We start from the raw sequence: 72,089 nt of genomic DNA, 5'->3' as shown, positions 1-72,089 counted from the left end.
CCTCTCTGCAGCTTCTCTCCCCCTGCCATCCCCTCATTACCCCATCCCTGTAGAGACGGTGCCTGCTCCCAGACCACCAATAACCAGCAAAAATCTATTTATTTAAGCATAAAAATTCAAAAAGAAAATATAGCACCTTCAACTCCACCACAGACTAAAACAGTTAAATGTGGTCTATTAAACATTAGATCTCTCTCTTCTAAGTCCCTGTTAGTAAATTATATAATAATTGATCAACATTGATTTATTCTGCCTTACAGAAACCTGGTTACAGCAGGATGAATATGTTAGTTTAAATGAGTCAACACCCCCGAGTCACAGTGTCAGAACGCTCGTAGCACGGGCCGAGGCGGAGGATTAGCAGGAATCTTCCACTCCAGCTTATTAATTAATCAAAAACCCAGACACAGCTGTAATTCATTTGAAAGCTTGACTCTTAGTCTTGTCCATCCAAATTGGAAGTCCCAAAAACCAGTTTTATTTGTTATCTATCGTCCACCTGGTCGTTACTGTGAGTTTCTCTGTGAATTTTCGGACCTTTTGTCTGACTTAGTGCTTAGCTCAGATAAGATAATTATAGTGGGCAATTTTAACATCCACACAGATGCTGAGAATGACAGCCTCAGCACTGCATTTAATCTATTGTTAGAATCGATTGGCTTTGCTCAAAATGCAAATGAGTCCACCCACCACTTTAATCATACCTTAGATCTGTTCTGACTAATGGTATGGAAATTGAAGACTTAACAGTATTCCCTGAAAACTCCCTTCTGTCTGATCATTTCTTAATAACATTTACATTTACTCTGATGGACTACCCTGCAGTGGGGAATAAGTTTCATTACAGTAGAAGTCTTTCAGAAAGCGCTGTAATTAGGTTTAAGGATATGATTCCTTCTTTATGTTCTCCAATGCCATATACCAACACAGGGCAGAGTAGCTACCTAAACTCTGTGAGTGAGATAGATTATCTCGTCAATAGTTTATCCTCTTTGAGGACAACTTTGGATGCTGTAGCTCCTCTGAAAAAGAGAACCTTAAATCAGAAGTGCCTGACTCTGTGGTGTAACTCACAAACTCGCAGCTTAAAGCAGATAACCCGTAAGTTGGAGAGGAAATGGCGTCTCACTAATTTAGAAGATCTTCACTTAGCCTGGAAAAAGAGTCTGTTGCTCTATAAAAAAGCCCTCCGTAAAGCTAGGACATCTTACTACTCATCACTAATTGAAGAAAATAAGAACAACCCCAGGTTTCTTTTCAGCACTGTAGCCAGGCTGACAAAGAGTCAGAGCTCTATTGAGCTGAGTATTCCTTTAACTTTAACTAGTAATGACTTCATGACTTTCTTTGCTAATAAAATTTTAACTATTAGAGAAAGAATTACTCATAACCATCCCAAAGACATATCGTTCTCTTTGGCTGCTTTCAGTGATGCCAGTATTTGGTTAGACTCTTTCTCTCCGATTGTTCTGTCTGAGTTACTTTCATTAGTTACTTCCTCCAAACCATCAACATGTCTATTAGACCCCATTCCTACCAGGCTGCTCAAGGAAGCCCTACCATTAATTAATGCTTCGGTCTTAAATATGATCAATCTATCTTTATTAGTTGGCTATGTACCACAGGCTTTTACGGTGGCAGTAATTAAACCATTACTTAAAAAGCCATCACTTGACCCAGCTATCTTAGCTAATTATAGGCCAATCTCCAACCTTCCTTTTCTCTCAAAAATTCTTGAAAGGGTAGTTGTAAAACAGCTAACTGATCATCTGCAGAGGAATGGTCTATTTGAAGAGTTTCAGTCAGGGTTGAGAATTCATCATAATACAGAAACAGCATTAGTGAAGGTTACAAATGATCTTCTTATGGCCTCAGACAGTGGACTCATCTCTGTACTTGTTCTGTTACACCTTAGTGCTGCTTTTGATACTGTTGACCATAAAATTTTATTACAGAGATTAGAGCATGCTATAGGTATTAAAGGCACTGCGCTGCAGTGGTTTGAATCATATTTATCTAATAGATTACAATTTGTTCATGTAAATGGGGAATCTTCTTCACAGACTAAGGTTAATTATGGAGTTCCACAAGGTTCTGTGCTAGGACCAATTTTATTCACTTTATACATGCTTACCTTAGACAGTATTATTACAACCCCTGGCAAAAATTATGGAATCACCAGCCTCAGAGGACGTTCATTCAGTTGTTTAATTTTGTAGAAAAAAAGCAGATCACAGACATGACACAAAACTAAAGTCATTTCAAATGGCAACTTTCTGGCTTTAAGAAACACTATAAGAAATCAAGAAAAAAGATTGTGGCAGTCAGTAACGGTTACTTTTTTAGACCAAGCAGAGGAAAAAAATATGGAATCACTCAATTCTGAGGAATAAATTATGGAATCACCCTGTAAATTTTCATCCCCAAAACTAGCACCTGCATCAAATCAGATCTGCTCATTAGTCTGCATCTAAAAAGGAGTGATCACACCTTGGAGAGCTGTTGCACCAAGTGGACTGACATGAATCATGGCTCCAACACGAGAGATGTCAATTGAAACAAAGGAGAGGATTATCAAACTCTTAAGAGGGTAAATCATCACGCAATGTTTCAAAAGATGTTGGTTGTTCAGTCAGCTGTGTCTAAACTCTGGACCAAATACAAACATGGGAAGGTTGTTAAAGGCAAACATACTGGTAGACCAAGGAAGACATCAAAGCGTCAAGACAGAAAACCTAAAGCAATATGTCTCAAAAATCGAAAAATGCACAACAAAACAAATGAGGAACGAATGGGAGGAAACTGGAGTCAACGTCTGTGACCGAACTGTAAGAAACCGCCTAAAGGAAATGGGATTTCCATACAGAAAAGCTAAACGAAAGCCATCATTAACACCTAAACAGAAAAAAACAAGGTTATAATGGGCTAAGGAAAAGCAATCGTGGACTGTGGATGACGGGATGAAAGTCATATTCAGTGATGAATCTCGAATCTGCATTGGGCAAGGTGATGATGCTGGAACTTTTGTTTGGTGCCGTTCTAATGGGATTTATAAAGATGACTGCCTGAAGAGAACATGTTAATTTCCACAGTCATTGATGATATGGGGCTGCATGTCAGGTAAAGGCACTGGGGAGATGGCTGTCATTACATCATCAATAAATGCACAAGTTTACGTTGATATTTTGGACAATTGAAAGGATGTTTGGGGATGATGAAATCATTTTTCAAGATGATAATGCATCTTGCCATAGAGCAAAAACTGTGAAAACATTCCTTGCAAAAAAGACACATAGGGTCAATGTCAATGAGCAGATGTGATTTGATGCAGGTGTTAGTTTTGGGGATGAAAATTTACAGGGTGATTCCATAATTTTTTCCTCAGAATTGAGTGATTCCATATTTTTTTCCTCTGCTTGGTCTAAAAAAGTAACAGTTACTGACTGCCACAATCTTTTTTCTTGATTTCTTATAGTGTTTCTTAAAACCAGAAAGTTGCCATTTGAAATGACTTTAGTTTTGTGTCATGTCTGTGATCTTTTTTTTCTACAAAATTAAACAACTGAATGAACATCCTCCGAGGCCGGTGATTCCATAATTTTTGCCAGGGGTTGTAGACAGCATTGCTTAAATTTTCATTGTTACGCAGATGATACCCAGCTTTATCTATCCATGAAGCCAGAGGACACACACTGATTAGCTAAACTGCAGGATTGTCTTACAGACATAAAGACATGGATGACCTCTAATTTCCTGCTCTTAAACTCATAAAACTGAAGTTATTGTACTTGGCCCCATAAATCTTAGAAACGTGTTGTCTAACCAGATCCTTACTCTGGATGGCATTACCCTGACCTCTAGTAATACTGTGAGAAATCTTGGAGTCATTTTTGATCAGGATATGTCATTCAATGCGCATATTAAACAAATATGTAGGACTGCTTTTTTGCATTTGCGCAATATCTCTAAAATTAGAAAGGTCTTGTCTCAGGGTGATGCTGAAAAACTAATTCATGCATTTATTTCCTCTAGGCTGGACTATTGTAATTCATTATTATCAGGTTGTCTAAAAATTCCCTGAAAAGCCTTCAGTTAATTCAAAATGCTGCAGCTAGAGTACTGATGGGGACTAGAAGGAGAGAGCATATCTCACCCATATTGGCCTCTCTTCATTGGCTTCCTGTTAATTCTAGAATAGAATTTAAAATTCTTCTTACTTATAAGGTTTTGAATAATCAGGTCCCATCTTATCTTAGGGACCTCTTAGTACCATATCACCCTAATAGAGCGCTTCGCTCTCAGACTGCAGGCTTACTTGTAGTTCCTAGGGTTTGTAAGAGTAGAATGGGAGGCAGAGCCTTCAGCTTTCAGGCTCCTCTCCTGTGGAACCAGCTCCCAATTCAGATCAGGGAGACAGACACCCTCTCTACTTTTAAGATTAGGCTTAAAACTTTCCTTTTTGCTAAAGCTTATAGTTAGGGCTGGATCAGGTGACCCTGAACCATCCCTTATTTATGCTGCTATAGACTTAGACTGCTGGGGGGTTCCCATGATGCACTGTGTGTTTTTCTTTTTTTGCTCTGTATGCACCACTCTGCATTTAATCATTAGTGATTGATCTCTGCTGTCTTCCACAGCATGTCTTTTTCCTGATTCTCTCCCTCAGCCCCAACCAGTCCCAGCAGAAGACTGCCCCTCCCTGAGCCTGGTTCTGCTGGAGGTTTCTTCCTGTTAGAAGGGAGTTTTTTCCTTCCCACTGTCGCCAAGTGCTTGCTCACAGGGGGGTCGTTTTGACCGTTGGGGTTTTTCCGTAATTATTGTATGGCTTTGCCTTACAATATAAAGCGCCTTGGGGCAACTGTTTGTTGTGATTTGGTGCTATATAAATAAAATTGATTTGATTTCAATTCATGTATAAGTATGTATAAAGCGCCAAATCACAGCAAACTTGGCCCAAGTCACTCCATATTAACCCTGCCGACCCCCAGAGCAAGCACTAGGCAACTGTGGTGAGGAAAAACTCCCTCTTAGGAAGAAACCTCAAGCAGACCAGGCTCTAGGGGGTGACCCTCTGCTTGGGCCGTGCATATATACCTGTATACGTACATACACTCAACAAAAATATAAACGCAACACTTTTGGTTTTGCTCCCATTTTGTATGAGATGAACTCAAAGATCTAAAACTTTTTCCACATACACAATATCACCATTTCCCTCAAATATTGTTCACAAACCAGTCTAAATCTGTGATAGTGAGCACTTCTCCTTTGCTGAGATAATCCATCCCATCTCACAGGTGTGCCATATCAACATGCTGATTAGACACCATGATTAGTGCACAGGTGTGCCTTAGACTGCCCACAATAAAAGGCCACTCTGAAAGGTGCAGTTTTATCACACAGCACAATGCCACAGATGTCGCAAGATTTGAGGGAGCGTGCAATTGGCATGCTGACAGCAGGAATGTCAACCAGAGCTATTGCTCGTGTATTGAATGTTCATTTCTCTACCATAAGCCGTCTCCAAAGGCGTTTCAGAGAATTTGGCAGTACATCCAACCAGCCTCACAACCGCAGACCACATGTAACCACACCAGCCCAGGACCTCCACATCCAGCATGTTCACCTCCAAGATTGTCTGAGACCAGCCACTCGGACAGCTGCTGAAACAATCGGTTTGCATAACCAAAGAATTTCTGCACAAACTGTCAGAAACTGTCTCAGGGAAGCTCATCTGCATGCTCGTCGTCCTCATCGGGGTCTCGACCTGACTCCAGTTCGTCGTCGTAACCGACTTGAGTGGGCAAATGCTCACATTCGCTGGCATTTGGCACGTTGGAGAGGTGTTCTCTTCATGGATGATGCGAAGGAGATGTGTTGCACTGCATGAGGCAAATGGTGGTCACACCAGATACTGACTGGTATCCCCCCCAATAAAACAAAACTGCACCTTTCAGAGTGGCCTTTTATTGTGGGCAGTCTAAGGCACACCTGTGCACTAATCATGGTGTCTAATCAGCATCTTGATATGGCACACCTGTGAGGTGGGATGGATTATCTCAGCAAAGGAGAAGTGCTCACTATCACAGACTTAGACTGGTTTGTGAACAATATTTGAGGGAAATGGTGATATTGTGTATGTGGAAAAAGTTTTAGATCTTTGAGTTCATCTCATACAAAATGGGAGCAAAACCAAAAGTGTTGCGTTTATATTTTGTTGAGTATACATACACACACATTATATACACTTATACACACACATATACACACTCACATATATACCTACATACATACCCACTAACACAAAAATAAATATATGCTACATATATATATACACATACATACATTTATACCTACACATACATATACATACCCCTACACATATACACATATATATACACGCACACATATACATACATACACAAAATACACACATACATCATCTATACACACATGTATACACATAATACATATACATACGTATATACAATTATGCTACATTCATTTTATTTTATTAATTTAATTACCTTAACTTTTTTATTAATTTATCATTATTATTTTCTTTTTTTCCCCTTCCCGTCCTTCCCCATTTGGCATGTGTGTGGTGCATTAAAAGATGCAAAGTATTTTGTAAACCTGCTGCCAGAGAGGGGTCGCCCCCTGACACAGGTCCACCCTTTGCTGAATGTCCTAGGCTCTGCATTAAAAGACAAGGTTTTGGAGTCTGCTGGCAGAAGGGGGAGACCTTTGAGCAACAGACCCCCACTTGCCGACCCTGATCTGGTGATAATGATGTAAGTGATGTAAGAGGGGGAAACAAGGAGGAAAGAAAAGGAAAAGTCTTTTTATGTATCAATAAAGTTACATATGTACATATTTATATAAATGTAAACAGAAATATACATATATGTATATATATATATATATACATACACACCCACATATACATACATATTATACATATATATATATACATACGCATACATACATATACATGTTTCCCCCTCTCTCTAAGTTATTACCATCATCACCATACTTCTATTTGACTAGCATTGTTGTGTGGGCCGCTGAAGAGGAGGTACTGCTGGCCCACCACCACCAGAGGGCGCCCTGCCTGGAGTACGGGCTCCAGGCACCAGAGGGCGCTGCCGCCGACGAGGGCTGCCAGGGTGACAGCTGTCACCCATTACTGGACACAGCTGACTGCACTCAGGACGGAGGTATATCAGCAGGACAGCGTCTCCACCTCAGTGCCGAGATATCGCCTTGAGATTAAGGTAACCTTCTCTGCAAGCTCATATTGAAGACTCTGATAAACCTTGGTAAACCTTTTCAGGACAGCTGACTACAGAAAGCTACTTGCTTGGATAAGTACTCACCTTTCCTGCTTCATTGTAACAAGAGGTGGAGGCGGCTTCTCCCCTCTCCGTCTACTGGGTGCTGTCGCATCCATACCTGTGTGTTTGTGCTCTTTCCCGCCAGCAGTACCGGATCCGACGAGCGGAGGCAGTGGCCACCTGGGAATTCGGGACTTGGCGGTTCCAGTACTTCTGGGGTTCGGTGGCAGAGGAAATCTGGGTGGTTCCGGTTCGACTAGGACGGACGCCTCCTACCTTCGAGCCTGCCCACACGACACCAGCAGATTTCGGCTTCAAACTCCAAATTATTAATTGTTGTATTGGTTGTGCTCTTTTCACAACAGTAAAACTTGTTATTCACCTTTCTCCATTGTCCGTTCATTGCGCCCCCTGTTGTGGGTCCGTGTACCTACACTTTCACAACAAGCATTTCAACTACAGGATCATGATGTATAAAAATAATACTTTTGACCATGGTTACGACACCGGCAATAACAGGTATTATGCAAATATGTTAACATCTATTATATTAACAAACATATAGTAAGATTTTATTATCATTATAATTTTTTTTATAATATAGTGTACAATTATGGCTATGATATATATATATATATATATCAATCAATCAATCAATTTTTTTTATATAGCGCCAAATCACAACAAACAGTTGCCCCAAGGCGCTTTATATTGTAAGGCAAGGCCATACAATAATTATGTAAAACCCCAACGGTCAAAACGACCCCCTGTGAGCAAGCACTTGGCTACAGTGGGAAGGAAAAACTCCCTTTTAACAGGAAGAAACCTCCAGCAGAACCAGGCTCAGGGAGGGGCAGTCTTCTGCTGGGACTGGTTGGGGCTGAGGGAGAGAACCAGGAAAAAGACATGCTGTGGAGGGGAGCAGAGATCGATCACTAATGATTAAATGCAGAGTGGTGCATACAGAGCAAAAAGAGAAAGAAACAGTGCATCATGGGAACCCCCCAGCAGTCTACGTCTATAGCAGCATAACTAAGGGATGGTTCAGGGTCACCTGATCCAGCCCTAACTATAAGCTTTAGCAAAAAGGAAAGTTTTAAGCCTAATCTTAAAAGTAGAGAGGGTGTCTGTCTCCCTGATCTGAATTGGGAGCTGGTTCCACAGGAGAGGAGCCTGAAAGCTGAAGGCTCTGCCTCCCATTCTACTCTTACAAACCCTAGGAACTACAAGTAAGCCTGCAGTCTGAGAGCGAAGCGCTCTATTGGGGTGATATGGTACTACGAGGTCCCTAAGATAAGATGGGACCTGATTATTCAAAACCTTGGTCAACAGTATCAAAAGCAGCACTGAGGTCTAACAGAACAAGCACAGAGATGAGTCCACTGTCCGAGGCCATAAGAAGATCATTTGTAACCTTCACTAATGCTGTTTCTGTACTATGATGAATTCTAAAACCTGACTGAAACTATTCAAATAGACCATTCCTCTGCAGATGATCAGTTAGCTGTTTTACAACTACCCTTTCAAGAATTTTTGAGAGAAAAGGAAGGTTGGAGATTGGCCTATAATTAGCTAAGATAGCTGGGTCAAGTGATGGCTTTTTAAGTAATGGTTTAATTACTGCCACCTTAAAAGCCTGTGGTACATAGCCAACTAACAAAGATAGATTGATCATATTTAAGATCGAAGCATTAAATAATGGTAGGGCTTCCTTGAGCAGCCTGGTAGGAATGGGGTCTAATAAACATGTTGATGGTTTGGATGAAGTAACTAATGAAAATAACTCAGACAGAACAATCGGAGAGAAAGAGTCTAACCAAATACTGGCATCACTGAAAGCAGCCAAAGATAACGATACGTCTTTGGGATGGTTATGAGTAATTTTTTCTCTAATAGTTAAAATTTTGTTAGCAAAGAAAGTCATGAAGTCATTACTAGTTAAAGTTAATGGAATACTCAGCTCAATAGAGCTCTGACTCTTTGTCAGCCTGGCTACAGTGCTGAAAAGAAACCTGGGGTTGTTCTTATTTTCTTCAATTAGTGATGAGTAGAAAGATGTCCTAGCTTTACGGAGGGCTTTTTTATAGAGCAACAGACTCTTTTTCCAGGCTAAGTGAAGATCTTCTAAATTAGTGAGACACCATTTCCTCTCCAACTTACGGGTTATCTGCTTTAAGCTACGGGTTTGTGAGTTATACCACGCAGTCAGGCACTTCTGATTTAAAGCTCTCTTTTTTAGAGGAGCTACAGCATCCAAAGTTGTCTTCAATGAGGATGTAAAACTATTGATGAGATACTCTATCTCACTTACAGAGTTTAGGTAGCTACTCTGCACTGTGTTGGTATAAGGCATTAGAGAACATAAAGAAGGAATCATATCCTTAAACCTAGTTACAGCGCTTTCTGAAAGACTTCTAGTGTAATGAAACTTATTCCCCACTGCTGGGTAGTCCATCAGAGTAAATGTAAATGTTATTAAGAAATGATCAGACCGAAGGGAGTTTTCAGGGAATACTGTTAAGTCTTCTATTTCCATACCATAAGTCAGAACAAGATCTAAGATATGATTAAAGTGGTGGGTGGACTCATTTACTTTTTGAGCAAAGCCAATTGAGTCTAATAATAGATTAAATGCAGTGTTGAGGCTGTCATTCTCAGCATCTGTGTGGATGTTAAAATCGCCCACTATAATTATCTTATCTGAGCTAAGCACTAAGTCAGACAAAAGGTCTGAAAATTCACAGAGAAACTCACAGTAACGACCAGGTGGACGATAGATAATAACAAATAAAACTGGTTTTTGGGACTTCCAATTTGGATGGACAAGACTAAGAGTCAAGCTTTCAAATGACTTAAAGCTCTGTCTGGGTTTTTGATTAATTAATAAGCTGGAATGGAAGATTGCTGCTAATCCTCTGCCTCGGCCCGTGCTACGAGCATTCTGACAGTTAGTGTGACTCGGGGGTGTTGACTCATTTAAACTGACATATTCATCCTGCTGTAACCAGGTTTCTGTAAGGCAGAATAAATCAATATGTTGATCAATTATTATATCATTTACTAACAGGGACTTAGAAGAGAGAGACCTAATGTTTAATAGACCACATTTAACTGTTTTAGTCTGTGGTGCAGTTGAAGGTGCTATATTATTTTTTTCTTTTTGAATTTTTATGCTTAAATAGATTTTTGCTGGTTATTGGTAGTCTGGGAGCAGGCACCGTCTCTACGGGGATGGGGTAATGAGGGGATGGCAGGGGGAGAGAAGCTGCAGAGAGGTGTGTAAGACTACAACTCTGCTTCCTGGTCCCAACCCTGGATAGTCACGGTTTGGAGGATTTAAGAAAATTGGCCAGATTTCTAGAAATGAGAGCTGCTCCATCCAAAGTGGGATGGATGCCGTCTCTCCTAACAAGACCAGGTTTTCCCCAGAAGCTTTGCCAATTATCTATGAAGCCCACCTCATTTTTTGGACACCACTCAGACAGCCAGCAATTCAAGGACAACATGCGGCTAAACATGTCACTCCCGGTCTGATTGGGGAGGGGCCCAGAGAAAACTACAGAGTCCGACATTGTTTTTGCAAAGTTACACACCGATTTAATGTTAATTTTAGTGACCTCCGATTGGCGTAACCGGGTGTCATTACTGCCGACGTGAATTACAATCTTACCAAATTTACGCTTAGCCTTAGCCAGCAGTTTCAAATTTCCTTCAATGTCGCCTGCTCTGGCCCCCGGAAGACAATTGACTATGGTTGCTGGTGTCGCTAACTTCACATTTCGCAAAACAGAGTCGCCAATAACCAGAGTTTGATCCTCGGCGGGTGTGTTGTCGAGCGGGGAAAAACGGTTAGAGATGTGAACGGGTTGGCGGTGTACACAGTGCTTCTGTTTAGGGCTACGCTTCCTCCTCACAGTCACCCAGTCAGCCTGCTTTCCCGGCTGCTCGGGATCTGCCAGGGGGTAACTAACGGCGGCTAAGCTACCTTGGTCCGCACCGACTACAGGGGCCTGGCTAGCTGTAGAATTTTCCACGGTGCAGAGCCGAGTCTCCAATTCGCCCAGCCTGGCCTCCAAAGCTACGAACAAGCTACACTTATTACAAGTACCGTTACTGCTAAAGGAGGCCGAGGAATAACTAAACATTTCACACCCAGAGCAGAAAAGTGCAGGAGAGACAGGAGAAGCCGCCATGCTAAATCGGCTAAGAGCTAGTAGCTACGCTAAGCTAGCGGATTCCTAAAAACACGCAAAGTGAATAATGTGTAAATAATTTAGAGGTGATTCAGCAGAAGGAGTGCTTTAGTTAAGGCACGTAAAGATTACACTGGGAAACAAATCGTAATCTAGATAACTAGATCAATCTAACTGCACAGATTAAACAGCTAACAGATACAGAAAAACACCGCTGTGCTCCGGAACAGGAAGTGATACAATACCGCAGTGAGAGCCAACCACCAGTAGAGGCAAGCAAGCAACATAGCTCGTCTGAGCCACTCTCAATAAGTATAATTAAATATAATTAAATTGATGTACAGGATAATTCCAGGTATTTTATGAAAGTTTGTGTGTCCTAGCGAGACCCCTTCTATTGCTGACAAGGCAAAAAAGCAAAGGTAACTTAACTAGAAATAAATTAAAAAGACGTGACGATCACGCACCTCTCTCCTCATTCATGTATTTCAACAGAACCATTTCTTTGTATCTTTTTTTGAATTGATGGATGTTAGGACATCTTGAGCTGAGGTGCCAAACTATTCCACAGCTTAATGCCACACACGGACACACAGAAACTTTTCCTGGTAGTTCTCACTGCCTTGACTTTAAAGTTACCACATCCTCTCAAGTTATAGCTTCCTTCTCTCTGGGTGAAGAGACTCAGAATATTACTGGGTAATGAGTTTTTACTGGCTTTATATAATAATTGTGCAGTGTGAAAATTAACCAGATCTGGCATTTTCAGCAATGTGGATTGCAAAAATAGACTATTTGTGTGATCAAGATATCTTACCTTATAGATGATTGTTATTGCCCGCTTTTGGATTATACAGAGGGGACGCAGCAAACCTTTGTAATTGTTACCCCAGATTTCTATACAATATGTTAAGTAAGGAGTGATTAAAGAACAATACAATAAATATAATGCATTATGATCCAGAAAATATTTTGCTTTGTACATAATAGAGACATTCTTGGAAACTTTTTTATGTATGTGGCTGATATGAGACTTCCAGCTTAATTTACTATCGATGGTTATCCCTAAAAATTTGACTTCTGACACTTTATCTATTTCGACACCGTCTATATTTATTGGTAAATTAGAATTGACATTATGATTTCCAAAAAACATGACTTTAGTCTTTTTTATATTTAGGGATAATTTATTAATATTCAACCAAGTTTTCAGCTTAATTAATTCACTATTTACCACATTAATAAGTTTGCTATAGTTATCACTGGAATAGAATATATTGGTATCATCTGCAACTAATAATAATTTTAATAATTGTGACACATTAAATATGTCATTTATATAAAGATTTAAAAAATGTGGACCCAGTATGGATCCCTGTGGGACCCCACAAGGGATGCCCAAACACCCAGATTTAAATGCACCCATCTGCACAAACTGATGTCTCTCCGTTAAATAGCTTTGAATCCAGTTCCAAGCCACTCCCCTGATACCATATCTTTCCAATGTATTGAGTAGAATTGAGTGATTGTGTCAAACGCTTTCTTTAAATTAATGAATATTCCAACTATATAGTTTTTACTATCTAAGGTGTTTGTAATCTCTTCTATTGCTTCAATTATTGCAAGTGAAGTTGACCTACCAGACCTAAACCCATATTGACATTCGTTAATTACGTTATATTTTTCTATAAAGGATCCTAACCTGTTGTTAAAAAGCTTTTCTAAAATTTTGGAAAATTGTGGAAGTAGAGAGACCGGTCTATAGTTTGTGAAGATATGTTTATTTCCATTTCTGTATAGTGGAATAACTTTTGCCATCTTCATTTTGATCGGGAATGTCCCAGTTTGAAATGACAAGTTACATATATGAGTCAGGGGTTTTGATATGCTTTTGATTATTGTTTTTACTAGCTTCATATCTATGTCATAACAGTCAGTTGATTTTTTTTATTTTTACATTTATTAACAATATCTATTATTTCGGCTTCACTAACACTGGAGAGAAACATTGTGTTTGGATTGATTTTTATGAGTGATTCCTGCTCCTTGTTACAACCATCGGGAATTTTTGCTGCCAAGTCGGGTCCAATATTAACAAAGAAGTTATTAAAATCATTAACTATGTTATACATATTATAGATGTCCTTGTTCTTATCAATAAAATAATTTGGATAAGAATTACCTCTTACCTTATTTTTGATTATAGTGTTAAGAATTTCCCAGATTCTCTTGGTGTCATTTTTATTATTATTATTTAATAGATTGGTATAATATAATTTCTTGCTGGCTCTGATTATATTAGTTTGTTTTTATATAATTTATATCTATGTTCAGATTCTTTTGTCCTTAGTCTAACAAATTGTCTGTATAATGTATTCTTCTTTTTACAAGCATTTTGTAGACCTTTTGTTAACCATGGACTTTTGGCGACAGTACTGTTTTTGTTGACTTGGCGTATTGGACAGTTTATCTCATATAATCAATCAATCAATCAATCAATTTTTTTATATAGCGCCAAATCACAACAAACAGTTGCCCCAAGGCGCTTTATATTGTAAGGCAAGGCCATACAATAATTATGTAAAACCCCAACGGTCAAAACGACCCCCTGTGAGCAAGCACTTGGCTACAGTGGGAAGGAAAAACTCCCTTTTAACAGGAAGAAACCTCCAGCAGAACCAGGCTCAGGGAGGGGCAGTCTTCTGCTGGGACTGGTTGGGGCTGAGGGAGAGAACCAGGAAAAAGACATGCTGTGGAGGGGAGCAGAGATCGATCACTAATGATTAAATGCAGAGTGGTGCATACAGAGCAAAAAGAGAAAGAAACAGTGCATCATGGGAACCCCCCAGCAGTCTACGTCTATAGCAGCATAACTAAGGGATGGTTCAGGGTCACCTGATCCAGCCCTAACTATAAGCTTTAGCAAAAAGGAAAGTTTTAAGCCTAATCTTAAAAGTAGAGAGGGTGTCTGTCTCCCTGATCTGAATTGGGAGCTGGTTCCACAGGAGAGGAGCCTGAAAGCTGAAGGCTCTGCCTCCCATTCTACTCTTACAAACCCTAGGAACTACAAGTAAGCCTGCAGTCTGAGAGCGAAGCGCTCTATTGGGGTGATATGGTACTACGAGGTCCCTAAGATAAGATGGGACCTGATTATTCAAAACCTTATAAGTAAGAAGAAGAATTTTAAATTCTATTCTAGAATTAACAGGAAGCCAATGAAGAGAGGCCAATATGGATGAGATATGCTCTCTCCTTCTAGTCCCCGTCAGTACTCTAGCTGCAGCATTTTGAATTAACTGAAGGCTTTTTAGGGAACTTTTAGGACAACCTGATAATAATGAATTACAATAGTCCAGCCTAGAGGAAATAAATGCATGAATTAGTTTTTCAGCATCACTCTGAGACAAGACCTTTCTGATTTTAGAGATATTGCGTAAATGCAAAAAAGCAGTCCTACATATTTGTTTAATATGCGCTTTGAATGACATATCCTGATCAAAAATGACTCCAAGATTTCTCACAGTATATAATGAATTGAAAATGTCTAGAAATTTATTGAAGGCACAATCCACATCATTCTCCCTATACACAGTGCACCAGTCCTGTTTTGTTAAGTCATTATTGAGGTGATCTATTGCTTTTTGTGTTCTTACTCGTTTAAATGTATTGGGGTTTTACCTGAAAATTACAATTGGAGTCATACACAGTGAACACAGGAAGATGGTCAGTTATGTCACAAATCAATAAAGCACTTATATTTTTAGTTTCTATGTTGTTTGTGAAGATGTTATCTATTAGAGTTGCACTATTCAATGTAATTCTGCTTGGCCTGGTGATAACTGGGTATAAGCTCATGCTGTACATTGTGTTTATAAATTGTCAGTTGATGTTTGCCTATTGGGGCTTATTAAATCAATGTTATAATCTCCACATATAAATATTTTTTTGTTATTTATTGATGAAAACATTCTGTCCACCCAGTTTGTAAATGTAGCCATATTTGAGCCTGGCGCCCTATACGAGTATAAACAACTTATAATAATGTTTTTCTTGTTTCCATTATAAATTTCTCTTGATATACATTCTAACACATCTTTTATTGTTAACGTCATACTTTTTATTACCTTAAATTTAATATTTTTCCGCACATATATAGCAACACCTCCACCTCCTTTATTCACTCTGTTGATGTAGTTTAGATCATAACCATCCAACTCAATTGTATTCCTTTTTGCGCATTGAACCACGTTTCTGAAATTATTATACTATATTATACAGTTTTGTAAACTGCTGAAGAAATTCTTTGATACTGTTAAAGTTTGTGTACATACTTCTGCTGTTAAAGTGGATAATTGATAATTTACCTTCTGTTTTAACTGTATTATTGTAATCCTGTTCCGTATAGTAGGTGCAATGAACGGTATCAGTCGAAAAAAACATATTATCCGGGTCTATTTCGTTTTCCAAATCCATTATCTTATGTTCAGTGTACTCAGTTGCTTTTAATTCCAATAATTCCTGGTTTATTATCCTCTGTTGTATTATTTCATCTCCTGAAGTAGAGATTATGGGTTTTGATTCAATGGTTTGTGAAGTAGAACTAGTTTTTTTTACTTTTTTATTTCTCCATACATTATTGACTCATATTTCATATTTTTCCAGCTCTTTTATGTCCTTAATAACCAGCACCTTAGCTACTTCAGGAGACCCATTCAGTTTAATGAAGACTTTACAATTCCTGACCCATGTATTCTGAATTTAGTTTGTTTTCCTTAAGTATCTGGCTTTTTTTTTTTTAGCAATGTCTGCATTTGTTTTTGTCAAGTGATCATTCAAATAAACATTCGTACCTTTCAATTTTCTTCCTTGCCTCAACAATGTGACCTTATCCTTTCTGTTGAGAAACTTCATGATAAGCACAGGAGGAACGCCTTTCTTCGTAGGGAGAGGGTGACAAGCTTCAAGACAATTTACGTCCAAATCAATGTCCCTGGACGCCAGGAACGCGGCGACCTGTTGTTCCGCAGAGCTCTCCTCCATCTCGCCAGGTTTGAGATCACTGCCCGCGGCCACTGCGTGGGCATATGAGCGGGGTTTAATCTTTAAACCAGTCACAACCACATCGTTAATCCTTGAGTACTGCGCCAAGTCCTCAACTCTCTTCTCGAGAGCCTCGATCCTCTTGTCCTTGTCCTCTAATAAGGCTCGTAGTCACGCGCCTTCCTCCACTAGCTTGAGTATCTTGTCCTGCTTATTCTTATGTCAACTCAAGCGCCTTTTTAACCTCCTCTGACTCCTCCACCACCGAGCTTTTCTTTGGTCCCATTTTGTAGTGATTTCGTCTTCGGCTGTTTACCCTGCTCGGTACCTCACCTGGTAGCAGCGTGGCTAACCGCTAGCCCCGGTCCCAAACTGCGCTGAAAGTTACTGTTTTACATAAGTCAGAGGTCCAATATCCTTTTTTGTACGTTGTATTTTTATCCATAGCCATTGTCCGTTTAGTCCGATTCTGAAGAAAAAAATTATATAAATAAGTTTTCAAAGTTTCTTTTGCCTCTTCTCACGCTGCTCACACTCGGGTAACCCAGAACTCCTCGGATCCAACAAGTGCAACAACAATGAGATTACGTCCACACTCATATTGACACAGACAAGATACAGCAATTAATCTACAATTATTACTTGTTTACCGTAATAATGGCACACATCAGAATTAAAGACAACACATATACATTTGACATTGTTTATGCGCACTAAACTTGAAACAGTCCGTTTTCCAAATTGAGGCGATGTGAGTGTGTGGTAGCCACAGCAACAAGTCGTCGCGCCGCCGCAAGCTTGGGGGGAACAGGGGCCTACCGCAGTTAAAACTGCACAGCCCCTGGAGGGGGAATGGAGTGGCGTGAGCGGGGGCCGGGATGGGGTGGTGGATGGGGACAGGAGGGGGTAGGGATGATGTGAAGCGTGCTTCAGTCTCTTGTCCTTGTGTGAATCAGTTGTTTTTCTGTCCGTGTGGAAGTTAGAGAAGATAACAGGCAGCCGAATGTTCACCAATGCCGTAGACATTCTTCTGGAGGAAAACAACAACAAACAACAACTTCAGAGGCTGATAAGCCTGCTGTGTTTGTGGTTGAGCAGTGAAAAACACTTTTACAGTCTCACATGAACAAACCAGATCCCAAATTATGAATATTCCCCCGTCTCTGAAATCTTCATCTTCACCTGCAAGGTGCGCATTTGCTCTGAGATGTCATCCAATTTGTGTATGAGTTCAGGGGTTAATGCAGTCTGAGAATGCATCGCCTTGCCCAACTCTATCATGACGGACAGGTGAGGGGTCATGATTCTGGTGGCAGCCGTCTTGCCAATTTTCCGGTAGGTCAGGGCAGCACATAGGCCAATAAGTACCAGCCCTCCTACTATGAAACCAAATATAAATAAATCCTTGACGTCCTCCACAGAGAATGGCGCAAAGCATGCGACTCGCCACGTCTCCCAGGTGTCGAGAACATAGCCCACAGGGTAAGTTCCATCTGGGCATGCAGGGTCCCCCTCTTCTTGTAGAAAAAATGGTGTCAGTAGCATTCAGAGACCAGTTGATCAGTTACATGGTTAATCCAATATAGTTTGAAGAATTCACAGTCTGGTGAAGTAGGGACTTTGAAGGTTGGAGCAGAGATAAGGGAGAGAGGAGGAGATGCGTCCACCCTCGCCGGAGTCCCAAGCTGACAAAACAAACAGACCCCTAACCCTAAAACAAACCTTAACATAACCTCAACCTTCACATTACCCTGACCTTAACATAACACTAACCCTAAAACGAACCGTAAAATGCTAAAGTTAATCTGAGGCTATGATCACATTAGCTACAAGCGGCCACCCTGCTCAGCGTGTCACTCTCGTTGGAGCGACATTTCTGCTATTTTGGAATTGTGGGATAGCTCGCACACAGATCGAGCTCGCTGGACTACTTTCGCCTGACCCAGTTTCCGGTTGTTGCTGGATGAGTGTGAGTATATTGAATTACGATCATTTAGGCGTGAAAACACATGAGATATCACGAGATATACAAGTTCTTATGCCAAATATACTCCTGATGATTTGTTACCCATGAAAACATTCCAATCGTATCTTTCTGAACTCTTCCGCATCAAACTCCATCGTGTGCGCCATATGCACACAATGGAGTCAATTACTTTTTGCTGACTGTTTTCTTCTTCAATGTAGCTTGTAGTGTAGCATTGTACATCCAGAGATTTCCAGACTGACTCCATGTGCTTGAGCGAGGTTGCTCATAAACTTTCTTAAATATTAATTATGGCCACTCTTCAGTTATCTTTATAATTTTATTACTGGTAAATTTTAGAATTAATTTAGATGAGATATAGTCATTATCTCACAGGAATTATCACAACTACTTTTTGCATAGGAATTCATCAAGCACGTTGGCTGCAGGCGCTACTCAGTTTGTAAATGACACATTTTACAAACTGACTCTACCTTGGGGGAGGCCTTTAAACAGCACCCTCTGGTGGTGTACAAAAGAGGAAGAAACCTTAGAGACAAACTGGTACATTCCTATCTTCCTCCTTCTCCACCAAAAACAGGCCAAATCATGTTGACTCCTATCCCTGATGGTAATCGCAGGTGTGGAGGCTGTAGTCGATGTAACTACACCTATTGCTGTAACAGTTTTAAACATCCCCACACTGGTAAAGTCATACCCATCAGAGGCATCATATCCTGCAACACAAAATCTGTTATCTACATGATTACCTGCCCATGTGGAAAAGCCTACGTGGGAAAAACAAGCAGGGCTTTAAAAACACGGATTGCAGAACATAGGAGCACAATAAGATGTAAAAACTTAAATTATCCTGTGGCAGCTCGTTTTGTGGAGTTCAGTCATCCTATCTCTTCTTTAAGATATACTGGTAATGAACATGTAACTCTGCCACCAAGAGGTGGGAACCTGGAAGTGCTACTTGTCAAAAAGAGAGCACTTCTGGATCCACCATTTGAAGACTCACTCCAAAAGGACTCAACATTGACTTCGATTTAAGATGGTGACAATTTTGAACACTTGGTCCAACTGAAGCTGCAATCTGACGAAGGCCTTTGGCCGAAACGTTATTATGAAATAAAACAGTGGCAGGACATCAATATTTTGAGTGTGCTATGCTTTTTCTTTATATTTGAGTTACTATTTCTGCATATGCACCTCAGCAGAGGATCTTGGTGTGCATTTTTTACCTACTTATTTTGTCACCTGCTATATTAACATGGCTTTGCACTCATTAAATATGTTCAACACTCCCACTCAAAGACATGTTTAAAACTTCATGTCATGGTAAACACAACTACATCACACCAAAATATTTTTTTTTTTGCACAGGTTTGGTTAAGACATCAGCAACCATGTTTGCGGTAGGGCAGTATTCGATCAATATTTTCCCCTCTGAGTGTGCAGATCGAACAAAATGATACTTTATATCAACAGCCTATCAATTCTCCCTCAGCCCCAACCAGTCCCAGCAGAAGACTGCCCCTCCCTGAGCCTGGTTCTGCTGGAGGTTTCTTCCTGTTAAAAGGGAGTTTTTCCTTCCCACTGTAGCCAAGTGCTTGCTCACAGGGGGTCGTTTTGACCGTTGGGGTTTTACATAATTATTGTATGGCCTTGCCTTACAATATAAAGCGCCTTGGGGCAACTGTTTGTTGTGATTTGGCGCTATATAAAAAAATTGATTGATTGATTGATGTTTGCTCCTCTGTCTGTAAACTGGGTTTTTAGACAAAGCTATTGCCCCCTGGTTGTCCTCATAAATTTTGACTGGTATGTGCTTTTTATTACCATCTATCCCTTTCAGAAGTTGTATGAGGGACATACTCTCTTGAGCAGTGGATGCTAGTGCCATATACTCTAGTTCACAAGTGGACAGTGCCAGTGTTTGCTGTTTATGACTTTTCCATGATATGACTGGACCACTCTCAAAAGCTGAAACAGTATCCAGTATCCAGTACCTCAGCAGGTGTTTTGCTGCCGCCCAATGCTGTTTCTTTGGTTCTGCAAGATGTTGTGATAACTTGCTGAGTACCCAGCTTAAATCAGGTCTGGTAGATGTCATAATGTAAATCAAGCTACCTGTTATTTCCCTGTATCCTGTAGGATTGGTAACTTCACCTTCACTGTCAAAGCTTAACTTGTGTTCACATGTATCTTGGTTTACATTCAGACATTCCAAATTTTTCCAACATCTTCTTAATGTGTCTTTCTTGTGTCATTTTGATTTCTCCTTCACTCTGCTTAAAGTCAGTACCAAGGAAGTGTCTAAGTGGACCCATGTCTTTCATCTTAAACCTTCTCTTCAACATTTCTCGTTACTCGCCGCTACAATCAAGTCGTCTACCCACACTAACAGTATTACTTTCTCATTTTCAGATTCCTTGCAGTAGACACAAGGATCAGCATCATTTTGTACAAAACTGTTTTCTGTGAGGCATAGGCGTAGGAGGTGGGGGGCAGGGGGGGCAACCCCCCCCCCCCCCCGGCTTGGCAAAAATGCTCAAATTTGGGCAGATGGGCTGGGAAATTCAGGCATGGGCCATGTTAAGGAAAATATGTTTATGTCTAAAAAATATTCCAAAGGCCAAGGAAAAAAACTGATGATGAAATTTTACTCGAAAGTGTAATGACCATCATCAGTGTAGAAGTAGAACAGATGTCTTCAACTCTATAGACTCTAGTGCCAGGGTCTAGGGTTGTAAATACCAGCATGAAGCCCACTCCTTCCAGTCCAAAGACCAAGCAGTGCTGCCTCCTGGTGGAGAGTAAGAGAACTAAAGGTCACCTGTGGACCAACCAAAGAGGCTATATACACTGGGGAAAATAAGTATTTGACGCCCTTTCAGTTTTGCAGGTTTTCCCACCTACAAAGAATGGAGAGGTCTGTAATTTTTATCGTAGGTACACTTCACTGTCATATATATATATATATATATATATATATATATATATATATATAAATAAATGTATTGTAATGGTTTTAGGGGCCAAATTTTTAGGGGACAAATTTGGTGTTGCCCCCCCAAATAGACCCCACCTCCTATGCCTATGCTGTGAGGTAATCATGTAGTAACATATTCCAGTTACACCGGCCTGTTTTAAGCCATACAATAACTTGTTGAGTTTACACACTAAGTGCTCTCCTATATTTAACTGGGTTTCAAAACCTTCTGGTTGTTCCATATACACTTCACAGTCCATCGGAGCATGGAGGTAAGCAGACTTCACGTCCATTTGGTGTAGGACAAGATCCTCCTGTACTGCCACCTGCATCAATGCTCGAACAGAAGTCATGCTGGCTGTGGGTGAAAAAGTCTCTTTATAGTCAATTCCTTCCACTTGACCATACCCCTTTGCAACATATCTCACTTTGCAAGTTTCAGATCCATCTGGGTTCTCTTTCACTGTGTATACTCAGCGACCTCCCACTGCTTGTTTGCCTTTTGGTAGTGGGGTCAGGCTGAAAGTTTCATTTTCTGCTAAAGAGTTCATCTCTTCTTTCATTACGTCAATCCACATTTTTGACCTTTTACCATAGCCTCTCTGTATGTTTTAGGTACATCATAAGCTACTCTGTAGAAATAATCCACATTTTCACTCTCATCGTTATCACACTCAACTTTACATTGGTACTCCTTTAAGTATTCTGGAGCCTTTCTCTGTCTTGTAGAATATCTTCTTTCTTCCTGTTCTGTCTTAGTGGTATCTGTCTGGGTTTGACCTGTCTCAGTTGTCTGATCAACACTGGACTTTTTACCTTTCTTGGGCTGTCCCTGATCACTACTGACTATGTTTGGTGCTCCATCTTCGCAACTCTCAGTGGCATCCCAAATGTCAAAACCTGTCTGAGTCTGGCCGTCTGTGCTAGCTTTAGTGCTAAATTTTACCAGCCTATGTTTCAGGACCTTTCCTGTCTCAGGATAGTACACGTTATATGCTGGACTATATTTATCATAGCCAATGAAAATCCCTTTGTCGCACCTAGAATCCAGTTTCTTTTTATCTTGTTTATATATGTAGCATTCAGAGCCAAATATTTTCATGTTAGCTAGGTTGGGTGTTTTTCTGTGAAAACACGGTGTCTGTTCCAACCGTTTACTGTAGCACCTGTTGCGTATTTGTGCTGCTGTTTGCACTGCGTATGTCCAATAATAATTGCTTTGGATGGTTACTCTCTAACAGCATGCATCGTGACATCTCAAATAAAGTTCGCCAACCTCTTTCAGCAGTTCCATTTTGGTGAGGTGAATAGGGTGCACTTGTCTCATGCCTTATCCCTTTGTTCCCAATTAATGACTGGAACTCCTGTCTGGTAAACTCTGTACCATTATCGGATCTTATGCATTTTATCTTTCCATATGGAGCTACATCTGCAATGAATTTTTCTGTAGCTTTTGTAGTGTCACTTTTTGCCTTGGTAAAGTAGGGAAAAATCATCCCACTGTGATCATCGGTAAATGCTACTGCATATTTGTATCCATCTTTATCTGTTGGCTCTATAGGGCCGCATAGATCTGTGTGTACTAGTTCTAGTACAGTGGTAGCCTTTGCATCTGCCTGTCTGTTCCTGCTCTGTGTAAACTTTCCCTGTGTACATATTTCACAGTCTTGATTTGGTCTCTCAATTTTCACCTTTATGGACGTCCCTTCAACCACCTTTTCCAGTTTTACAACATCATCAAAATTACAATGACCAAGTATCCTATGCCAGGTTTGAATGTCATGGCAACCATACACCTCATCAACATTTTCATTTCCTACTGTGCTAAGGTAATATAGCCTACCATACACGTCCATCTTGAACTTGGTCCAGTTCTTGTGGATCAGCCAGTCATCGCCATCTTTGAAGCGAACCTCTGCACCGCTGGCAGTTGCAGCTTTGACTGAAAAGATGTTTTGTGAAAATGATGGTACATAGAGTGCTTGCTTGAGCATCGTTTTCACTTGACATCCCTTGCTGTCCAGCAAGAGAACTTCGGCGTCTCCTCTCATCTTTGCCATACCGGTCACCTTGGTTCCGTCGGCCAGCTCGATCATGTGATCCTCAGGTCTGAAGCTCTTGTCGACTGTTATGAACTTGTGGCATCGTTGGATCATTTGTGATGTGGCGCCGCAGTCAACCATGAGACCCTTCTTATTTCCTTTCTTAGAACGACAATCGCTCATCTTGAAGAAATAGAAAGGTGTCAGCTCTGCCTCCACCTCTTCATCAGTTTCCTCACATGGTCACGGCCTCGTCCTCGACTGCACTCTCTTCCTCGCAATGGTGTGTCCCATCTTCGCTCCTCTCGTCTCACCTGGGATAAGTCAAGGCAGGTCCTGGTCATGTGTCCCTTTTTACCGCAGGTGTAACACTCAATATCAGCCAAGTCCTTTTTCTTTTCTCGTCCTCGCTCACGTGGCCTTGTGGCTCCACGAGTCTTCATTACATTGTCTTCTTCATTCACATCACTCATTCTGTATTTTTCAGTACTTTCATAACTTCGGAGATTTGTTTTAAACTCACCATACGTTATGTCATCGTTCGTCTGTGTGATGTGCACGACAAATGGCTTGTATGAATCTGGCAGCCCTTTTACTACCATGGCTATTTGGAGACCGTCACTTATGTGTTCATTGGCTCTTCTCAATGAGGTGAAAATAGTCCCCGCTCGGATGATATAATCAGTGACTGTCTCCTTACGAGGAAAGTTCACAGTACAAACTCACAATGCGGGGTTTGTCTTTTCCTGCATAGTGTTCACGGAGAATCTGCAGCGCTTTTCTTCCGTTTCGCTACGCGTCCCTCATTATCACTGACAAGCTCTTGTTGTCAAGACACTGTACCAACTCTGCATATGCCTCTCCGTTCTTTCTCTCATCCTCATGGAGAGCTTCTTCGTCATTGTCATCTATGTCTGGCTCCTCCAGAATAACATCTTTGAGGCCGCGCAACTCCATGTGCGCCAGGAACCTTGTTTCCCAGAGTTCGTAACTTTTCTCATCACCGTTGAATAAAACTCTGAACCACCGCTAGCCTGCTTGCCTGGGCCCATAACCTGTAGCATTAGACATCTTTGCAGCAGTCTATCGTGATTGCAGTCACCAGCGTGGTAAATATTCATGGGAGAAAAAGTCACACGGCTCCATTTTTCTCTTTGGTCCGGGAACGTGCGGACCGTTTATTTAGTGCACCTTTTTTAACTACATCCGGGTGCACGTAGGCACGCACATTTCAGCATGACGTCACCTGCTATTTTAACATGGCTTTGCACTCATGAAATATGTTCAACAATGTGTGTATCTGAATGTTCTACTGCAGGAGCATGTGTGTGTGGATCTGGACATGAGAGTACGGGCGTTCAATGACTGGTCAGCATCACACGTTGGCTATACTCCACAGGTGATGTATGCTGCTGGCTTGAGAAGCAGAAACACCAGTTCAAATGGATTTGCCCTTGACTTTCCCTTTGAAGTCTGAGCAGCACTCACACTTTCTGTTTGCGTGTCACAGCCTGTGAGGTAGCAAAAGATACAACTTTTATGTGATGACCATTACCGGATATCTCGCTCCTTGTGTGTCCAACCTGTGTTGGATGTCTGACAGTGGACTTTTCTCTATGGACACATCATGCCAGCCTTGTGGACTCAGTACTTTCTCCAGTGGACTTTAACAACTCTGACCCCAGCCATCCGTGGGTCTGTAAGCTATTTGTTGGACCCAGAAATGAATTAATTTTGTATCTAATGATACATTTTCAGCATCTCTTGGAAGAAAAAAAAAACCCTCAAAAGAAGTGCATATTTAAATGATCCTAGATTCAAACTTTCATTTGAATTGGGAAGTAGGACCTGGAATGATTTTCCTTTTAATTGTAAAACAAATTATGCATTAACTCAGAACAATTAAACTACATGAAATTCATGAAGAATGAAAAGACTGTTAAATCATTTCAAAAACCACAGCTAAAGCTTGTGGAATATTTTGAAAATCATTGTAAATTATCAATAACATACCTTATAGTAAAAAAAGACACTTATATCCTTGTGTAAGTTCCTGTAAATCCATTCAAAGCCACAATGTGTTTTGAATGAAAGAAAGTCTACATTAATTAAAGTCACATAATCTTGCCTGAAATCCTGTTTGAACAGCACAATGTTTATTTTCCAGAGATAAAAAAATTCTTACCATGTTTTTTGAGGACACAAAATGCAGTGAGCTTTTCCCCGTTTATTTTATGTGTTCATGATGACAAACTTTAAATTCAACCCAGCACCAATTCCACGGATTCTTGTCCTTATTAAACTTTTTCCAACCATGTTTCTCGCCATCTTCCCTCTCTCCGACGTCGCTCTGTGACAGACATGCTGAAAAATTCTTCTTTTAAAAACTTGTTGGCTCTTAAAGTATCCCCGTTGCAACCAAACAGTCCCACTTTACGACAAATGTCGCAACAGTCACGCTTTGAGAGAAGCATTTTTCTCCTGGGAGTTCCGCGGCTCAGAGGACACAGATTTGCATCTGTTATACATGTAGCGGGATGAAAGTCCCGGGTCCCAATTGAAAAGACGTTCCCGCTAGCTTGGCTAACGGGCAGTTCCCCTTTGGCTGACCTGGTAGAGGAACGGTCTTTTGTGCGAGCCGCGTGGGTTCAATCCCCACCGTTGTCCCGGCCACGAAGGTCCTGCTGCTTCAATCTGGCATCACGAACAGGATGTGGCTCACAGAGTATGCTAACATGCACCTGTGACTTCGGGACGAAGTCAAAAATGGTGGGGAGATGTGTAGCGGGATGAAAGTCCCGAGTCCCAATTGAAAAGACGTTCCCGCTAGCTTGGCTAACAGGGAGTTCCCCTTTGGCTGACCTGGTAGAGGAATGGTCTTTTGTGCGAGCTGCGTGGGTTCGATCCCCACTGTCATCCCGGCCACGAAGGTCCTGCTGCTTCATACAGATCAGTGTCTGCGGACTTATAAAACCTGCACGATGTCGTAAAAAAAACGCTTTGCGATAGGCATTTTAAAAACTCAAGTGACGATCACGATTACAGAGTACAACAATAACACCGCCCCCCCACCTCCCCATGATGAAATCCGCGGAATTCCTCAGATCCGTGGAGTTTTCACAGCCCTGAATATATCATGTTGCAAAGGTACCAGTATATTCATTGTGTAATGAATGGCTGGCTTCAGCTGTGATCCTGATGTTCTGGTGGAACTGTAGAACAAGTTAATTCCTGGGTGCTAATTTTGGTTTCCTTCCTCAATGGGATGAAATCTGAATGGTCACAAGCTTGTTACATTTTTGTATATTAAAGTTGCTTGTGGCACTATAAATCTTTTAGCGATGTTATTAAAGAGGAAATGGACATAAGGAAATTAAAAATTGTGTGTCAGATACACTGCGGTGATACACCCAGTTAGTACACCACCAAGAATGTCCCTGTGTCAAGACGACCTGTGCCCTATTCTCGTTGTACATCCCGAGTTGCATCAGGAAGGACATCCAGTGCAAATCAACACATAGATCCAGATCAGATCTGCTGTGGCCAATCTGATTATGCTGTTTAAAGAGGAGTTCATGTTGGTGTATGTAAACTAGGGGTATCGGAAAAAAAAAATCTATTCACGTCCGAATCGGGATTCTTATTTATTACGATTCTGAATGGATCCAAAATGTCCAAGAATCGATTTTTAAAAAGCATTTTTTTAAACATTTTCTTGCTTACTCGCTGCGTGTACCGTTTGTCAGGCAACGGCTTCCGTACTGCAGCTTCCCCACGAGGGGACGGTCCAGCGTGCTTCAAACATTCATGAGCTGCAGCTTAGCATAGTGGATGAAGAGCTAATTCAGCCAGCACCGTCTTTGCTGAAGGCAAATGTTTGGGCGCATTTTGGATTTTATTATTTGCTGTGTAAGAAGGAGCTTGACATGACTTATGCAGTGTGCAAAATCTGAAAAATAAAAGTCAAGTACTTCGGAAACACTTCAAATCCGCAAGCCCACATGCTACGCTATGACCCGGAGCTAAAAGAGGGGAGCAGCGGTCTCTGCCAACTACTGACCAGCTTCACTAAACTGCCAGCCAACTCTGAACGAGCAAAGCAGATAAGTAAATTTACATCTAGAATCACTTGATTAACCTTGTAAAGCTGCATTTTCTTAAACATAAACATTTTAAAGTAATATAACTATTTCTCAGAGCTCTTTGAATCGAAAATCGATTCTGAATCGAATCATCACCCCAAGAATCAATCAATCAATCAATCAATTTTTTTATATAGCGCCAAATCACAACAAACAGTTGCCCCAAGGTGCTTTATATTGTAAGGCAAGGCCATACAATAATTATGTAAAACCCCAACGGTCAAAACGACCCCCTGTAAGCAAGCACTTGGCTACAGTGGGAAGGAAAAACTCCCTTTTAACAGGAAGAAACCTCCAGCAGAACCAGTCTCAGGGAGGGGCAGTCTTCTGCTGGGACTGGTTGGGGCTGAGGGAGAGAACCAGGAAAAAGACATGCTGTGGAGGGGAGCAGAGATCGATCACTAATGATTAAATGCAGAGTGGTGCATACAGAGCAAAAAGAGAAAGAAACAGTGCATCATGGGAACCCCCAGCAGTCTACGTCTATAGCAGCATAACTAAGGGATGGTTCAGGGTCACCTGATCCAGCCCTAACTATAAGCTTTAGCAAAAAGGAAAGTTTTAAGCCTAATCTTAAAAGTAGAGAGGGTGTCTGTCTCCCTGATCTGAATTGGGAGCTGGTTCCACAGGAGAGGAGCCTGAAAGCTGAAGGCTCTGCCTCCCATTCTACTCTTACAAACCCTAGGAACTACAAGTAAGCCTGCAGTCTGAGAGCGAAGCGCTCTATTGGGGTGATATGGTACTACGAGGTCCCTAAGATAAGATGGGACCTGATTATTCAAAACCTTATAAGTAAGAAGAAGAATTTTAAATTCTATTCTAGAATTAACAGGAAGCCAATGAAGAGAGGTCAATATGGGTGAGATATGCTCTCTCCTTCTAGTCCCTGTCAGTACTCTAGCTGCAGCATTTTGAATTAACTGAAGGCTTTTTAGGGAACTTTTAGGACAACCTGATAATAATGAATTACAATAGTCCAGCCTAGAGGAAATAAATGCATGAATTAGTTTTTCAGCATCACTCTGAGACAAGACCTTTCTGATTTTAGAGATATTGCGTAAATGCAAAAAAGCAGTCCTACATATTTGTTTAATATGCGCTTTGAATGACATATCCTGATCAAAAATGACTCCAAGATTTCTCACAGTATTACTAGAGGTCAGGGTAATGCCATCCAGAGTAAGGATCTGGTTAGACACCATGTTTCTAAGATTTGTGGGGCCAAGTACAATAACTTCAGTTTTATGAGTTTAAAAGCAGGAAATTAGAGGTCATCCATGTCTTTATGTCTGTAAGACAATCCTGCAGTTTAGCTAATTGGTGTGTGTCCTCTGGCTTCATGGATAGATAAAGCTGGGTATCATCTGCGTAACAATGAAAATTTAAGCAATACCGTCTAATAATACTGCCTAAGGGAAGCATGTATAAAGTGAATAAAATTGGTCCTAGCAATTGTGAATTGAATCACGAGTTGTTGTACGATTCACATGCCTAATGTAAACTGTTGACTCACTACTGACAAAGATCTTGTAACTGTTCTTTTTAAAACTTAAAACTTTAAGAATTTTTTAAATTCATTTTGAATTATTTATTTAAATTTTATGTTGTATCGTTTCGTGTAAGGCGCCTTAAGACGGCTTTTGCTGTGATTTGACGCATTATAAGCTAGTTAAATTAAATTAAAACTTTGTATGAAAATAGACATTCCAACTGACAACACCCATATCATATTCATTTTCTATACCCGCTTATTCCAATTAAGTGTCCCAGCAGCCAGAGGGCGTGACTTTTGACAAAAGTCTATTTTAAATTCTACTTTAAAGATTCCATCCATCCATCCATTTTCTTCCGCTTATCCTAGGTAGGGTCAGGGGGGAAGCAGCTCAAGCAAAGCCGCCCAGACCTCCTGATCCACACACACCTTCCCTGGCGTTCCCAAGCCAGCTGAGAGACGTAGTCCCTCCAGCGTGTCCAGGGTCTTCTCCGGGGCCTCCTCCCGATGGGACATGCCCGGAACACCTCTCCAGCGAGGCGTCCAGGGGCATCCGGAAAAGATGCCCGAGCCACCTCAGCCCAGATCTGTGTGTACTAGTTCTAGTACAGTGGTAGCCTTTACATCTGCCTGTCTGTTCCTGCTCTGTGTAAACTTGCCCTGTGTACATATTTCACAGTCTTGATTTGGTCTCTCAAATTTCACCTTTATGGACGTCCCTTCAACCACCTTTTCCAGTTTTACAACATCATCAAGTTACAATGACCAAGTATCCTATGCCAGGTTTGAATGTCATGGCAACCATACACCTCATCAACATTTTCATTTCCTACTGTGCTAAGGTAATATAGCCTACCATACATGTCCATCTTGAACTTGGTCCAGTTCTTGTGGATCAGCCAGTCATCGCCATCTGTGAAGCGAACCTCTGCACCGCTGGCAGTTGCAGCTTTGACTGAAAGATGTTTTGTGGAAATGATGGTATATAGAGTGCTTGCTTGAGCATCGTTTTCACTTGACATCCCTTGCTGTCCAGCAAGAGAACTTCGGCATCTCATCTTTGCCATCCTGGTCACCTTGGTTCCATCGGCCAGCTCGATCATGTGATCCTCAGGTCTGAAGCTCTTGTCGACTGTTATGAACTTTGTGGCATCGTTGGATCATGTGTGATGTGGTGCCGCAGTCAACCATGAGAACCTTCTTATTTCCTTTCTTAGAAGGACAATCACTCACCTTGAAAAAACAGAAAGGTGTCGGCTCTGCCTCCGCCTCTTCATCAACTTTCCTCACATGGTCATGGCCTCATCCTCGACTGAGCTCTCTATCTCGCAACGGTGTGTCCAATCTTCGCTCCTCTCGTCTCACCTGGGATAAGTCAAGGCAGGTCCTGGTCATGTTGTTATGTGTCGACGCGGGTTGAGGAGCGGACCTGCGTCTGACGGAACCCAGCGCTAAAATAACCAGAAAGTGGTTCCAATAACAAAAACAATTTATTGAGTCACCCTCTGGTGCTAAACAAAGTGTAGAAACTAAAACAGCGTCATTCTGGTGGAGTGAAGGCTGGCACGCTCTCCAGCGCCCAAAAGGATTGAAGCCCGGCGCTTCTGGACTCACTGTTACCGCCAAACACCCCCCAGGTGGACACGACAAACCGACTCTCTGTGTTATGTGTCAACGCGAGTTGAGGAGCGGACCTGCGTCAGACAGAACCCAGCGCTAAAAATAACCAGAAAGCGTTTCCAACAACAGAAACAATTTATTTTTCACCTGTGCATAATAATGTGTACAAAACTGAAACAACGTCCTTCTGGTGGAGTGACTGTTGGCACGCTCTTAAGCGCCCAAAAGGATAGAAGCCCGGCGTTCCTGGACCCACTACCACCAGACAAACACCCCCCAGGTGGACACGACAAACTGACTCTCTGTGAAGCAAAGAAGAGGTGAGGTAAGTCAGCAGTTACAACAATATCTTTCAAAAGACACACGCTATCAGCAACACATTCAGGTCTGTATTTTTTAACTTTATGCAAATGAGCAGCTTCTCACAACAAGTGGAGGATCACTTATCCGCACGCCACAGCAGTGAGAAGCAAACTGCACAATTCTCATCACAATTCCAGTATACTGCGTAACAAAACACCAAGTTACTATCAACAATTAGTGAAACACTTAATCACCTTTAATGTGTGCTGACAGCAAGTGTCCTCACCCTTCCTTGCCTCACGGGCTCGATATGTCAACCCCAGGCGCGGTCCTCAGCGTCTCACAAACGAACATCACAAGGTCGAGTTCCCGGCAGTTCTGCTTGAATCACACATGCCTTAAATGCAGAACGCCATCCAATTATCTGCTTCAGCTGAAAGTCTTTAAGGTTGCATGTGAGCACCAGTCACAGGTGCTACACATGATGTTGATGAGGGTGAGGACTCTTCAGCCAGCACCTTCTCCACAGACAAATCAGTTTCCATGCCACCTGAAGAGCAAAGAAAAGAAAAGAACACCAAAACATCCAGCCACACCCCCCAACACACAACACTCTGTGAAGGATAGAAGAGGTGAGGTAAGTCAGCAGTTACAACCAATATCCTTCAAAAGACACACACCATCAGCAACACATTCAGGTCTGTATTTTAAGCTTTATGCAAATGAGCAGCCTCTCACAACAGGTGGAGGATCACTTGTCCGCACGCCACAGCAGTGAGAAGAGAGCTGCACAATTCTCATCACAATTCAAATCTACTGCGTAACAAAATACCAAGTTACTATCAACAAGTAGTCAAACAATTAATCACCTCTGATGTGTGCTGACAGCATGTGTCCCTCACCCTTCCTGCTTCACAGGCACGATGTGTCAAACCTAGGCGCGGTCCTCAGCGTCTCACAAACGAACATCACAAGGTCGAGTTCCCGGCAATTCTGCTTGAATCACACATGGCTTAAATGCAGAACGCCATCTAATTATCTGCTTCAGCTGAAAGTCTTTAAGGTTGCATGTGAGCACCATCCACAGGTGCTGCACATGATGTTGATGAGGGTGAAGGACTCTTCTGCCAGCACCTTCTCCACAGACAAATCAGTTTTCATACCACCTGGAGAGCAAAGAAAAGAAAAGAACACCAAAATGTCCAGCCACACCCCCCCAACACACAACACGTGTCCCTTTTTACCGCAGGTGTAACACTCAATATCAGCCAAGTCCTTTTTCTTTTCTCGCCCTCACATACGTGGCCTTGTGGCTCCATGAGTCTTCTTTACATTGTTTTCTTTCAGGCTCCTCTCCTGTGGAACCAGCTCCCAATTCGGATCAGGGAGACAGACACCCTCTCTACTTTTAAGATTAGGCTTAAAACTTTCCTTTTTGCTAAAGCTTATAGTTAGGGCTGGATCAGGTGACCCTGAACCATCCCTTAGTTATGCTGCTATAGACTTAGACTGCTGGGGGGTTCCCATGATGCACTGAGTGTTTCTTTCTCTTTTTGCTCTGTATGCACCACTCTGCATTTAATCATTAGTGATTGATCTCTGCTCTCTTCCACAGCATGTCTTTTTCCTGGTTCTCTCCCCTCAGCCCCAACCAGTCCCAGCAGAAGACTGCCCCTCCCTGAGCCTGGTTCTGCTGGAGGTTTCTTCCTGTTAAAAGGGAGTTTTTCCCTTCCCACTGTCGCCAAGTGCTTGCTCACAGTGGGTTGTTTTGATGTTGGGGTTTTTCTGTAATTATTGTATGGCTTTTGCCTTACAATATAAAGCACCTTGGGGCAACTGTTTGTTGTGATTTCTTCTTTCTTTTCTTTTTTTTTTTATATAGCGCCAAATTTGGCGCTATATAAATAAAATTGATTTGATTTAATACAGCTTTTTAATAATTTAGTTATAGTGCGTAATGTGTGGTGTATTAGTATGTTCTTTCACCCCCTTTCACTTTCTTCTTTGCCTTTAACCTATCCTACATTGATTTCACAACCTATGTTTCTTTGATAAGATTAGTACCCCCAAGACCTTGAATCATTTAAAATATATGGCTTCTCTAACTGACCTGATTTTAAACCAAGAACCACAAATAGAACACTCTGTAAAGAATACTTTTCTTTACCCTTTGATATTTTTCATCTCACTCAAAGATCTCAGTGGAAACGGTTGCGAGGTCATCAGTCAAAGTCTGACGATGTTTCTATAATGTTCTCTATTCTTTGTGCTTTAAAGGTGAGGGGGAAAACACAAAAGGAAAGGACAAAAAAAAAAAAGTCAAAGTGTTTAATTTCACCAGGATTGTTTCATTTTCAACAAACAAAAATTTTACACCATCAGAAAAGCATTCAAAGATGCTCTATGCACATTTAAAAAAAAGTCTCAACATGGGGCCGTTAAATGTAGTGAATTCAGTTATTGCTTTTGTGCAATACAAACATGAGGACTGACACTAATAAATAAATGTAATTTTGCCTTCAAAGCTGTTCTGGACCGCAACATAACTACAAGGTGCAGACTTTACTCACATCATTGGGAATGTTAAACCACTTTATTATGAATGCTGCAGTGTTTGCTATTAACTGCAATTGTCATGATGAAACTGGACTTATTCTGTAATATAATGGCCAATAGTGCAATCAGGTGCAGGCATTTATCTGCATTAGAGGCATTGGTATCACATCCAGTATAGTAATACACTCATTGATACAAAGTGTGTTTATGCAACAGTACAAGATGCACCAATGAGGTTTAAAGCCAGTGTTATGATTTTCTGAAAACCAATATTTACTGTGTGAATTAATCCAAAATAAATCAAAGCCATCCACAAAATTGTTTTATCACCTACTACGGGACAAATTAAAGTGGAAGCTTGAAGAGAATTAATTCAAGTGCATGTTTCCTTCAAACAAAGAATTAAAGAAAAAGTTTACATTAGACATTAGGGGTAGGAGATTCGACTCCTTCCAGAAACGGCGAGGGTGCAGGTTTTCTGTGCAACCACCCACTCCACCAGGTGATTTAACTGATTAACATCACTTTGAGCAGATGGAATCAGTTAAACAGTGAAATCACCTGGCGGAGTGGGTGGTTGCAGAGAAAACCCGCACCCTTGCCGTTTCTGGAATGAGTCGAATCCCCCTGCATTAGGGGGTGGGAATCTTCTTCAGGCAGGATAAACAGGAAAGTGCGCACATGCCAACCCAGTATCACGGCAGTTTGTGGCGGCATTACGAAAAGTACATTAATCTATGGACTTGTGACGGGGCACGAAAAATTCATTTCATGATGGAGGCATGAAATGTGGGGTCAGGGGGGTTAAACGCTTTCGCTATGGTCAGAGTTAGGAGAAGTAGAGGATTATAAATAGCAAAATAAAAAAAACTGTGACATAAATTGGTCACTTTTTGTGACAGGGCACAGGGGAAAAAAAACAAACAAACAAACAAAAAAAAGTGATACTGGGCTGGCTCCACAATTCACTTCCAGTACATATTAAAATGAAAATATTGGTGCAAACTATTTTAGGTGATCAGTCATGACACTCAGCAAATACTACATTTGCATTTTTTCTTGGCCATTTGTGAAACAACAGAATGTCTGCTTGCAGCGGAACGATCAGGACAAATGCAGAGATTTTCTTTTGCAGTGCAAACAAGCGTGTGTCAAATGGTTAATGTGATGCACCAGGGTGTTAGTGTAGCTTGTAGTGTGCTTTCCATTGTTGCTATTCCAGTAGTGTGAAAGGACATGAGTGGCACATGGCTGGAGGCTGCATGTCAGTATGAACCATGAACCAAACCCCCAGCTGTGGGTAAATAGCCTCACTACCCTGTGGGACAATCTCAAGAGAGATAAAGACCAGGGAGAGTAAACACCAACAGAAAATCGGGAGTGGAGTCCCTTAGGTGGATGGAAAATGTACCACGTTACCTTCCAGCAACTCCTGCAGCTGTGCTGGTACCAAATGTATTGGATTTTACTTTGCAACATACCAGCAATGCCTAGAGGAAGGTACTGCCATCTGGACAGCCCAGAACCTCCACAAATCTTGCCCAGGTTATTTGCACCCTGGAAAGCCCAGCGTCATTTCAGCAATGGTTTTTAGCTGGTCATCACGACAAGACCACCGAAGGGTGCCAACAGCCCATCGTAGATGTACGGATGCCTGTGCAAGCAAGCGCTTCATTCACATGACTGTTTAGTTTGCGTTTTTAGATTCTGAAGTTGAAAACTGTGATCACATGGTGCCAGAACTTGTTGCCCCATGAAGGTACTCATGGTTTCTCGGTTTCTTTACACACAACAACACGGAAACTCCAGCTGCAACAAGCGTTGTCTCCTCCGACTTTTACGAAGAGAGAAGCTCTAATGAAGGCGTATGGCAAATTTACTTACTTAAAATAAGTACTTTACCAGTAGAAAAAATGACTTGAGTGATCAAAGCTTCAAAGCACTTACCTGTGTGAAGCGCTTTGAGGCAACTCTGTTGTGATTTGGCGTTATATAAATGAAAATAAACTGAAAAATTGAAATTGAGTAAAAGAAGAAACAGGTTTACACAAGGAACATGAAAACTTCTCATTAATGGTGGCCATCAGCTGGGTTCCAAACCCCGCAATTAATGTTCATAAAATCAATTACTAACATTTCCTATTTGATTCAGAATTGTCCATGTTCGCATTGCGATGCATCTAAGAGTCAGGGCTGTGAAATGAAAATTGTAAAGTCCAAGGAAAATTCGCAGGGGTCTGGGGGGCCCAACCCCGAGGAGGGTCTAGGGCCTTGTGGGGCCCCACAAACCAAATTAAATTTTCATCTACTGATACATTTTCAACATCTCCTGGAAGAACAAATCTCAAAATTAGTGCATATTTAAATGATCCTAGATTCAACCTTTCATTTGAACCGTCAATGATATAACAGAATATGACGTGGAAGTAGGACCTGGAATGATCTTCCTTTTAATTGTAAACCAAATTATGCACTAACTCAGAACAATTAAACTACATGAAATTCATGAAGACTGAAAAGACTGTTAAAGTATTTCAAAAACACCAGCTAAAGCTTGTACAATATTTTAAAATCAGGGTAAAATATCATTAACATGCCTAATTTCCTGTAAATCCACTCAAAGCCACAATGTCTTTTTCCATGAAAAAAGTCTACATTAATAAAAAGTAATTTACATTGTTGTGTAAATTCATGTAGCCTAAATTCATTCAAAGCCACAATGTCTTTTTTTCAATGAAAGAAAGTCTAGATTAATGAAAGAAAAAAGGCACACAATCTTTTCTGAAATTCTGTTTGAACAGCACAATGTTTATTTTCCAGAGAGAGAAAAAATTCTTACCAGTTCGCTTTTCCCGTTTATCTTTCAGGTGTGTTCATGAAGCCAGCAACAATTCCATGGATTCTTGTCCTTATCAGACTTTTTCAAACCGTCTTCCTCACCATCTTCGCTCTGTCTGATGTCGCTCCGTGACACAGACATGCTGCAAAATTCTTCTTTTAAAAACTTGAAAGTTCTAAAAGTTTGCGATGTCCACATGCTACGTTTAGCTAAGCTTCGCACAGGAGCCAGACAGTGTCACCGCAGCAACCAACCAGTCCCGCTTTACAACTGTCGTAACAGCCAGGCTTTGAGTGGCATTTATTCCTATGTATCTGTAACACACAGATCAGTGTCCGCGGACTTATAAAACTTGCATGTCGTAAAAAAAAAGAACGCTTCGTGATAAGCATTTTAAAAACACAGCAACGATCACGATTAAAGAGTACAACACTAACACCCCCCGCACCCCCATGATGAAATCCGCAGAGATTTCACAGCCCTGAAGAGTAGATTTTTTCCCAACTCATATTAGACATATTAATCCATTCTTAGCAAGCACAAATGGGTCATGTGAGAGAAATCAGTTTAAAAATTGCAGATTTGTGTTTTATGATTACTTATCATGCTGATATTAGACTCCTTAAAATCAGAAGGACCAGATCAAGCCCATAAAAATGAAAATAAAAATTTATTTTCATTTCTATAAAATGAAAATAAAATGCCACTTAGCTTAGCTTTTCCTGAACAAACTGAAAGAATTTTGTGATGCTGCCATCAAAAGTAAAATGCAATGAAACTTTCATTTTTACTGCTCAGTTTAGACGGGCGGCCAGCTCTAGGAAGAGTCCTGTGGATCCGATTAAGGGTGATGCTGAAGAGATTGTCTATTATCTTTCACAACTGGCCAACTTAGAGTTGCGTAATGCCGCGTACAGACTATGCAGCCCTATGCCAAGTTTCTGCAACCCTACGTGGCAATGTGCTGAGGGGCACAGAGGGACGCAAAGGGCTCAGTGAAATGGATGCAAAAAATTAAACGTTTAATTTTTTTTTGCAGACCGTCAGCGTACAGCACAGATGCAGTGTTCCACGCAAGTCTACACAACACTCCGCTACTGTTTGTAAACCATGGAGCTGTATATGAGAACTAGAGAGCGCAGTCCCAATGCTGCACACTAAGCGAAAACGTACCTTCATGGACAGCAACATGACGCCTCCTAACCTGGCAAAATACTGAAGTTCCCGGATGTTAATGCATTTTCAATGGAGATTCGTGACTGAACACACTCAGAAAAATGCTCGCAAAATACATGTTAAAATGCCATTTTGACCTGGATATCGAGCCAGTAAAATTAAATTACATTAAATTATGTCAGGAAAGTATTAAACTTACTCTGACACTCACACATTCCCAAATATTAGTGTTGAAAGTTACACGGATCTGCGCTGTTAAGCTACACTGCCAGGCTGAGCTGCTGCTGTGTTCAACACAGCGCGGCTCCTATGAGCGGCACAGCGCGGGTCATTATAATCTCATTATTTTAAGGTGCAAATTAAACAAAAATCCCCCGTCTTGTTGAACAATTTTAATCACTAACGACAAGTATTTTAACTAGACATTCGTCTAGCAGTGGAAAATATCAACTAGACATAAGTGAAGAGTTAATGGTCCGTGTCATCGGGCAACACAGGTACGGCACTAGACATACAGCTGTTTATCATCCAAATATCACAAAGTGACAAGAAGAACCAAAACCACTTACTTATGGTAGGAAATATTGTCTCCCTTGTTCCTCCGTTTGTGGCTTTGCCAACAAGCGCAGCTTTCCATCATATTCCACCTGTTTCTTGATGAGACTAAGTGAACTTCTATGCACGCAAATCACTAACTTGCCTGGAATTAAAATGGCGATCACGCCTCCTTGTCGGCACACGGCTCAGCGCGACTGCGCTCTCTAGTTCTCATATATAGCTCCATGATGTAAACCTACACAACACTGTGCTAATGTACACCAAGCTTCCGCAATCTACGCCAGGGCAAAAAATCCTTTTAGGTTTTTTTTAATCAGTATATACCTGCATTGATAGATGCTATTCATCACGCTGGATTTTGCTCACAATGAAGCTTCAAAACCAAGGAAGAAGAGGCGGACCGGCCAAGCTTCCACATCCACTAACTCCTCGTGGACAGACTGCCAGCAAGAGGACATGTCCACATCCACTTCTCATGCACAGATCGCGCACACAATCCGTCATTGAGGAGTGCAGCTTCTTGCAGCTCCTCAAGTTCTCACAATTGTAGCACATTAAATACAATCCATTAACTCCTGCTCATGGACCGATCGCCAGTGAGAGGATATGTCCACATCCAGTATAACTCCTCACGGATGACTTGCCAGTGAGAGGCCCACCATCCACCATGGACGATTACGCACGCGATCGCCGGCTGCAACTCCATAGCGCTTTCACCTTCTTAAGTTCTCTCACGACTGTGGCACATTAAATAATGTCGTTTTACTTCTAGACAGAAATAATGTATTCTGACTTCTTTCAACGTATCAAATCCATCTACATGTCCAAACAGTTTGTTAAAAAAGATCATGGAACCAAGTTTCTCTCATCCTGCCTGCAAGAGTTTTTTTCCTTTTTTTTACCCCTGCGTGCAACTTACGCAGCCATTACAGCGTATTTGATACGCAGCACAATGCAATTCTATGTAAGCACGGTGTGAAAGGGACTTTAGAAAATGCTCTAAAACACGAGCTGCCCACCAAAAAGGATCACTTTAGGCATAAAATTACAAGATGTGTACACAGTTGTGGCAACTTCGTATTTGGTATTTTAACACCCCTGTCACACCTTGACGATTTAGCCAGCGTATACCAAGTGTATTAAAAACACTGGCATATGCTAGAGTACATCTATTAAGTTATAGGTGAGTTTTGTATAAGTTAAGAGCACGTTGAAGCTCACTGATATACATCATAATACGGCAAGTACCTCAAAAAGTTTTGGGCATGCACAATATTTTTGGCACATGGCAGCGCATGACTCATACGTTCTGTATATGCGGGACATAAGTTGTAGGTAAGTTAAGTGATTGCTGACACATGCTTCATGCAAATTACTCATACAGTTGTATGCAAAAGTATGGGCACCCCAGATAATTTTCATGATTTTCCTTTATAAATCATTGGTTGTCTGGATCAGAAATTTCAATTAAATATATCATATAGCAGACAAACATACTGATATTTGAGAAGTGAAATGAAGTTTCTAGAAAGTGTACAAAAATTATTTAAAAATTGGGCAGGTGGATAAATTTGGGCCCCCTTGTCATGTTATTGATTTGAATACATTTAGCACTAATTATTGGAACACAAAATTGGTTTGGTAAGCTCATTGACCCTTGACATCCTTACACAGGTGAATCCAATCAAGAGACAGGGTAATTAAGGTGACCATTTACAAATGTTTCCCCTCTTTGCATCTCTTCTAATGAGTGGCAACATGGGAGCCTCTAAACAACTCCCAAATGACCTGAAAAGGTCAGGGGAAGGATACAAAAAGCTGAAAGCTGAGATTTCAGCTGTCAGTTTCCACTGTGAGGAACATAGTGAGGAAATGGAAGACCACAGGCACAGTACTAGTTAAGGCCCAAAGTGACAGGCCAGGAAAATCTCAGATAAGCTGAAGCGAACAGTCATAGTGAACCCACAGACTTGCTCCAAAGACCTACAACATGATCTTGCTGCAGATAGTGTCTCTGTGCATTGTTCAACTATACAGCGTACTTTGCACAAGCAGATGCTGTAATACAGAGGAAGCCTTTTTTGTGTACATGCCACAAACAGAGTCGCTTGAGGTATGTTAAAGCACATTTGGACAAGCCAGCTTAATTTTGGAATAAGGTGCTGTGGACTGATGAAACTAAAATTTACTTGAGAACAATGTTCATGAATCAATGACAAAGTTGAAGTTGCGCCGGGGCTGGATCTTTCAACAAGACAACGACCCAAAACACTGCTCAAAATCTACTAAGGAATTCATGCAGAGGAACAAGTACAACATTCTGGAATGGCCATCTCAGTCCCCAGACCTGAATATTACTGAAAATCTGTGGTGTGATTTTAAGCAGGCTGTCCATGCTCGGAAACCAACAAACCTGACTGAACTGGAGATGTTTTGTAAAGAAGAATGGTCCAAAATAACTTCAACCAGAATCCAGACTCTCATTTTAAGCTATAGGAAGCGTTTAGAGCAGTGGTGTCCAAACTATTCCGGAAAGGGCCAAGAGGGTGCAGGTTTTCTTTGCAGCCACTGACTCCAGCAGGTGATTTCACTGATGAACTCATCCCACCTGCTCAAAGGGATTTTAATCAGTGAAATCACCTGCTGAAGTCAGTGGCTGCAAAGAAAACCTGCACCCTCTCGGCCCTTTCTGGAATAGTTTGGACACCACTGGTTTAGAGGCTGTTATTTCTGCTAAAGGAGGATCTACTAAATATTGATGTATTTTTTCTGTTGGGGTGCCCAAACTTATGCACCTGCCTAATTTTGTTTAAAGAATTATTGCACACTTTCTGCAGTAAGTCCCTTCGGCTGCTCCCTTGTTTGTACTCGGGGTCGCCACAGCAAATCCAAGGTGGATCTGCATATTGAATTGGCACAGGTTTTACGCCAGATGCCCTTCCTGACGCAACTCCACATTACATGGAGAAATGTGGCAGAGGTGGGATTTGAACCTGGAACCTTCTGCACTGAAACCAAGCGCATTAACCACTTGTCCACCACCCCTGCTTCTGCAAATCCTATAAACTTCATTTCACTTCTCAAATATCACTGTGTTTGTCTGCTATATGATATATTTAACTGAAATTGCTGATCCAAACAACCAATGATTTATAAAGGAAAATCATGGAAATCATCAGGGCTGCCCAAACTTTTACATACAACTGTAAGTTGAAATACATCCATTGGGATATCCATTAGCATATGGCTTTAATTGTCTTTTTTAAGTTCAGTTGTCTTGTTAGGAGAGACGGCATCCATCCCACTTTGGATGGAGCAGCTCTCATTTCTAGAAATCTGGCCAATTTTCTTAAATCCTCCAAACCGTGACTATCCAGGGTTGGGTCCAGGAGGCAGAGTTGTAGTCTTACACACCTCTCTGCAGCTTCTCTCCCCCTGCCATCCCCTCATTACCCCAGGTGCCTGCTCCCAGACCACCAATAACCAGCAAAAATCTATTTAAGCATAAAAATTCAAAAAGAAAAAATAATATAGCACCTTCAACTGCACCACAGACTAAAACAGTTAAATGTGGTCTATTAAACATTAGGTCTCTCTCTTCTAAGTCCCTGTTGGTAAATGATATAATAATTGATCAACATATTGATTTATTCTGCCTTACAGAAACCTGGTTACAGCAGGATGAATATGTTAGTTTAAATGAGTCAACACCCCCGAGTCACACTAACTGCCAGAACGCTCGTAGCACGGGCCGAGGCGGAGGATTAGCAGCAATCTTCCATTCCAGCTTATTAATTAATCAAAAACCCAGACAGAGCTTTAATTCATTTGAAAGCTTGACTCTTAGTCTTGTCCATCCAAATTGGAAGTCCCAAAAACCAGTTTTATTTGTTGTTATCTATCGTCCTCCTGGTCGTTACTGTGAGTTTCTCTGTGAATTTTCAGAACTTTTGTCTGACTTAGTGCTTAGCTCAGATAAGATAATTATAGTGGGCGATTTTAACATCCACACAGATGCTGAGAATGACAGCCTCAACACTGCATTTAGTCTATTATTAGACTCAACTGGCTTTGCTCAAAATGTAAATGAGTCCACCCACCACTTTAATCATATCTTAGATCTTGTTCTGACTTATGGTATGGAAATTGAAGACTTAACAGTATTCCCTGAAAACTCCCTTCTGTCTGATCATTTCTTAATAACATTTACATTTACTCTGATGGACTACCCAGCAGTGGGGAATAAGTTTCATTACACTAGAAGTCTTTCAGAAAGCGCTGTAACTAGGTTTAAGGATATGATTCCTTCTTTATGTTCTCTAATGCCATATACCAACACAGTGCAGAGTAGCTACCTAAACTCTGTAAGTGAGATAGAGTATCTCGTCAATAGTTTTACATCCTCATTGAAGACAACTTTGGATGCTGTAGTTCCTCTGAAAAAGAGAGCTTTAAATCAGAAGTGTCTGACTCCGTGGTATAACTCACAAACTCGTAGCTTAAAGCAGATAACCCGTAAGTTGGAGAGGAAATGGCGTCTCACTAATTTAGAAGATCTTCACTTAGCCTGGAAAAAGAGTTTGTTGCTCTATAAAAAAGCCCTCCGTAAAGCTAGGACATCTTTCTACTCATCACTAATTGAAGAAAATAAGAATAACCTCAGGTTTCTTTTCAGCACTGTAGCTAGGCTGACAAAGAGTCAGAGCTCTATTGAGCTGAGTATTCCATTAACTTTAACTAGTAATGACTTCATGACTTTCTTTGCTAACAAAATTTTGACTATTAGAGAAAAAATTACTCATAACCATCCCAAAGATGTATCGTTATCTTTGGCTGCTTTCAGTGATGCCGGTATTTGGTTAGACTCTTTCTCTCCGGTTGTTCTGTCTGAGTTATTTTCATTGGTTGCTTCGTCCAAACCATCGGCATGTTTATTGGACCCCATTCCTGCCAGGCTGCTCAAGGAAGTCCTACCATTATTTAATGCTTCAATCTTAAATATGATCAATCTATCTTTGTTAGTTGGTTATGTACCACAGGCCTTTAAGGTGGCAGTAATTAAACCATTACTTAAAATGCCATCACTTGACCCAGCTATCTTAACTAATTATAGGCCAATTTCCAACCTTCCTTTTCTCTCAAAGATTCTTGAGAGGGTAGTTGTAAAACAGCTAACTGATCACCTGCAGAGGAATGGTCTATTTGAAGAGTTTCAGTCAGGTTTTAGAATTCATCATAGTACAGAAACAGCATTAGTGAAGGTTACAAATGATCTTCTTATGGCTTCGGACAGTGGACTTATCTCTGTGCTTGTTCTGTTGGACCTCAGTGCTGCTTTTGATACTGTTGACCATAAAATTTTATTACAGAGATTAGAGCATGCCATAGGTATTAAAGGCACTGCGCTGCGGTGGTTTGAATCATATTTGTCTAATAGATTACAGTTTGTTCATGTAAATGGGGAATCTTCTTCACAGACTAAAGTTAATTATGGAGTTCCACAAGGTTCTGTGCTAGGACCAATTTTATTCACTTTATACATGCTTCCCTTAGGCAGTATTATTAGACGGTATTGCTTAAATTTTCATTGTTACGCAGATGATACCCAGCTTTATCTATCCATGAAGCCAGAGGATACACACCAATTAGCTAAACTGCAGGATTGTCTTACAGACATAAAGACATGGATGACCTCTAATTTCCTGCTTTTAAACTCAGATAAAACTGAAGTTATTGTACTTGGCCCCACAAATCTTAGAAGCATGGTGTCTAACCAGATCGTTACTCTGGATGGCATTTCCCTGATCTCTAGTAATACTGTGAGAAATCTTGGAGTCATTTTTGATCAGGATATGTCATTCAAAGTGCATATTAAACAAATATGTAGGACTGCCTTTTTGCATTTACGCAATATCTCTAAAATCAGAAAGGTCTTGTCTCAGAGTGATGCTGAAAAACTAATTCATGCATTTATTTCCTCTAGGCTGGACTATTGTAATTCATTATTATCAGGTTGTCCTAAAAGTTCCCTAAAAAGCCTTCAGTTGGTTCAGAATGCTGCAGCTAGAGTACTGACGGGGACTAGCAGGAGAGAGCATATCTCACCCGTGTTGGCCTCTCTTCATTGGCTTCCTGTTAATTCTAGAATAGAATTTAAAATTCTTCTTCTTACTTATAAGGTTTTGAATAATCAGGTCCCATCTTATCTTAGGGACCTCGTAGTACCATATTACCCCATTAGAGCGCTTCGCTCTCAGACTGCGGGCTTACTTGTAGTTCCTAGGGTTTGTAAGAGTAGAATGGGAGGCAGAGCCTTCAGCTTTCAGGCTCCTCTCCTGTGGAACCAGCTCCCAATTCAGATCAGGGAGACAGATACCCTCTCTACTTTTAAGATTAGGCTTAAAACTTTCCTTTTCGCTAAGGCTTATAGTTAGGGCTGGATTGGGTGACCCTGGACCATCCCTCGGTTATGCTGCTTTAGACGTAGATTGTGGGGGGGTTCCCATGATGCACTGTTTCTTTCTCTTTTTGCTCCGTATGCATCACTCTGCATTTAATCATTAGTGATCGATCTCTGCCCCCCTTCACGGCATGTCTTTTTCCTGTTTTTTTTCCCTCAGCCCCAACCACTCTCAGCAGAAGACTGCCCCTCCCTGAGCCTGGTTCTGCTGGAGGTTTCTTCCTGTTAAAAGGGAGTTTTTCCTTCCCACTGTTGCCAAGTGCTTGCTCATAGGGGGTCGTTTTGACCGTTGGGGTTTTTCATAATTATTGTATGGCCTTGCCTTGCAATATGGAGCGCCTTGGGGCAACTGTTTGTTGTGATTTGGCGCTATATAAGAAAAAAGTTGATTGATTGATTGATATCCTTAGTATCATCGCAAAATTTAATTCTAGCATCTAGTTTGATGTGTAACTGAAATAATTATGCTGAAAAAATTAGAAACTTAAATAAAACCTCTGGTTAAATTAATATTATTATGCAGGCTATTTCCTGTCCACCAGAGATACCACAAACAAACTATATATATATATATATATATATATATATATATATATATATATATATATATATATATATATATATATATATATATATATATATATGATTTTCTGTTTTGAGGACTGTGTATTTTTATCTCCTCAGATGGCTGATTGCATCATCAAAATTATTATTTTTTTCTTGCAAATGAAGAAATTGTTAAAGGTTATTAGAAGCACTCACATGCTTGCTAACTATGTTTTAATATGACTAGGGTTGTAAAAGAGTGAACCTATTCTTTAGCTAAAAAAGTTGTTCTAAAATGTCAATTTTCAGGCCAGACCCAAAGAATTCACGTTTTATGACTGTGTTCATTTGTAAGTAGTCCTCCTTTAAAAACAATTAAATCACACACAAGTGCAAATGTGACATGATTAGAGGAGGCAACCAAACAGCTGTAAATGATGTTAGTAAAATGGACTTTGATCTCTGAAAGTCTGCATCTCTATTGAAGGGACAGAATGCCAAACTCCTGGAACACCTCAGACACCTGCTGCCTAACCTCACTCTGTTTCTGATTCATACGCTTAAAAGGTTTGATGGGATGCTGTTTCCTTCAGGACAGACGTTTTAAACTCTCCCTCAGCTGTACTACTGTTTGGGGATGTTTCCACAGGTGTTGTCATAAGGGGGTGTTTTGACCACTTACCAAGCACTTTGTGTTTGGTAAATGTAGTCAGTATGGCTTTTATTCTTGATCGTGCAGCCACAGATGAGGTATGCATGTAAAGCTCAGTCCCCAGTCTCAACGGATTACTTCTCAGACAAATCAGTATGTCAAATGACTTCCCCCTGGAAACTTTTTCTGCCATTCCCTGTAGTACAACTCCACCTTGTGGTAAGAGGATACAAGTCTGAAGGCATTATTGTAAAATGGTGTGAATGTGTTTTGGAATGGTGCGAGTTTGAGAGCTGATTTTGGAGGCTATTGCAGCAGACGCAGCAGCTGGGCCAAAGTGTCGATAAGATTTTAAAGCTGATATGTGCTTATATTGATTGTAGGATAATGTATCGGTGCATCTCTGACTGTTACATACCACACGCCACTAACTAAATAACATCACTAGTTATTGCTAAGGTTTATATAGTTCACATTTTGAAGCTGATTAACCCCCTTAAAGTCAGTAACAATGTAAGCTTTTTGGGCTCAGTACGTAAGGGGTGTGTGAACGCGGCAGGTTTGCTTGCCTGAAAGAGCTGCTTATGATGTGAGTAGAAAGAAGCAGCACTAAAAACAGCACCACAATCCTGACCACAAAGGCGTTCAACTGTGCTTTTATGTCTTGTTCCTTGTGATTAAGCACTCTCCACGGAGGGTGAGGTGCTGCAGCTGGTACTGTAAAACATCAGTATCTGCAGACTCGTTGAAACTCATCTTGTCCAGGTTGAGGTAGTCCAGAGATTTGGATTGGGCCCTCTTACCTCTGAGCAAACACAGGGGTAATGTTCCATGGAGACCTCTAACTCGCTCCCCACTGCTCAGAGACTTGAGGGAGGTCTCACCGGAGCTGGGCATACGCCTCCGTCTCCGTCCATTGGCAGCAGGGATGTCGTACGGTTGGTAGTAACGGCTTTTGGCTTTGAAGATTTGTGAAGCACGATGGATCCCTAAATCCACTGACTTAGGCACAGGGCTGGGAATGGAGCTAGGTCTGCCATCTGACATGACTCCCTTTTCTGTTCCACTTTCAGAACACTTATGGGCCAGTTTGAGCAGCTCCTCACCAGTGGTGAAACCCACCAGATAGTTTGAGTCCATGTGGAGGATCTGGTATCCTGCAACAGTACTTCTGATAGGCGAAGATGGGGTGCTGGCACAGCGAGGTCGTTCTGCCTCTGGTTTCAAAGTGGCTTTAATGTCAGCTGCAGGTACAATAGAGACATGTGTCCTGGACACTCCACTCGTGTCCATTTCCATCTTCACAGACATGGCCTCACTGATAACAGGGGATTAAAAACAAACAAACAAAACAATCATCATTCTTGTGAATAACATGATTTTTCACACAGAGAAAACTCAATCTTTGGCTCAGGTTTTCACACTAAATGGCCAAATGTAAAACAACGTGTTTCTACAAACTCATTCTAAAGCCTGTCCCTCATATGAACTGATATTTCTAAGACACAAAAACAACAGAAAGTTAAGTTTGGTTGGATAACTACAAACTATTTTATTTAGGTTGGCACCAGCAGGGGCGTAGCACCAAATTCTGGGCCCTAGGTACTAGCCATATTGAAGACACCCCCCCCCCCACACACACACACACACACACTGTTATGTTGTTTTTTATTAACACAAACACCAAATTTCTAATGCGTAGTCAAACCAGGTCTAAATCATGTATACCTTAGATCACACCTGGGAGTCAGAACCCTTTTTAAAGTTGGGTGAGCAATGCACCCAATTGCACCATTTTCTAGAAAATGCACAACTCAATATAGCTATCTTTTCAAAGAATTTGGCTAGTAGCTGCTTTCCCTCATTTAGTTTTCTTTCCCTGTCCTTTTTTTCTCTTCTTTTTTGAAATTCGGACTTTGATTTTTTAGGAAAGACATTTTTTTTTCAGCCTAAACACTATGGCTGCAACCAACGATTATTTTAGTAATCAATTCATTGGTCGATTGTTTTTTCGATTAATCGTTTTGGGTTTTTTTTTTACTTACATGGGAGGTTTGCCATTATTTCTTTAAGTGAGTTATTATTAAAAGGCCTTTATCACGCAACATCAACATTTGAGCTTGTTATGCCATATTCTCGTCAAAAACATACCTGAAGTAGTGTTTATTTTATTTTGCACATACATACATCACCGACACACCACAAAGAGATTTCTATCAGGTTTCACACAATTATGAGCATTTTTAGATGCCTACAGCAACTGTCTCTACCACTGACAACATATGACTGCAAGAGTCCACAAAAGTATTTTAAAGGCCTGACTAAAGTGTAATATGTTATATTTAATAAGATATTTTCATGAAAAAAAGAGACAAATGAGCAGTTTACTGCATTTTATTTTTTCTTGTGTAAAAACACAGCTTAGATATGGTATGACAAACAAATTGTCATTAAACTTAAACAAAACAGGGGTGAAGTGGAGGTTTAAGAGTCACTAGGTGTTCACAGGAAACAGTTATATATTTATTTATGTTCATTGTTAGTTGGATTTATCTTTTCTGTTGTGTTTAATCAGGTTCTTTTGTTTCTTTCTCTAAAATTGTATTGTAGCATTACTGGTTATTATTACTATTATTGTTGTTGCTATTATTACTAATATATAAATACAAAATAAATTAAAAAATATTACAATTTGTAATGCATTTGACTCTTTTACGACAACAAATGCTGACCATGAATTATGATACAGAAAACAAAAGGACACAAATGTGTTGACAGCTGCAACAGCTTAATGCTAACTTTAACACTGAAAACGCCATAGACAGGTTAACACGATAGCATCGGTCCCGTTTTTAAGTTATAAAATACATCTATCAACTGTTTCAGAAGACCTTAACAGGTCAGATTAACATCAAAAGGTAAATATTACTCACAGACACATGCTCTTTGAGGTTTTAGCGGGGAAAAATTAAGATAAAGAGAAATAAAACAATGAACCAACAAAGCAGCAGATCGCTGCTTCAATCTCACAGAAACGGTTGATTTATATGGAAGAAACGAAACATTTGCTGTAAGGTTATTTAACAACTAATCGATGACTAAATTAGCTGACAACTATTTTAATAATAAATTTTGTTTAGTTGAGATTAGTTGTTTTGTTTAGTTTAGATTAGTTGTTTCAGCTCTACTAAACACCTCCTCTTTCTGTCAGATATGGTTTGGGACGTGTGTGTGTGGGGAAGAGTGCTGCCTGTGCACCTGGACTAAACCACTGTACAACTGCAGGGGTGGAAGGGCCCTCAGAGATCTTTCAATATTACTGTCAGAGCAGAATTATGTTTCGCAACATTTATACATTCATTCTAATTATATTCTTTTACAACATGAATCGTATGGACATTAATAACATGCAACACAAAAATGTATTTAATGCCAGTTTTTTTGCCCCCCCCCCCAATGATATGCCCCCCCAAGTCCGACACCCCTAGGCACCAGCCCTAATGGCCATTCAAAACACACATCTTTGCTAGCACAACAATTCTGAATGAAAGCAACACTTCTATTAGTTTATGCAAGATTAAAGCTACCATCAGCAAGTGAGTGTCTTTCTGCACAAGCTGTGCAGAAAATAATCATGACTAGTGTTCAACAATGTAATGAAGTAACTGAAGTAAAGATGGTGAGGCCTTTCCCGGGGCAGAGCATCACCCATCATTCAATCTGAAGCTGTACCAGGTTACGACGCACTGTACCATTGGTGAGGCGAGGTGTAATTTGGAGTAAAAACACTTGAGTTTTGTTATACATGGACAGCAGAGGTGGTCAATCTTACGATGCACACACACACACAAAAAAACAATGGATTCATTTCAAGGATGTGCTGTGTCAATGATAAAAACACTGAGGTGTGTATGTCTTAGAAACACTTTTTAATTTTTAAGAGAAAAAGAATGTGTTTGTGTGGAGGTGGGGTGAGACAGATGATTTTTGGGATAAAATAAAGACATTACAGCTTGGATTATAAGCAGAAAAAGATTTGTACAATATATGGTTGTCAATCAAATAAAGAATACGAGCATAAAAATAGAGTTTGATTTAACAAACATTCCTCTGTACAAAAAATGCAATGAATGTTACAAACAACACAGACTATGCATACATGTAGCGTTGTGGGTATGTATAGAATGAAATGTTTGCTGTAGCCCCGTGACTGCATAGGACTGCGGCTTCACAGGACTTTTTTCCTGGCTGCAGCAGGGGAGCATGTTTCAGTCAGTGCAAGTGTGATGAGACAGAGTGTGTGCCAGTCAGAGAATGTGACTGTCTTCATTTAAACAAGACTGTTAATCAAACAAACCTTTATTTTGTGAATGTTTCACAGCGATAAAACTGTAAAACACACTGTGTCTGTAGGCCTTCTTTCAGTGAAACCTGGCTAGTGCCATAGCACATGTACTTACTATAAATGTCAAAGCATTGGACAGATATCGCTGAACTTGTCAAAACTATTCTTTAAGTGTCTTTCCTTAACCAGCAATGAGGTCTTAAATATATTGGAACTTCATGTAAGTATGTGTAAATCATTTAAAGAGATTAAAACCTATCAAAACAACATTTTTGGTATAAATCAGTGACAATATTAATATTAACATGTAAAATGTATGCTTACAAATTACTGCCCCACAATAAATTCCTAAATCACACCATGTGAGTTTCCACCCCCGACTACTTATGCCAGTCAGCAGGAAAACCCCACAGGCACATACAGCATAGTAACATTAAATATAACGCAATGCTAAAATACCCTTGGCCCTATGAACATTGTGTTCTGTATAATTTGCAGCTAATTTAAGTAATTATTAGGTTCCAAAAACCTAATAATTACACTGTGACGTCACGGTGCAGCTTTTCTCTGATTGGCTGTCACCCCTGCCACTCAAAAACAAAAGTATGCTAACGTCTGCTAAATGTCTTTTAAATCACTTCAGAGGTATAGTTAGGTTCTAAAACAGCGTTTGCGGTTTTAAAAGTGTTTATTTCTCACTCACTTTCACATAATATATGACAAAAAGGTTATATTTACACACAAACAAAACAGTTTTGCTACCAACCTGACGTCACCACACTAACATCTGCTAAATGTTTGTAAATCCTTCCAGAGGTGTTATCAGGCTACAAACACAGCATTTTTAGTTTTTAGAAGTGTTTATTTCTCACTAGCTTTTATATATGAGAAAGGTGTTATTTCTAGCCAAAAAAATGAAGCGAAGTTAGCACCTAGCGATAGCAGGAAGCAACATCACCACTCTCGCATGCTAACATCTGTGAGATCATGCCATAAAATTAGGTACAGAATGTGACATTTTAACATCTTAAAATACCTCTTAAAGTAGGTCAAGGTTAGCCATCTCTGAACTTGTCCAAGATCTGTGTCCAAAGAATGTTCTCTGTGAATTTGAAGACTGTGGCAGTAATAGAACTGACAGATGGACTGACACAGACTGAACAGAGAAGTTTCAGAAGAAGTCGGTTTCAGCATTTTATCCGGATATTCCACTGTTAAAGGAGATTTTTTAAATGAAAGACGTGCGGACGGGTCCGCGCGTCGGGACGCAGCCGGCGCGGAGCGGCGGCACAGGAAAAACACCTCCGTGTTGATAACCATTTGTAAAATCCAGGCAGCTTTTGATGGCTTTCAGTGGAGTGAGTATATGAGAAATTGTTTAACAGCTGGACATGTTCCAACTTGTCCTTAAGGCTTCCAACAGAGGTGTTTTTCCTGTGGCGGAGCGTCGCGGCGGCTGCGAGCCGACGCGCGGACCCGTCCGCACGTCTTTCATTAAAAAAATCTCCTTTAACAGTGGAATATCCGGATAAAATGCTGAAACCGACTTCTTCTGAAACTTCTCTGTTCTCTCACGACGTCCTGGATCAATAGAGCCTGAAATGTGGAGGTTTTCAGCTTGAAACAGGCTGATGACGCCGCCTGAGAGCGCAGCGCGACGTCTCGCACCGTGGGAAGTCCTTAAAGCGACAGTGTCACCTCAAAATCTCTCATCAGCCGTTAAAATTTTCACTGAAAACCAGCTTAATTTTTCGAACCATGTCCACTTCGATGTGTCTCACAGGTTTAGAAAAAATTTTGATCAAACAAAGCGCCAGTCTCTCAGCAACTTCTCAGACAAAGGAATTCCGACAAGGGGCTGGACGACTCCTCCCACAAGGAGTGCTCACAGGCGAATGACGTCACCGACAGGCGTGGAAAAACTCACGCATGCGCACGAGGGTTCAAGCATGTCTGACGTAAAAACATATGAATGAAATCCATAGTTTTTGAAAAAAATAAAAAGGACCTATACTTTATGGACAGACCTCGTACACCACAAAGAAGAAGCGTTCATTTGTTTTGTTTTTCTCCATACCATCACGTTTTCAGAAAAAGTGTTCTGTGTCAAAATAAAGCCATAAAATACATACATTTTTTTTAAGTTAGTGGCTTTATATGACAAAATAAACAGAACATGGAAACAAATTTGGATGAAAATCCGTATACAAACGCTGGTTTTGCAGCCCTGAATTTCACTTCAGTACTGAACCAGAGCCACACTTAAAAATTTCATGGAATGTAAGCACACTTTAATTGCATGAATAGAATTTTTGGGCACGCACCTGAGCACTGGATGTCACTGAACAGTAAAAGTGCTGTGGGCTTTGGGGCTCACTGGGCCACTTCCGCGCTCTGGACCCAGGCAGATTAGTCCATTTAATATTAATCTGATGACATGTTTCTTCATCTTTCAGTGTTCTTCCAAGGTTTTGTTGATGAAATCTGAACATAGCGTGCAGATGACTTTACCGGGGAGCTCAACCTTGCGGGCAAATTCACAGAGTCTTGCTTTTGTCCCGTTCATGTCTACCTCTCGCTCCAAACATGTCCACTTAAACCTTTTTTACGCCACTATCAATGTCTTTCATGCAGTCTTCATACTCTCTCTTGGTAATTTTGGCCATTTTACAGATGCAGCTTGACAGAGCAAACTTGCAGAAACTCAAAACGTCCACGTCCAGGTATTTTCAGTGACTTTAGAAATTACAGAGATTCTGATTGGCTGAAAGTCTGCTGTTGTAGAAAATGTAACCAATGACATTGTACATTTTAGCTTGCAGTTACAGCAATGCGGTTCCTGTGCATGAGGAAAGGTTTAACATGGTACAGGGAGTCCCAAAACAGGAAGTGCCAAATTTTGAGTCCACAGTGAAACAGGAAATGTCAAATGTCAAACACTTCTCACGAGCTGAGATCTTGTGGGATCTCCCGGGAATTCGGTGGCAAGTTGAGACTGAAACAGGAAGTCTCAAATTTTGAGTCCATAGTGAAATGGGAAATGTCAAACACTTCCTGGATCCCACGAGCCAAGATCTCGTGGGATGTTGCGGGAATTCAGTGGCAAGTTGAGACTGAAATAGGAAGTGCCAAATTTTGAGTCCACAGTGAAACAGGAAATGTCAAATGTCAAACTGAAAACAAATCTCTACAACTTGATATAAATGAATTAAAAATATAAAATCCAGCTTCCTGATGAAGTGGTGTAGAGGAGGATTTTCTTAAAAAGAAGACCCGATAGATCAGCTACAATCTTCCAGAAAGTACATCTGAGATGCAAGCCTGGAATTGATGTTTTGGTGAAAGAAACTTTTGTATTTCTTCATAATTGATGTAAATAAAGTCCAAGACATATTCAGTGACTTGTGGCCCAGTCACACGGCACACGACGATTCCTGAACGAAGAAAAAAGTAAAAAACATTACAATTCATTGAGAAAAGGTGGACGAAAGAGCTTTTATCACCAAACAGTCTGCGAAGCAAGAGCGCAAAAGGGACGAAAGAGGAACTTAACAAAACCAAAGCTCACGATATCAACGAAACGCGCTTGGAGCCACCGCTGGAGCAGAGCGTGTCTGTTCCAGCACTCGGCGCTGGAACGGAGCTCATAGTGCCTGAGTCCTGGAGAAACTGCAAACAGAATCTGTGGAAATGTCGATGGACCACCTGCTCTGGTTCCTTGTCCAGAACAAAAGAGGGATCATCTCCATCATCATCAGAATCTATACTGTCTGTCGACACGATGCGTGCTCTGTCGTGCTCCAATTAAAAAAAAAAAAAAAAAAAAGGGTTCCGTGGTCACTGCTGTATCACAGTATTATGTTCTAAGACATATATATTGATTTATAACAGAAAACTGTCAAAAGGGAGAATAAATATAAGTGTAAAGATGACTGAATATATCAGAGCAGTAAATTAATCAGTGCGTGTGAACGCGCGCATTGACTCGTGCGGTTATTTCCACCAGCTGATCACTGATCCACAAAGTGAATTCTGTCTTCCAGAACAGCCCTTTATATCATCATTTTGATTCATCTGCCTGTTGCCACATGTACAGGACTGGATTGTCATTCCTACACTCATATTGTTATATTTAATACAAAATAATAAGCGCACGCACTCCTACTGCCGCTGATGCTGCATTCAAGTACCGTCGGAAATTACACAACTTTTTCGTTGTTTCAAATTCAACAGTTGCTTGTGGCAAAATAATTAATTATATCCACACAAAAGATTAATTCTGGCCTATGTAATGTGCCTGAGCCCATTGAAGCTGCCCCCCCCACACAGATAAAAAAATCCAAGCAAGCAGGCTGAGTTTGCCCTGTAATTTCTGACGATACATGAACGCAGCAGCAGCCTCAGCGCTCACAAACCGGCTTCTGCACTGTGTGAAAACGTTCAGCTGCTCCAACGAAGTCAAATTAAACAACAACGTTACAAAAACTACACAAACGATTAAAAAAACATCAAGAACAACAGCAAAACGAAACACAGACGAACTGAGGTTTTTGTTGCCCTTCGTTCAAATTTTTCAACAGTTTAAAAATCCTGACGAAGCGCCCGCTGCAGGAACGAAGCTGCGCGAAGGTTAAACGATGTCAACGACAGTCAACGAAAGTCCAGATTTCTTGTTTCGTCAGGGCTTCGTCACCCTTCGTTAAGTGCCGTGTGACTGAGCCATTGGAAAATGTTCATGTTTCCATCCCCTGACTTGTCTGAAGAAAACTGGCAATAAAAGTGATTATTATTTACAGGTTTTGTCAAGTTTTTGAGATTTGGATTCAGTTTAATTTTGAGGAAGATATTTTTTTTTGAGGAAGAAATTTTTATTCTTTATATTTTTTGTATTTCTTGTATTTGAAATGGTATAAATAAATTAAAATGTGTTATGTGGAGACGCGAGTTGAGGAGCGCGACCAGCGTCTGACTGAACCCAGCGTTAAAATAGCCAGAAAGCGGTTCCAAAAACAAAACAAATTTATTTTCCTTCTGTGCAATAACTGTGTACAACATAAATGTGCGGTTATCTGGCGAGGTGAAGGACGGCGCGCTCTCCAGCGCCCAAATGGATCGAAGCCCGACGCTTCTGGACCCAGACTCACCGCTGAACACCCCCCAGGTGGACACGACAAACTGACTCTGTGAAGGATGCAAAGGTGAGGTAAGTCAGCAGCTACAACCAATATCCTTCAAAAGGCACACACTATCAGCAACACATTCAGGTCTGTATTTAAGATTTATGTAAATGAGCAGCTTCTCACAACAGGTGGAGGATCAACAGTCCGCACGCCACCGCAGTGAGAAGCGAGCTGCACAATTCTCATCACAATTCAAATATACTGCGTAACAAAATACCAAGTTACTATCAACAATTAGTCAAACAATTAATCACCTCTGATGTGTGCTGACAGCATGTGTCCCTCACCCTTCTTCCTTCACAGGCACGATGTGTCAAACCCAGGCGCGGTCCTCAGCGTCTCACAAACGAACATCACAAGGTCGAGTTCCCGGCAATTCTGCTTGAATCATACATGGCTTAAATGCAGAACGCCATCTCATTATCTGCTTCAGCTGAAAGTCTTTAAGTTTACACGTGAGCATCATCCACAGGTGCAGCTGATAATGCTGATGAGGGTGAAGGACTCTTCTGCCAGCACCGTCTCCACAGACAAAAAACAGTTTGCATACCACCTGGAGAGCAAAGAAAAGAAAACAACACAAAAACATCCAGCCAAACCCCCCAACACACAACAGTACCCCCCCATCAACGGGAAGCCTCCCGGCGACCGAACAGACCAGGCCCGAGAACAACACCTCCCTCCGGGGTCCATGACAGAAAGCAGACGGCAGGACAGGGCACCACGGCTGGAAGGCCAGCTGGCATCAACAAAACCCAAAACAAGTCCCATATACAACCCAACATAGAAGAAAAACACAAAACCCACCCAAACCACTCCCCAGGGGACCGTCCCATCCAACCCCGGGAAGAAAAGAAAAACTCCCAAATGCAATAACCCAACACAGCCCCAACAACACAATACAAACATAAATTCACAAAGAAAAATAACAAACAACCCCCCCCCCAGAACGATATGCAGAGCCCACCCCCCACCCCCCCCCCCAGAAGACCTTTACCGCCAGTTCCAGGAGAGAACAACCAAAACCGGAATCTTACAGAGGTCCCCAGGTTTACACGGAGGAACAGTGCCCCCCAGAGGACCGTACCATCAACCCCAGGAGGTACCCTCCCCACAACCCAGGAACCCCAGACCCGGCCACACTTGGTTAATCGGCCCCACAATCAATCCCCCCCCACAGGACCATCCCATCGACCCTGGAGGTGGAACCTGGATGGAAACATAACACAAAAATCCAACCCCCGGCGGACTTCATTAAAACACCCCGGGGGCAAAATAAAACTGTCAAACCCTGTTACCCCCCCCAGCACCCCGAAAGACCTCAGACCACTCCCAGAGCCTATCGATAGCCCAATTTTGGCGAACGGCACAAAACTACTAAGCTGGGAAAGGAAACAGGAAAAACTAACCCAGTCCCATCCCCTAAGCGCAGCAGAAAACCGGAAATACGTCCGGTGCCCCAAACCGACCATACCACCAGCCCATCGGGAGGGGTGGAACTACCGAAATGGCGAACGGCACAGATCGGCCCACCACTCCAACTGAGGTACGTTCCCGCTGCACCACACCCCGGTAACACCAATGACGAACGGTCAAAGGCCCACCAGAGCTGGAGTGGAACCGGGGATCAACCAAACACAAAAAAACGCCCCTGACAACCCCCCCCCCCCCCCCCCCCCCCCCCCAGGTGCAGAGGTTTTCTGAGAAACGCTCAGCGTAACCAACCTGCACCACTCCACAACCCAAAAGACAAACGGTCTTAGAGCATGTGAGGTTGGGGTTAGGGAAACAGGGAAATTAAAACAACAAAACAAAACGACCCAATCCTCAAACAAAAATTACCTAACTTCAAATAATGATTACCTGAGTCCAGCCGAGCTCTGAACCGCCAGTCGTTCACTCCACCAGAACCGCATCTAAGTCCCCAAACAATTTATAACCCCTTACATAAAAACAAAAACAGCCCAAATAACTAAACAACCAAAGATCTGCCCCCCTTTTTTTTTTGTGTCCATTATTATGCCTATCTAAGAACACCTGGAGATACGTCATTGTTATCTTTCTTGACGCTTATGTGACCGGGGCAATATGGCGGCTTCAGCTCGTCCCATCTGCATGGGCTCATCTGCAAGAGGAGCCAGAGGTCCCGTCGGAGGAGTCTCAGTGGGGTGAAGAAGAAGCAGCCCTGATCTGTGTCGGGGAAAGCCCCAGACGAAAAGACCCGCTCTGATGTCCGCCCTCTCTCGCGTCCACGCTCCTTTATCCGATCATCTAGACGAATAGCCAAAGATATTAGCTCATCTAAATCTTTTGATTTGTCACGGACTGCTAGCTCATCTTTTAATGAATCATTCAAACCATCCACAAACACTCCTCTCAAAGCTGCGGCATTCCAACCGGACTGAGCAGAAAAAATTCGGAAATCCACGGAATAATCTGCCGCACTCCGCCTCCCCTTGGGTGACGGAGTTATCTGCACCGGTATCGATGGTGCCGCAGCTGGAGCAGCAGGAAGCAGAACGGCTTGTGCTGCAAGCTCCGTAATGCGAGCATCTGTTTGTTTAATTTGATTTGCGAGAGGCCGTAATTGCTCCCATATCTTCTCCAAGTATTCTTGAACTTTTTCAGCAAAAGGAACCGCTTCTGCCGCTGGGTCCATTTTGGAATGGCCGGGAACTACTGTTATGTGCAGACGCGAGTTGAGGAGCGCGACCAGCGTCTGACTGAACCCAGCGTTAAAATAACCAGAAAGCGGTTCCAAAAACAAAACAAATTTAGGATCAAGGAAGGATCAAGGATCAAGGAAATTTTATTGTCATATGCACAGAACAGAAGAACTTTCCTGCACAATGAAATGTGGCTACTGCATTTAACCCATCCTATTTGCCAGTAGGAGCAGAGGTCGCCATTAGGCGCCCGGGGACCAGCTCCAGATGTACATCCCTGCCTTGGTCAACAGCAGGGCTGAGCAAACCAACACCGACCCATAACAAACAACACACATAACACACAACACATAGGCCGGCCCGGTACATAAAACATATATATGAAGCAAAACACGAGGGATGCAGCGGCAATGAGGAAAAAAAAATCCCATCAGCACAAAAAAACAATAATCACAGAGACAAAAACAAGGACACAGGACGACAACCGAGATTTGAAAGGACCAGTTTATCAGAACACTCCGGAAGGCAGCCAGTTTCGGCGCCGTCAACGGCCTTGTTCGACAGTCTGGGGGGGGGGAAGGGAACAGCCCTGCGCAGGCTGAGAAAGTCCGGGACAGTCACAGTTCACGTCAGAGCTGGAGAAGCTGAGGGGAGGGGGGAAGACCAGGGAGCGAGGCAAAGAGTGTTGTTCTTCTGAGGAGGTATCTTATCACAGCGACCTTGAAGTGCAGCTGTATTTGGGGAAGCCAAATGAATAGCCAGATTAACAGACGCCTGAAAGATTCCACAGTTCTGAGAACAGAGTGGCTCCCAATGCATCTGAAATGTAGAAATGTAGAATGTGGTCTTCACAGATGGTCAAAGCGGGTTTCCAGGGCTGCAATCTTCCCAGAGATGACATCCAATGCGCGGTTAACCCCCGCCGACTGCGCAGCCACTGCCTTCCCAATCGAATCAATCATATAGGGCAGCTTGGAACGACCAATCAAAGCTGCTTCCACTTTCTTGATTTTCCGGTAAACCAGCAAGTGCCCCGCTCCACACATCAGAAAGCCGGTCACCACCAAGCCGAATATGTACACATCTTCAACGTCCTCCACAGAAAGCATGTAAAGGCACATGACCTGCCATCTCCTCCACGAGTCCATCACGTAACCCATCACATGCGTCCCAGCAGGACAGGTCGGATCCTCCGCTCCCGAAGATCTTGTAGAAAAAATAGTGTCAATTGCGTTCAGAGACCACTTTAACAGATCCATTTTTGTCGTTTCCAGAAGAGCAACGCTGCAGCCTCACAGACAACACGCCACAAAAGCAGGAAAGATAAGGAGGGAGGGAGAAGAGAAAAGTGCGTCCGTCTCGGTCGAGTGCAAGCTGGCAAAAAAAAAATATATATATATATTTTCCTTCTGTGCAATAACTGTGTACAACATAAATGTGCGGTTATCTGGCGAGGTGAAGGACGGCGCGCTCTCCAGCGCCCAAATGGATCGAAGCCCGACGCTTCTGGCCCCAGACTCACCGCCGAACACCCCCCAGGTGGACACGACAAACTGACTCTGTGAAGGATGCAAAGGTGAGGTAAGTCAACAGCTACAACAAATATCCTTCAAAGGCACACACTATCAGCAACACATTCAGGTCTGAATTTAAGCTTTATGTAAATGAGCAGCTTCTCACAACAGGTGGAGGATCATAATTCCGTACGCCACGGCAGTGAGAAGCGAGCTGCACAATTCTCATCAATGTTCAAATATACTGCGTAACAAAATACCAAATTACTGTTAACACTTATTCAGACAATCATCACCTCTGATGTGTGCTGACAGCATGTGTCCCTCACCCGTCCTCCTTCACAGGCACGATGTGTCAAACCCAGGCGCGGTCCTCAGCGTCTCACAACCGAACGTCACAAGGTCGAGTTCCCGGCAATTCTGCTTGAACCACTCATGGCTTAAATGCAGAACGCCATCTCATTATCTGCTTCAGCTGAAAGTCTTTAAGTTTACACGTGAGCATCATCCACAGGTGCAGCTGATAATGCTGATGAGGGTGAAGGACTCTTCTGCCAGCACCGTCTCCACAGACAAAAACCAGTTTGCATACCACATGGAGAGCAAAGAAAAGAAAACAACACAAAAACATCCAGCCAAACCCCCCAACACACAACAAAAATGTGTGAAATTCCAAGTGTTCCAATACGTATGGAGGGCACTGTATCCTAATCTTATGATGAGTGCAAAATGAGTGTGGTATTATTACTGTTTTGTTTAAGAATGTTTAATTTTCACTGTTGCTGCACTTTGTGCAAAATCATAGTCACAGTGTATATCATATTGACATGGCAATATTGAGATATGATAATCTGGCCATATTGTACAGCCCTACTGTCAACTAGTTGAAAAGTTTGAATATTAATTTACATCTACATAAAAAAATGCATAAAGTGACAAGGGATTAAGAGGGCTGTAATTGGGGGGTCTGGTGGTGGAAAGAAAGAAGACCTGAAAGTTCAGCTACAATTTGCCAGAAGGTACATCTGAGATGCAAGCCTATATTTAATGTTTTGGTGAAAGAAAACCCTCCTCTGTACCACTTCATCATGAAGCTGTATAACTGGGGATACAAAATGCAAAACATGCACTGTGTACAATTTCTCCAATCACAGCCACAGAAGCCTGTAGCCTCTTCTGGGTTGTCCATGGATGCTTAGGAGAAAAAAAAAAAAAAGAGACAGCAATGTGATTCATCTCTAATATTCAAGACATCAAAAGTTACCCAGAATGCCATACGCGTTTGGAGAGCTAAGGGGGGTCTGGGGAGATGCCCCCCCACCGAAGATTTTGAGAATAAAAGTGCCCTGTGGTGCATTCTTTGGTGAAATCTGGACCTGAAACAGCTGTTAAATTTCTCTTGTGATCTCATGCAGTATGGCACAACATGTGGCTATTGAATGCATGTTGTGCATCCTGTAGGCGCATGTACAGAATATAACAACACAACAGTTTACAAATATAGCTAAATCTTCATAAAAACTTTATTTAGTTTGTTTGTGACTGGGCTCAAATACTAGGCAATTAAAAATCATAACTCTCAACTAAAATGTTATAAATAAGTTCATAACTGCTTTCAGACTAGGTAAAGAGATATCATATCATAATATCATACCATAATACTGAAGCTACTCGATTACTATTATTCATTCAATAATGCACAACAAAATGTTAAATTTGTTTAAATTATCCATCTCAGTCTGAGCCCAAACACCTCTAAGAATCTGAACCTGAATTTATTTATTTTTTTATTTTATACTGAAATTTATTTATTGACATACCTTGATTAACATATATATATATATATACACAATAGTAAAATAGCCACATATTCTTGTGTAAATTCCTGTAAATCCACTCAAAGTCACTGTGTCTTTTTCCCATGAAAAAAAGTCTACATTAATAAAACCTCATTTACATTCTTGTGTAAATTCATGCAGCCTAAATCCATTCAAAGCCAGTCTTTTTTCCCAATGAAAGAAAGTCTAGATTAATGAAAAAAGTTACATAATATTTTCTAAAATCCTGTTTGAACAGGACAATGTTTATTTTCCAGAGAGAGAAAAATTCTTACCGTGTTTCCTGATGGCACAGTTCACTTTTCCCGTTTCTTTTATCTTTCAGGTGTGTTGATGAAGCCAGCGACAATTCCACAGATTCTTGTCCTTATCAGACTTTTTCAAACAATCTTTCTCGCCATCTTCTCTCTGTCCAACGTTGGTCTGTGACAGAGACATGCTGCACAAGTCTTCTTTTAAAAACTTTAGCGCTCTAAAGGTTTGTGATGTCCACATGCTACCTTTAGCTTAAGCTACATGCAGGAGACCAACAGCGTCGCCACAGCAACCAACCAGTCTCACTTTATGACAACTGTCGCAACAGCCAGGCTTTTTTTCTCCAAGGACACTGATTTTTATCAGTCCACGGACTGCCGCGGTCTTATAAAACTTGCACGATGTCGTTAAAAAAAGAACACTTTGCGATAGACATTTTAAAAACTCAGTGACAATCATGATTACAGGGTAAAACACTAACACCTCCCCCCATGATGAAATCTGCGGAATTTTGCGGATCCACAGATTTTTCACAGCCCTGCATTTCTTTTAGACGGCAAGAATTTACAAAAAGATGGAAAACCGTCCAAAGACGGCGGATACGCATCCCTGGTTGTCTGGGAGTCTTGGTGGCTTTCCTCACTCTTCTCCTTCTTGCACAGTCACTCAGTTTTTTTGAGAACTGTCTGCTCCACACAGACTTAACATAGAGTGCCATACTGTTTGTATTTCTTCATAACTGATGTACAGTAGTGTTCAGAATAATAGTAGTGCTATGTGACTTAAAAGATTAATCCAAGTTTTGAGTATATTTCTTATTGTTACATAGGAAACAAGGTAACAGTAGATTCAGTAGATGCTCACAAATCCAACAAGACCAAGAATTCATGATATGCACACTCTTAAGGCTATGAAATTGGGCTTTTAGTAAGACAAAGTAGAAAAGGGGTGTTCACAATACAGTAGCATCTGCTGTTGATGCTACAAACTCAAAACTATTATGTTCAAACTGCTTTTTTAGCAATCCTGTGAATCACTAAACTAGTATTTAGTTGTATAACCACAGTTTTTTCATGATTTCTTCGCATCTGCAAGGCATTAATTTTGTTGATTTGGAACCAAGATTTTGCTCGTTTACTAGTGTGCTTGGGGTGCAGGGGTGGTGGCCAAGTGGTTAATGCACTTGGTTTCAGTGCAGAAGATTCCGGGTTCAAATCCCACCCCTGCCACATTTCTCCATGTAATGTGGAGTTGCGTCTTACTTACACTCAACAAAAATATAAACGCAACACTTTTGGTTTTGCTCCCATTTTGTATGAGATGAACTCAAAGATCTAAAACTTTTTCCACATACACAATATCACCATTTCCCTCAAATATTGTTCACAAACCAGTCTAAATCTGTGATAGTGAGCACTTCTCCTTTGCTGAGATAATCCATCCCACCTCACAGGTGTGCCATATCAAGATGCTGAGTAGACACCATGATTAGTGCACAGGTGTGCCTTAGACTGCCCACAATAAAAGGCCACTCTGAAAGGTGTAATTTTATCACACAGCACAATGCCACAGATGTCGCAAGATTTGAGGGAGCGTGCAATTGGCATGCTGACAGCAGGAATGTCAACCAGAGCTGTTGCTCGTGTATTGAATGTTCATTTCTCTACCATAAGCCGTCTCCAAAGGCGTTTCAGAGAATTTGGCAGTACATCCAACCAGCCTCACAACCGCAGACCACATGTAACCACACCAGCCCAGGACCTCCACATCCAGCATGTTCACCTCCAGGATCGTCTGAGACCAGCCACTCGGACAGCTGCTGAAACAATCGGTTTGCATAACCAAAGAATTTCTGCACAAACTGTCAGAAACCGTCTCAGGGAAGCTCATCTGCATGCTCGTCGTCCTCATCGGGGTCTCGACCTGACTCCAGTTCGTCGTCATAACCGACTTGAGTGGGCAAATGCTCACATTCGCTGGCGTTTGGCACGTTGGAGAGGTGTTCTCTTCACAGATGAATCCCGGTTCACACTGTTCAGGGCAGATGGCAGACAGCGTGTGTGGCGTCGTGTGGGTGAGCGGTTTTCTGATGTCAATGTTGTGGATCGAGTGGCCCATGGTGGCAGTGGGGTTATGGTATGGGCAGGCGTCTGATATGGATGAAGAACACAGGTGCATTTTATTGATGGCATTTTGAATGCACAGAGATACCGTGACGAGATCCTGAGGCCCATTGTTGTGCCATACATCCAAGAACATCACCTCATGTTGCAGCAGGATAATGCACGGCCCCATGTTGCAAGGATCTGTACACAATTCTTGGAAGCTGAAAATGTCCCAGTTCTTGCATGGCCGGCATACTCACCAGACATGTCACCCATTGAGCATGTTTGGGATGCTCTGGAACGGCGTATACGACAGCGTGTACCAGTTCCCGCCAATATCCAGCAACTTCGCACAGCCATTGAAGAAGAGTGGACCAACATTCCACAGGCCACAATTGACAACCTGATCAACTCTATGCGAAGGAGATGTGTTGTACTGCATGAGGCAAATGGTGGTCACACCAGATACTGACTGGTACCCCCCCAATAAAACAAAACTGCACCTTTCAGAGTGGCCTTTTATTGTGGACAGTCTAAGGCACACCTGTGCACTAATCATGGTGTCTAATCAGCATCTTGATATGGCACACCTGTGAGATGGGATGGATTATCTCAGCAAAGGAGAAGTGCTCACTATCACAGATTTAGACTGGTTTGTGAACAATATTTGAGGGAAATGGTGATATTGTGTATGTGGAAAAAGTTTTAGATCTTTGAGTTCATCTCATACAAAATGAGAGCAAAACCAAAAGTGTTGCGTTTATATTTTTGTTGAGTGTACTTACTTTACTAGTGTGCTTGGGGTCATTGTCTTGTTGAAACACCCATTTCAAGGGCATGTCCTCTTCAGCATAAGGCAACATGACCTCTTCAAGTATTTTGACATATCCAAACTGATCCATGATACCTGGTATGCGATATATAGGCCCAACACCATAGTAGGAGAAACATGCCCATATCACGATGCTTGCACCACCATGCTTCACTGTCTTCACTGTGAACTGTGGCTTGAATACAGAGTTTGGGGTCGTCTCACAAACTGTTGCGGGCCCTTGGACCCAAAAAGAACAATTTTACTCTCATCAGTCCACAAAATATTCCTCCATTTCTCTTTAGGCCAGTTGATGTGTTCTTTGGCAAATTGTAACGTTTTCTGCACATGTCTTATTTAACAGAGGGACTTTGCGGGGGATTCTTGCAAATAAATTAGCTTCACACAGGCATCTTCTAACTGTCACAGCACTTACAGGTAGCTCCAGACTGTCTTTGATCATCCTGGATCTGATCAATGGGTGAGCCTTTGCCATTCTGGTTATTCTTCTATCCATTTTGATGGTTGTTTTCCGTTTTCTTCCACGCGTCTCTGTTTTTTTTTTGTCCACTTTAAAGCATTGGAGATCACTGTAGATGAACAGCCTATAATTTTTTGCACCTGCATATAGGTTTTCCCCTCTCCAATCAACTTTTTAATCAAACTACGCTGTTCTTCTGAAAAATGTCTTGAACGTCCCATTGTCCTCAGGCTTTCAAAGAGAAAAGCATGTTCAACAGGTGCTGGCTTCATCCTTACATAGGGGACACCAGATTCACACCTGTTTGTTCCACAAAATTGACAAACTCACTGACTGAATGCCACATTACTATGATTGTGAACACCCCCTTTTCTACTTTTTTTTTTTTTTACTAATAGCCCAATTTCATAGCCTTAAGAGTGTGCATATCATGAATGCTTGTTCTTGTTGGATTTGTGAGAATCTACTGAATCTACTGGTACCTTGTTTCCCATGTAACAATAAGAAATATACTCAAAACCTGGATTAATCTTTTTAGTCACATAGCACTACTATTATTCTGAACACTACTGTAAATAAAGTTCAAGACATATTCAGTGACTTGGAAATGTTCATGTATTCATCCCCTGACATGTCTGAAGAAAACTGGCAATTAAACTGATTATTTACAGGTATTATACCAAAGAGGCTGATTACTTATGCAACCCATCAGCTTGGCTTTTATATTTTTAATTAATTTATATCAGGTTGTAGAGATTTACTTTCAGTTTCAGCCTAAGGAAGATAATTTTAGAATTTTTTATCAATCAATCAATCAATTTTTTTTATATAGCGCCAAATCACAACAAACAGTTGCCCCAAGGCGCTTTATATTGTAAGGCAAGGCCATACAATAATTATGTAAAACCCCAATGGTCAAAACGACCCCCTGTGAGTAAGCACTTGGCTACAGTGGGAAGGAAAAACTCCCTTTTAACAGGAAGAAACCTCCAGCAGAACCAGGCTCAGGGAGGGGCAGTCTTCTGCTGGGACTGGTTGGGGCTGAGGGAGAGAACCGGGAAAAAGACATGCTGTGGAGGGGAGCAGAGATCGATCACTAATGATTAAATGCAGAGTGGTGCATACAGAGCAAAAAGAGAAAGAAACAGTGCATCATGGGAACCCCCCAGCAGTCTATGTCTATAGCAGCATAAGTAAGGGATGGTTCAGGGTCACCTGATCCAGCCCTAACTATAAGCTTTAGCAAAAAGGAAAGTTTTAAGCCTAATCTTAAAAGTAGAGAGGGTGTCTGTCTCCCTGATCTGAATTGGGAGCTGGTTCCACAGGAGAGGAGCCTGAAAGCTGAAGGCTCTGCCTCCCATTCTACTCTTACAAACCCTAGGAACTACAAGTAAGCCTGCAGTCTGAGAGCAAAGCGCTCTATTGGGGTGATATGGTACTACGAGGTCCCTAAGATAAGATGGGACCTGATTATTCAAAACCTTATAAGTAAGAAGAAGAATTTTAAATTCTATTCTAGAATTAACAGGAAGCCAATGAAGAGAGGCCAATATGGGTGAGATATGCTCTCTCCTTCTAGTCCCCGTCAGTACTCTAGCTGCAGCATTTTGAATTAACTGAAGGCTTTTTAGGGAACTTTTAGGACAACCTGATAATAATGAATTACAATAGTCCAGCCTAGAGGAAATAAATGCATGAATTAGTTTTTCAGCATCACTCTGAGACAAGACCTTTCTGATTTTAGAGATATTGCGTAAATGCAAAAAAGCAGTCCTACATATTTGTTTAATATGCGTTTTGAATGACATATCCTGATCAAAAATGACTCCAAGATTTCTCACAGTATTACTAGAGGTCAGGGTAATGCGATCCAGAGTAAGGATCTGGTTAGACACCATGTTTCTAAGATTTGTGGGGCCAAGTACAATAACTTCAGTTTTATCTGAGTTTAAAAGCAGGAAATTAGAGGTCATCCATGTCTTTATGTCTGTAAGACAATCCTGCAGTTTAGCTAATTGGTGTGTGTCCTCTGGCTTCATGGATAGATAAAGCTGGGTATCATCTGCATAACAATGAAAATTTAAGCAATACCGTCTAATAATACTGCCCAAGGGAAGCATGTATAAAGTGAATAAAATTGGTCCTAGCACAGAACCTTGTGGAACTCCATAATTAACTTTAGTCTGTGAAGAAGATTCCCCATTTACATGAACAAATTGTAATCTATTAGACAAATATGATTCAAACCACCGCAGCGCAGTGCCTTTAATACCTATGGCATGCTCTAATCTCTGTAATAAAATTTTATGGTCAACAGTATCAAAAGCAGCACTGAGGTCTAACAGAACAAGCACAGAGATGAGTCCACTGTCCGAGGCCATAAGAAGATCATTTGTAACCTTCACTAATGCTGTTTCTGTACTATGATGAATTCTAAAACCTGACTGAAACTCTTCAAATAGACCATTCCTCTGCAGATGATCAGTTAGCTGTTTTACAACTACCCTTTCAAGAATTTTTGAGAGAAAAGGAAGGTTGGAGATTGGCCTATAATTAGCTAAGATAGCTGGGTCAAGTGATGGCTTTTTAAGTAATGGTTTAATTACTGCCACCTTAAAAGCCTGTGGTACATAGCCAACTAACAAAGATAGATTGATCATATTTAAGATCGAAGCATTAAATAATGGTAGGGCTTCCTTGAGCAGCCTGGTAGGAATGGGGTCTAATAAACATGTTGATGGTTTGGATGAAGTAACTAATGAAAATAACTCAGACAGAACAATCGGAGAGAAAGAGTCTAACCAAATACCGGCATCACTGAAAGCAGCCAAAGATAACGATACGTCTTTGGGATGGTTATGAGTAATTTTTTCTCTAATAGTTAAAATTTTGTTAGCAAAGAAAGTCATGAAGTCATTACTAGTTAAAGTTAATGGAATACTCAGCTCAATAGAGCTCTGACTCTTTGTCAGCCTGGCTACAGTGCTGAAAAGAAACCTGGGGTTGTTCTTATTTTCTTCGGTTAGTGATGAGTAGAAAGATGTCCTAGCTTTACGGAGGGCTTTTTTATAGAGCAACAGACTCTTTTTCCAGGCTAAGTGAAGATCTTCTAAATTAGTGAGACGCCATTTCCTCTCCAACTTACGGGTTATCTGCTTTAAGCTACGAGTTTGTGAGTTATACCACGGAGTCAGACACTTCTGATTTAAAGCTCTCTTTTTCAGAGGAGCTACAGCATCCAAAGTTGTCTTCAATGAGGATGTAAAACTATTGACGAGATACTCTATCTCCCTTACAGAGTTTAGGTAGCTACTCTGCACTGTGTTGGTATATGGCATTAGAGAACATAAAGAAGGAATCATATCCTTAAACCTAGTTACAGCGCTTTCTGAAAGACTTCTAGTGTAATGAAACTTATTCCCCACTGCTGGGTAGTCCATCAGAGTAAATGTAAATGTTATTAAGAAATGATCAGACAGAAGGGAGTTTTCAGGGAATACTGTTAAGTCTTCTATTTCCATACCATAAGTCAGAACAAGATCTAAGATATGATTAAAGTGGTGGGTGGACTCATTTACTTTTTGAGCAAAGCCAATAGAGTCTAATAATAGATTAAATGCAGTGTTGAGGCTGTCATTCTCAGCATCTGTGTGGATGTTAAAATCGCCCACTATAATTATCTTATCTGAGCTAAGCACTAAGTCAGACAAAAGGTCTGAAAATTCACAGAGAAACTCACAGTAACGACCAGGTGGACGATAGATAATAACAAATAAAACTGGTTTTTGGGACTTCCAATTTGGATGGACAAGACTAAGAGACAAGCTTTCAAATGAATTAAAGCTCTGTCTGGGTTTTTGATTAATTAATAAGCTGGAATGGAAGATTGCTGCTAATCCTCCGCCCCGGCCTGTGCTACGAGCATTCTGACAGTTAGTGTGACTCGGGGGTGTTGACTCATTTAAACTAACATATTCATCCTCCTGTAACCAGGTTTCTGTAAGGCAGAATAAATCAATATGTTGATCAATTATTATATCATTTACCAACAGGGACTTAGAAGAGAGAGACCTAATGTTTAATAGACCACATTTAACTGTTTTAGTCTGTGGTGCAGTTGAAGGTGCTATATTATTTTTTCTTTTTGAATTTTTATGCTTAAATAGATTTTCAATCAATCAATCAATCAACTTTTTTCTTGTATAGCGCCAAATCACAACAAACAGTTGCCCCAATTTTTGCTGGTTATTGGTAGTCTGGGAGCAGGCACCGTCTCTACGGGGATGGGGTAATGAGGGGATGGCAGGGGGAGAGAAGCTGCAGAGAGGTGTGTAAGACTACAACTCTGCTTCCTGGTCCCAACCCTGGATAGTCACGGTTTGGAGGATTTAAGAAAATTGGCCAGATTTCTAGAAATGAGAGCTGCTCCATCCAAAGTGGGATGGATGCCGTCTCTCCTAACAAGACCAGGTTTTCCCCAGAAGCTTTGCCAATTATCTATGAAGCCCACCTCATTTTTTGGACACCACTCAGACAGCCAGCAATTCAAGGAGAACATGCGGCTAAACATGTCACTCCCGGTCTGATTGGGGAGGGGCCCAGAGAAAACTACAGAGTCCGACATTGTTTTTGCAAAGTTACACACCGATTTAATGTTAATTTTAGTGACCTCCGATTGGCGTAACCGGGTGTCATTACTGCCGACGTGAATTACAATCTTACCAAATTTACGCTTAGCCTTAGCCAGCAGTTTCAAATTTCCTTCAATGTCGCCTGCTCTGGCCCCCGGAAGACAATTGACTATGGTTGCTGGTGTCGCTAACTTCACATTTCTCAAAACAGTCGCCAATAACCAGAGTTTGATCCTCGACGGGTGTGTCGTCGAGTGGGGAAAAACGGTTAGAGATGTGAACGGGTTGGCGGTGTACACGGGGCTTCTGTTTAGGGCTACGCTTCCTCCTCACAGTCACCCAGTCGGCCTGCTTTCCCAGCTGCTCGGGATCTGCCAGGGGGTAACTAACGGCAGCTAAGCTACCTTGGTCCGCACCGACTACAGGGGCCTGGCTAGCTGTAGAATTTTCCACGGTGCGGAGCCGAGTCTCCAATTCGCCCAGCCTGGCCTCCAAAGCTACGAATAAGCTACACTTATTACAAGTACCGTTACTGCTAAAGGAGGCCGAGGAATAACTAAACATTTCACACCCAGAGCAGAAAAGTGCGGGAGAGACAGGAGAAGCCGCCATGCTAAATCGGCTAAGAGCTAGTAGCTACGCTAAGCTAGCGGATTCCTAAAAACACGCAAAGTGAATAATGTGTAAATAATTTAGAGGTGATTCAGCAGAAGGAGTGCTTTAGGTAAGGCACGTAAAGATTACACTGGGAAACAAATCGTAATCTAGATAACTAGATCAATCTAACTGCGCAGATTAAACAGCTAACAGATACAGAAAAACACCGCTGTGCTCTGGAACAGGAAGTGATACAATACCGCAGTGAGAGCCAACCACCAGAGAAACCTTTATATCGAGAAACCTGATTTACTTTTTGTATTTGAAATGCCACAAACAAATTAAAATGCGTGAAATACCAAGGGGCTAAATACTTTTGCAAGCCACTGTACATATTAATAATAATAAGGGGTCGTACCAATTATCACAGAGGAGACAGACAACATATTTGAAACTGATATTCGCATGCGCAGATGCGACAGACCACAGACGGAAAGTAGTATGTGGAAATCCAGCATTAGGTGTACTGATCACATGTCCACTATAAATGTGGTCATGTGACAAAAGCCAGAAAAATAGCCTGACTTATTGTTTGGGCAACTGGAAAGACAGCAGCTGCCTTGGTCATAAAGTGTGGGTGGAACATTTACTTGACCAATAAGACTTCCTTGGGCTGAATAGCCTCACTGGAAACAGCTACAGAAATACTTCAAAATGCATGACTATCTCTTTTCTCTTTCCATTTAAGACTACTTCATTATGATCATGGTGATTACTTATTCCCAAGGCTTTTTCAATGGGCCAAATAAGGCTGATTTTTTTTTTTTTTTTACAAAAACAAACAAAATGCATTTTAATGGGAAAAAAGGCTTTTCCTTCGCTTTCACTTATAACTGTCCTTTATTTTACAACATAGAACATTTGTGCTGTTGAGACTCTACATAATCACTTCAGAAAATCTACAGCTACACGCAACAATAACAACAGATAAGACAGATGATGACGGTTGTATTTTGCGTGTTTTTAGTGTTGCACGGTCAAAGATGGCTGTTGCACGCGCAGGCCGGTTTCATCCTGTTCTCCGCCGTCCGTCTGAACACGCGCGCGCGCAGACACAAACACACCCCGACTGAAGCCTTACCCAACAACGATACAGCCGCTAAAATATTGAACGGACACGGCCCGTGCGTGATGTTTTCATTTTATGAAGCCATGATGTGAATGAACGCATGAAGACAAACCTGGACGTGATGCTGGAGCCCCTCCGCTCTCTGCTTCACCGACAACACTTCCGCCCGCAGCAAGTCACCAGATCACAGTCATTCGTCGGATATTCTGCCTGTGATTAAGATTTTACACAAAAGGTAATATATACCTTTCATTTACCAGTAAAAGAAGACAAAGTTAAAAGAAACCCTGATTCACAATTAATGCACCAGCAGTGCACTTGACGCGCGAGCTCATGAAAAAGGTGGGGTTTTTAACAAACAGCCAATCACATGCGAGATCAGCAAACCCGGGCGCCGTCGCGGCCAAAGTTGATATGTCAGCCCCGCCCCAAAGGCGTGGCTACTGCAATGTCTGAGTACTGCAAAAATGTCTGTATATACTGTAATCTCTGTGTGTATTATAATAATACTGTAATAATGGCCGTGTACTGTAATCTCTGTGTGTATTATAATAATCTCTGTGTATTATAATAATCTCTGTGTGTATTATAATAATACTGTAATAATGGCCGTGTAC

At 41.4% G+C, this 72,089-nt stretch overlaps 1 protein-coding gene and 1 long non-coding RNA gene across 2 annotated transcripts; one reads left to right on the top strand and one right to left on the bottom strand.

Moving 5' to 3' along the window:
* Nucleotides 1-33,336: 33,336 nt before the first annotated feature.
* Nucleotides 33,337-42,924, top strand: LOC117530004. The gene is made up of 3 exons (XR_004566167.1): nucleotides 33,337-33,554; nucleotides 37,390-37,392; nucleotides 42,907-42,924. It is a non-coding gene; the product is annotated as an uncharacterized LOC117530004 (long non-coding RNA).
* Nucleotides 42,925-46,251: 3,327 nt separating this feature from the next.
* On the bottom strand, nucleotides 46,252-71,808 carry macir (macrophage immunometabolism regulator). Its single transcript, XM_034192705.1, has 2 exons — nucleotides 71,585-71,808; nucleotides 46,252-47,238 (listed from the first exon to the last, which is right to left on the bottom strand). Exon 2 carries the CDS (start codon nucleotides 47,229-47,231, stop codon nucleotides 46,578-46,580), a length of 654 nt encoding a protein of 217 aa, XP_034048596.1. The 5' UTR covers nucleotides 47,232-47,238; nucleotides 71,585-71,808; the 3' UTR covers nucleotides 46,252-46,577.
* Between the last annotated feature and the right edge of the window lie 281 nt (nucleotides 71,809-72,089).

This window comes from Thalassophryne amazonica, chromosome 17, assembly GCF_902500255.1.
Source record: "Thalassophryne amazonica chromosome 17, fThaAma1.1, whole genome shotgun sequence".
Taxonomy (NCBI): Eukaryota; Metazoa; Chordata; class Actinopteri; order Batrachoidiformes; family Batrachoididae; genus Thalassophryne; species Thalassophryne amazonica.
This window is presented reverse-complemented; position numbering and strand designations above follow the sequence as displayed.

Coding starts and splice junctions, on each gene's coding strand:
- macir (XM_034192705.1), bottom strand. CDS start 47,231: ATGTCTGTGAAGATGGAAATGGACACGAGTGGAGTGTCCAGGACACAT.